This window comes from Cupressus sempervirens, chromosome 8 (assembly GCF_028749045.1).
Source record: "Cupressus sempervirens isolate cs-2001-9-10 chromosome 8, ASM2874904v1, whole genome shotgun sequence".
NCBI lineage: Eukaryota > Viridiplantae > Streptophyta > Pinopsida > Cupressales > Cupressaceae > Cupressus > Cupressus sempervirens.
Genome location: NC_143125.1, coordinates 658,887,250 through 658,959,338, shown reverse-complemented (window position 1 = coordinate 658,959,338; position 72,089 = coordinate 658,887,250). Strand labels below are relative to the sequence as shown.

General features: G+C 32.3%; 2 protein-coding genes and 1 pseudogene across 2 annotated transcripts; 1 reads left to right on the top strand and 2 right to left on the bottom strand.

Annotated features, from left to right (window-relative positions):
- Nucleotides 1-19,986: 19,986 nt before the first annotated feature.
- On the top strand, nucleotides 19,987-21,326 carry LOC149544172 (disease resistance protein RPS4-like). Its single transcript, XM_089795925.1, has 3 exons — nucleotides 19,987-20,294; nucleotides 20,505-21,089; nucleotides 21,215-21,326. The coding sequence occupies exons 1-3, from the start codon at nucleotides 19,987-19,989 to the stop codon at nucleotides 21,324-21,326; spliced, it is 1,005 nt and encodes a 334-aa protein (XP_089652051.1).
- A 5,123-nt stretch (nucleotides 21,327-26,449) lies between these two features.
- Nucleotides 26,450-27,290, bottom strand: LOC149544171 (protein PHLOEM PROTEIN 2-LIKE A6-like). Its single transcript, XM_089795924.1, has 2 exons — nucleotides 27,179-27,290; nucleotides 26,450-26,832 (listed from the first exon to the last, which is right to left on the bottom strand). The coding sequence occupies exons 1-2, from the start codon at nucleotides 27,288-27,290 to the stop codon at nucleotides 26,450-26,452; spliced, it is 495 nt and encodes a 164-aa protein (XP_089652050.1).
- A 25,332-nt stretch (nucleotides 27,291-52,622) lies between these two features.
- Nucleotides 52,623-54,258, bottom strand: LOC149544170 (pentatricopeptide repeat-containing protein At5g28460-like; annotated as a pseudogene).
- Between the last annotated feature and the right edge of the window lie 17,831 nt (nucleotides 54,259-72,089).

Below are 72,089 nucleotides of genomic sequence, written 5' to 3'. Positions count from 1 at the left end.
TTGATATCCAAATTCTTATGTTATGCATACATTTTGTGTCAATGCTACATATTTTTAGACATATAATCATTCTAGGATTCACATGCATCTCAAAGGAAAGATAGAAAAATTATAAATTTTGTATACCAATTATATTTTCAATTTATTTTTGTGTTTTTTCAAAGGAGAATCTGTTCATAAATAGATATATTGACAAATGCAATATCTACCCAAATGTCACACATATTTCATATTTAATTAACCCCAAACATTTTCATTATGCACTCATATCTCAATAGAGTAGCATTCATTATACATTTATCAAATGATTATATGCATGCATATAATTTAAATCGGTCCATTTTCGATGTTGTCATTAAGGGACTGACCTTAGATTTATAGAATTCATCCACAAATATTGAAAATTAAATGTTCAAAATAATGTCCATTCATGCCAATTGTTTTCTTTAGAGGATGACTCATATAAATACATTTAATACAATTCATTTTCTCATTTGATATCATTATGCACTAAAAAACCATCATTTACATTTAGCATTTGAATTGATATAATAGAATAAATCTAAAATTGAATAATCATTCTAGAAACATTTCCATAAGAATGAAGTTCTTGATTGTTCATCAAGAGAACATGCATTTGTATTGAGGAAAATAATAATAGGCCGCGGCTATCCTCCTTACAAACTGTATAGTTGACCAAGTTTCAAAAAATTGAAAACATCATGGATTTTCCAAAAAATTCAGCATTTGATCTTCATGATCTGCATAGTTTGTAGCCAAAAACAAAAAAAAAATAGAGAAAAAATTACTATAAATTTGTGAATCTTTAAAGGAAAAGTTTGGCTTTTTTTTTTTCTTTAATAAATTTTTTCTGGAGATCAACCTATCGCATAATAATATAATATATTGAATACAATTTAATGTACATACATTTAGAAATTGAATAATGATGAAAGCAGTTTGAAAATACAGCTCCCTTTATGCTGAGTATTCGGCAGCCTTTCATTTAGTTTTACAAATCCTGTACATACAGATGGAAGATTCTTGAGCAGCATATCCTCATCTCTCCACATATATAACAACAAAATGCGAAAAAATAAACATTAGACTTTAAGAGTTTTGATTACAGTTAATACAAAATACAAGAAAAAAATCAAACATCTAAACATTATCTTATAAGAGTTTAACTATGTTATTGATAAGAAATGAATAATTAGGGACTGATGCTCAATCCTTTCTATGAAGGATTGGACTGAGATACCATGAAGCACCAAAGAGTGTTTCCTTTGACTTCCAAAGCTTCTTTGAGGTGAATCTACCCTTCTCTTTAAGTCATTGAAAGGCATCCCCAAAAACTCCTTTTGTATATCGAAAATGTTCAGGTTGTACACCATAGAAAATGGGAATAATCTGAGCACAAGTTTTGGATTTCATAAATGCCAACTCTCGCAAGCACCACTTTGAATCTGCATAGTTCATTGAAAATATGGCTAGATGAACCTTTCCTCTTTTCATTACTGTTTCTAGTACACCGGGCACGTTATCTCCCGATATAATGTGAAACTTTGAAATGTACTTTCTTCCACTTGCGAAGCTTTTTTGAGTTGTATTTACCTTCTCTTTTGTATCGCTCAAATGCGTCAAACTAGTCTCCTTTCAAATATCGTATATCTTCAGGCTTAACTTGGTAGAAGATGAGAACGATTCTACTGATTTTCCTTCTTTTGTATATGAATGCCAGCTCTTCCAAACAGCAATTGGATTGAGCATGCTCCTTTGAAAATATGACAAAATGCAAGGAAGAACAATCGATTGTTTTTTTTACTTGTTGATCCACCAATTGATGCTCTTTTGAATTCAGAAAAACCTTCAGTTGCATGGTTGTATATTTAAGCTTTTCAGAGATCACGAGTCCAGCTAGCATATGTTTTTCATGACTAATAAATACATCGGATGGTGCAGATTCTGCAACATGCGAAAAACTGCTGCTAGTGTTGGAAGATGATGCCATGAAATTGGATTCGACAATACAAAACAACAAAAGGGAAAAAGATGTAAATCTAAAAGAATAAAGGGATTCTTGTTATTCATCAGGCGAAGAGAAATCCAAAACATACAAAAAGCTAAGAGGTGCAGGTAGCGCAACAGAGAAATGTGAAGGAAGCCAAGCAGAACTAACAGATAAGCGTGAAGGGATATGATGTAATTAAATAAGAATAATAAAAGTGGCTCATTGTAGACAATGCAGAAAGGAAGTTAGCACACAGGAACTTTCAATCAATCTTTTTGAAATTGTCTCTTTTCATATCACTTTCCGTGAAGCGAATAAATTATAGTGATCCAAGACAAAGAGTGGCTGAAACCATTCATTGCTGACCGGTCTTTGCATAAGTAACAGCGCGGAAGACCCGCAGAAGTATCATCTGGTAAGCACCTCTAAATTCATAGACTTCCAACCGATAATCTAGAATTGCTGACCATCTAGATCTCTTTATATATATAATTCATTTTTTTGAGTGGTTGTATTGTTTCATATATTCAACTGTCATATTTTGTACATGAAACTTTCAGCAATGTACCTTAGTGTGCAATGGGTACATGTGTAGATACGAGAGCTCAATTAAACAAAATTTTGACCTTAATTTTGTATATATACATGCAAGATATTTAAATTTGTACATTTTCATATTTCTTTCTCCTACATCTTCCTCTATCTCATTAACTCTCCATCACTATCCATCCTTTATCTCTTCATCTCGACCTCCTTAAATATCACTTTCTATCTTTATCTTTACATCACTCCCTATTTCAATGTGCCTTCTTTATATATTTATATCTTCCATTCCTCTTTCTCTAAATTCTCCTCCCTCTCCTATCCTCTCCATGTCCCTTTTCTTTATCTCAGCATCTCTCCTCCTCTCGATCATCATCCCTTTGGCCCCTTCGGCAATATTGTAGTTTTTGTCAACACCAACTCAAGTTTAGGAAGATGTATCATTTGATGCCATGGTCAAAGCTTAGATTCGTATAACCTTTCGGGCTAAATTTGTAGATAATAGTAATCGAATAATAAATAATAGTAAATAAATAATAAATAATCTAGGCTTAGAACTCAACAATTATTAACATGTCCAACTCAATTAAAAAATAAAATCAATCAGCAACCAAGAAAGCCAAAATATGAACAACTATTAGTAAATGAACATGCATTATCTACTCGTCATCATTTTCTTGAATTTTTAAAAATAATATTTAAAAAGTATCTATGACAAAACTAGTAGTAGGGGGTCTCCTCTCTTCTCCTAGTTAAGGTGCCCACTTCAAGGTCGCTTAGGAATTATGCGACGGTGTCGTCTACCCAGCCCCATCATTCAGGATGGGTTGGATCTGCCCCCCCCATGCCATGCCATGAAATTGCATCTGCGGGCCCCCGTTGCACTTTCTCTAAGCGAGTGGCTATTAGACAGTAAAGGCATGAAGAGATGTGTGGTATGTTTATTCAAATAAAGGTTCAAAATAGTGAATAATTTGTATATGTGCATGTGATTAGTTATAAATTTTTAATTTTTAGTTTTAATATTTATTATTTTATTATTTTATCAAACTAATAATGTTTATTATGTATATTTATTATTATTTTATATTGTTTAAGTTTAATATATATCATTAAGATATTCAATATATAAGTAGATTTATTTGTTTAATACATATTATCATTTACATAATAAAACTATATTTTAATTTTCATGTTAATTAAATTTAATTTTCATTAATGCTAGTAAATTTAAATGAATATGTATTAGTTTTATATAATTTGACATAACTATAATATACAATATTAATTAGATAATAAGTTTTCAAATTAATCTAGTTAAAAATAAAAGTTTGCACTTGGTAAAATTTGAAAAAAAATATCATAACTTAAATAAAAATATAATTAAGTGTCTATGGTGAGAAATCTAATAAAAAAAAAACTAAATGGACCTAAAATAAGTTTTTTTAGTGTTATTCATAAAATTTATCATTTATTTTCCTTTAACAAAGATTTTTTAAATGAAGTGATATAAATGAAGTAATATAATGAAGTTATAATAGAGTGATAGATGATGCCGCTCTATCCATAACCGTGGGGCTGGATAGATGACGTCACTCATCCATGGCATGGCATGGCAACTGTCAGCCCCGTCATCCAGTGCATTTGCATTGGAAGCACAAACATTTATTTATTTATTCATAGTGCTTGTTTTTATGTTTGATTCAATTTTGGTTAAGTTAAATTTATTAATAGCTAGATTTTTTTTAGTTAGAGTTATTAATATTTTAAATTAAATAGTGTTTAATAATACTATATTTAAAAGTTACATTTACATTTTAACTCTACATAAATATATTATATTTTTAGTTACTATAAATAATATTTTTTCTAGTATATTATAATAAAAATTAAGTTAGATTTATAGTTAAACTTATATAGATTTTTTTAGTGTGTATATATATATATATATATAATCTCGATTTACTAATTAATATTTTTAAAATTATTAAAATTATAAAAGATTAAAATATTAATATATAAATTAATTTAGTAAAAAATAAAATGCTTATAAAAATAAAATTTTAAAAAATATATCATAATAAAATATTTATCTAATTAGATGTATGTAGACTTTAATTTTTAACTAAACTAATTCAAAATCATATTATCTTATTGTTTTTTATATATGTATTATTATTTATAACTTAAAGTGTTGTTTCGAATTGAATGTTAAATATTAATTTTTTTCAAATGATATTTCCTTCAATTTTTATGTTAAATATTATTTTCCTTATTAAATTTGTAACAAAATAATATTTTCTTATGAAATATTAAATATTTATTTTATTTCTTTGATTTTAATAATGATTCTATTGAATTAGAATTTTAAAATTAATTAATTAATAGAGTTAATATCACTCTATAATTGTTTCATTATATTACTAACTCTATTATATTACTTCATTTAAAAAATCTTTGTTAAACGAAAATAAATGATAAATTTTATGATTAACACTAAAAAAATTTATTTTAGGTCCATTTAGTTTTTTTTTTTTAATTAGACTTTTCACCATAGACACTTAACTATATTTTTATTTAAGTTATGATAATTTAAAAAAAAATTTACTAAGTATGAACTTTTATTTTTAACCTTTATTTGAAAAAACATCCCACACGCCCACATCTCTTCATGCCTTTACCGTGTGACGACCACTCACTTGGACAAAGTGCAACTGGGGCGCACGGATGATGCAATGGCATGGCATGGAGGGGCACGCATCCTGCCCATCCCGAATGATCGGGCTGGGTAGATGATGTTGAAATTGAGTTCTTTTTTTCCCACTTCGATGAAATTTTTAATGTACCCTACGAATACGTAGTTATCTATAAAAGGTTGTGTATGAAGCAACGTATTTGCACTTGATTTCACTAAAGGTTAAAGATATTGAAATAATTATTTTCTTAAAATAAAAAAATACACAATCAGAATAATTTAGCAAACGCGTTTTCATTTAGTCACTCGGTAATTAGATGTTTTCCCTAAATTCGGTGCAACAACAGCCGAGACACCAACAACTACGAAATGGGATTCCACAGACAAAAATTCTTCTGCGCCTTTTGCTTCTATTCGGAGATGCTTGTGCGTTTCTCCTACGCGGTTTCCTTCCCAATTAAGGTTGGCAGCCGCGCAATCGACGCGTTTGACTCCACATTACAACTAGAGCACTTCTTTCGCGCATTTATTTTACCTTGACTTTTTTATTTGGTCCATCTTATCTCAACAAGAAGACGAACAACCCTTCTAGTTTTGTCCTTCAATTCTGTGTCTGTTGTCTTGTTTCATCAAATCTGATTTCATGGCATCTACTTCCAACACTAACAGTGGCCAAGAGCTCGAAGAAATTGCCCCATCTACATTTTATTCTGGTGGATCCACAATATCAAAGTTGGAAGAAGGCCAAAGGAGTATGAAAAGTCAAATAAAGCTTCAGCTATCCTCAACTAGTCACTCTAACTCTTTTAGTCAGACTCTGTCATGTTTCTTCGTTTCTTCCGCGCGGTTACCTCAGTGAGTACACACAGTCTACACATTTAGTCGCACATTTATTTCTCATTAGTTATCCCTCTCCTGCTCTTTTATGTACAGCCACTCCTTTTCTCTTTGAACGCCCCTTTCTTCAACCTTTGTCATGTTTTCTTAAATCTAATTTCATGGCATCTTCTTCTAACCAGCACAGTGGTGTTCCGTTAAATTGCCAACACGCTGAAGAATTTCCATCATCCACATCTGCTTCTTGTGCATCCACGATGCCTGTGAAAGATTTCCTGCATTATGATGTATTTATCAGTCATTTTAAACATCCTCTGGGTGTAGCAATTTATAAAGAGCCTGATGCGTTGGGACTGAAGGTTTTTCTGAATTCAGAAGAGCTCGATTTGCGGGATGAAGAAGTAGAAGCAGCTTTTAAGAGTGCCTGGCTTTACATTCCAATATTTTCAGAGGGGTATGCACAATCCGACCGGTGCTTAGAAGAGCTGTCATCCATGCACAACAGGGGTAAATTAGGCACTAAAATTTTTCCTATTTTTTGCCGTGTTAAGACTGATGATGTATACTATGTAAAAGGAGGCTACGCATTTCACCCAAACAAGCTTGAATGCGACTCTAAGAAACTGGAGGAGTGGAGGAAAGCACTTTACAACGTTTCACATTATGTAGGTCTGGTCATTGGGAGCAAGGAGTAAGTACTAAGTACCCATCTCTCCACCAGATGCACTCATCGTTTACTAATCGCTTCATTCTTTTATCTTGAGGCTCATAGACTTCAGTTATCCATAGAACTTGTGACGTTTATGCTGCTGAAGACAATTATAGAGTGGGTAGCGAAAGAGGGAAAAATGTCTCAAGAATTTGTAGGACCAGCTAAGACTAGTTCAAGCATCCAACAACAGGGAGAAGAATTTGTAGCAACTACATCTACTTCAGGTGGATCGATAATGCTTGTGAGAAAGGTTAAGTATGATGTATTTATTAACCATGGGGGTCCTGATGTCAAACGTACACTTGCCACAGCTATCTATAAAATGCTCACAGGAATGGGACTGAAGGTTTTTCTGGATTCAAAAGAGCTTAAGTGGGGAAGTCACTTTGCTAGTGTACTAGAACAAGTAATAAAGAGTACCTGGCTTAACATAGCTATATTTTCAGAGGACTATGCAACATCCAAGTGGTGTTTGCGAGAGCTTTCGTTGATTAGCGGAAGAGAAGGCAGTAAGTTTGTTTCCATTTATTACCATGTTTTTCTGTATGAATTAAGATATATTGGAAAGGGAAGCTATGCCAAGGCATTTGGGCGGCACCAAGACAAGGGTAGATATAACCCAGAGAAGCTGGAGGAGTGGAAGGAAGCACTTCGCCATGCTTCGTTTTGTGTGGGTCATATCGTCAATAGCAAAGAGTAAGTATGAGCTTGAAGCATGTTCACCTCTAAAGTGGTGAAAATACACATTCCAAAATGATAAAGAAAGAAGGTAAGAATTATTGAACGGGTGAGATGACTTCAATGGTAGTCATTACTCCTACATTATTTCCAACCATTGGATGACAATTTTAGCGCCTCACCTTTCAAATAAGGAAATGCATACGATGTTAATTATAAATATTTTGAATTATTTGATGATATATAATCTAATGAATACATTTGTGAAGTTTTAATTAAGAAATAAAAGCTCAAATTTATTTTAAATTAATTGAAAGCATGCATTGATCTTGTTATAAATGTTCAAATTTTATATTCTCATTCAATTAGTATTTGATAAATTTAATTTTTAATTTTCAAAATAGTTAATTCATGGGAGCTTAAGGCAATTCAATTTTAGGTACCAATAGTTAAATAGATATATGACTTGCTTTATTAAATTATTTTAAATAGGGAAAATTATTTTATAAATTTATTAAATTTTAAATTTCACAAGAAATATCAACTTTATTTAAATAAAAATTAATTAATAACTAAATAAATAATAGATTAATAACAATTGACAATCTAATTTGAAAATATATATTTTCAAAAAATATAATATTTTATCATTGACAAGCTCAAAGGCATGAACTCCATCTCGCCAAGAGCTCTTGTTATTGAATGATCTATACAATGTTAGTTAAATTTTATTTTCAAATAAATATAATTATGGTTAATTTCTTATCATGTTAATAGATGTGTGGGGAGAAAGAGAAGGAAGAGAGATGACTTTATATTAGTGAAAGTGCTCATATATTACCTCATTCATAATCCTTCATTATAACTATCATATTCTAGCATAAAGGATGGTGTTGATGCGGATACTACTTATTTTTATTAATTTTTAATAACCATTAGTATTGAACTTGAGTGTTGTGTACATTCTAAGTAGGCTATGTTATATACTTCAACTTGTTTGTCAAAATTTACATGCACATGTACTATAATTTTTTTAGAATAATTAAAATTTCTAGATGCTTCAACTTTTAGAAAAAATAAACCTCACAATAAAATAATTTTACTTAATTCAAATAAGTTCTTTTTAGATATTATCACTCTTTTAATTATAAGGGTCCAACACATTATGCACTCTCTTTTATGTAATTCATAACATATTAAATTAGTAAATATCAATATATTTCTAGATTCGATTGGGTGTTCTGTTAGAATCCAATAAACACATACAATTGAATCCAAAAATATATTGACATTTACTAATAACTTGTGAAAATTTGATACTATTAAGTTAAATTAGAATATCCTTATTATGATCCATGATTGTACGTTATGGTGATTGATCCATCCATTTTCTACAAATTCACTCGACCTTATGAACATTTTTTTTTTCTCAACACCCTTCATCCTCAATCATATGGAATCTACTTTTGCTTTGTTCCTATCATACAAGCTAACTTTCTCTTTGTTTTCTAAGTTCAACTTGGAGAATATGTATGACATATATGTTGCATATTTACATGATGACACATTGTAGGTTACGTTAAATTTATATGTATGCAATGATTATATCCTTTCATATCCAAATTCTTATGTTATGCATACATTTTGTGTCAATGCTACATATTTTTAGACATATAATCATTCTAGGATTCACATGCATCTCAAAGGAAAGAAAGAAAAATTATAAATTTTGTATACCAATTATATTTTCAATTTATTTTTGTGTTTGTTCTAAGGAGAATCCCTTGATAAATAGATATATTGACAAATGCAATATGTACCCAAACATTTTCTTTATGCACTCATATCTCAATAAAGTAGCATTCATTATACATTTATCAAATGATTATATGCATGCATATAATTTAAGTCGATCCATTTTCAGTGTTGCCATTAACGAACTGACCTTAGATTTATAGAATTGATCGACAAATATTGAAAATTAAATGTTCAAAATAATGTCCACTCATGCCAATTGCTTTCCTTAGAGGATGACTAATATAAATACATTTAATGCAATTCATTTTCTCATTTGATATCATTATGCACTCAAAAACCATCATTTACATTTAGCATTTGAATTGATATAATAGAATAAATCTAAAATTGAATAATCATTCTAGAAACATTTCCATAAGAATGAAGTTCTTGATTGTTCATCAAGAGAACATGCATTTGTATTGAGGAAAATAATAATAGGCCGCGGCTATCCTCCTTACAAACTATATAGTTGACCAAGTTTCAAAAAATTGAAAACATCATGGATTTTCAAAAAAATTCAGCATTTGATCTTCATGATCTGCATAGTTTGTACCCAAAAACAAAAAAAATATTGAGAAAAAATTACTATAAATTTGTGAATCTTTAAAGGAAAAGTTTGGCTTTATTTTTTCTTTAATAAATTTTCTCTGGAGATCAACCTATCGCATAATAATATAATATATTGAATACAATTTAATGACCATACATTTAAAAATTGAATAATGATGCACACAGTTTTAAAATAGAGCTCCCTTTATGCTGAGTATTCTACAGCCTTTCATTTAGTTTTAGAAATCTTGTACATACAGATGGAATATTCTTGAGCAGCATATCCTGATCTCTCCACATATATAACAACAAAATGCCAAAAAATAAACATTAGACTTTAAGAGTTTTGATTACACTTAATACGAAATACAAGAAAAAAATCAAACATCTAAACATTATCTTATAAGAGTTTAACTATGTAATTGATAAGAAATGAATAATTTGGGACTGATGCTCAATCCTTGCTATGAAGGATTGGACTAAGATTCCATGAAGCACGAAAGAGTTTTTCCTTTGACTTCCAAAGCTGCTTTGAGGTGAATCTACCCTTCTCTTTAAGTCATTGAAAGGCATCCCCAAAAACTCCTTTTGTATATCGCAAATGTTCAGGTTGTACACCATAGAAAATGGGAATAATCTGAGCGCAAGTTTTGGATTTCATAAATGCCAGCTCTCGCAAGCACCACTTTGATTCTACATAGTTCATTGAAAATATGGCTATATGAACCTTTCCTCTTTTCATTACTGTTTCTAGTACATCGGGCACATTATCTCCCGATATAATGTGAAACTTTGAAATGTACTTTCTTCCACTTGCGAATCTTTTTTGAGTTGTATTTGCCTTCTCTTTTGTATCGCTCAAATGCGTCAAAATAGTCTCCTTTCAAATATCGTACATCTTCAGGCTTAACTTGGTAGAAGATGGGAACAATTCTACTGATTTTCCTTCTTTTGTGTATAAATGCCAGCTCTTCCAAACAGCGATTGGATTGAGCATGCTCCTTTGAAAATATGACAAAATGCAAGGAAGCACAATTGATTGTTGTTTTTACCTATTGATCCACCAATTGATGCTCTTCTGAATTCAGAAAAACCTTCAGTTGCATGGCTACATATTTAAGCTTTTCAGAGATGATGAGTCCAGCTAGCATATGTTTGGCGTGACTAATAAATACATCGAATGGTGCAGATTCTGCAACATGCAAGAAAACTGTTGCTAGTGTTGGAAGATGATGCCATGAAATTGGATTCGATGGTACAAAACATCAAAAGGGAAAAAGATGTAAATCTGAAAGAATAAAGGGATTCTTGTTATTCATCAGGCGAAGAGAAATCCAAAGCATACAAAGAGCTTAGAGGTGCAGGTAGGGCAACAGAGAAATGTGAAGGAAGCCAGGCAGAACTAACAGAGAAGCGTGAAGGGATACAATGTAATTAAATAAGAATAATAAAAGTGGCTCATCGCAGACAAAGGAGAAAGGAAGTTAGCACACAAGAATTTTCAATCAATCTTTTTGAAATTGTCTCTTTTTGTATCACTTTCCGTGAAGCGAAGAAATGTGATCCAAGACAAAGAATGGCTGAAACCATTCGTTGTTGATTGGTCTTTGCATAAGTAACAGCGCGAAAGACCCGCAGAAGTATCATCTGGTAAGCACTTCTAAATTCATAGACTTCTAGTTGATAATCTAGAATTCCCAACCATCTAGAACTCTGTGCCAAATCCACTTTCTTGATATATATATTCAGACTCTTTTAATCAGACTCTTTTAGTTAGACTAGTGGTCGAGTAGATTTTGGATGCTTCTACGCTTCTTCAGACCGTGGTTTCTGACAGTTTAGTAAATTTTCAAGGCATTTCTGTGCCCAAATAAATGTAATAGCACAATAAGATTTTCAAATCCCCATTGCTAGTGAGATCCCAAATGACCCACTTAGCATAGAGGGAAATCCCCTATTTGCAAGTGGAAAGCAGTCCAAGAGCATAGGAGTCTTTGGGTAGACATAAAAGTCCTAGGTAGCTCCATGAAACTCATGATGCACAACATCAGAGGTCCAGATGAAATCCCTTAGGAGGCATTCAAGTTTGAGGTATGAAGCTCTGGAAGGAGCCAAACATGATGAATAATAGACATGTGTAGCAGCCAACACTTTAGAATAAATCTAAAATTTTCTTGCAAGAGACAGAGGTTTGGTAATCCAATAGTCCAATTTCTTCTCAATTTGTGCCAAAAAAACATTCCATAACTCCATAGGGGAAGCTTAAAAAGATAAAGGAATGCCCAAAAATTGAAAGATTTTGCCATGCTAAACTCATTTCCACCCATAACCCTACAATAATTGAGGCCTTGACAAAAAGGATTGTCTATAGCAAAGGGTCTTGTTCAATTAAATAGTAGACCTAAAGGAAAGGCAAAAAGTATTGAATTATTGTAAAGTGTTGGCAATATTATCTTCATCCTCCAGGAGGGTGAGAAAGGAGTCATCTGCAAAATGGGCATTGACAAGCTACATAGAGGAATTTGGGAGAGTTATGCCACACACAAGACCCCAAGAGATAGTGTTGGCAAGAAGATAGCCTAACCCTTCGGTCGCCAAAACCTAAATGGACCGCCCTAAAGGAAAACCTCGATGGATAGATTTGTAGATCCTGAAAGCTTCATATTGCTGGCCATTTATGGTAATACAAGTAGAGGCATCACCAAAAAGCATCTAAACTGATTACACAAAGGGCTTGAAGCATGGCCAAAATGAAGGGCCATTCAATCCAATCATAGGCTTTGGAAAAATCAATCTTAAGAAACAAGGCCTATAGTTTGGACAAATGAGCCTACTCCATACCTTCCCAAACAACAATAATATTATTTAGAATATATCATAATTTAATGGAACTTATTTATTCAAGATGAACAACCTATGGGAGCAGATGCTAGATTTAAAGGGAGAGAGCCTTGGCAATGACCTTGTTGGAGACATTAAACAAAGTGATGGGCCTACAATTGCATATGTCTTCATGATCACTAGCTTTAGATATGAATTTGATATTACCCTTATTAATAATGTTGCCTAGGGAATGAGAATTGTATGCTTCCTCATATATACCTGATGCATATTAGGAAAAATGTTATACCATAGAGCTTTGTAAAATTCACATGGGAAACCATCACATAGAGCTTTTCAAGGTTTTTTTTCCTACTATATCCTCTCACACAACTGCCTCAAGGTCTCCATCATCACTCTCCATAGACTACACATCTTACCTAGTGCGAAAATCCTAGTCATACAAATCCCTCGTCCTCAAAACCAAATTGTACAGATAGAGCTAATAGAGAAAGGTATGAGCTTGTAGCATGATCACCTATAAAGTGGTGAAAATACACATTCCAAAATGATAAAGAAAGAAGGTAAGAATTAATGAACCTTGGAGATGACTTCAATGGTAGTCATTACTCCTACATTATTTCCAACCATTGGATGACAATTTTAGCCCCTCACTCTTCAAGTAAGGAAATGCCTACGATGTTAATTATAAATATTTTGAATTATTTGATGATATATAATCTAATAAATACATTTGTGTAGTTTTAATTAAGAAATAAAAGCTCAAATTTATTTTAAATAAATTGAAAGCATGCATTGACCTTGTTATAAATGATCAAATTTTATATTCTCATTCAATTAGTATGTGATAAATTTAATTTTTAGATTTCAAAATAATAGAATTATCTGAAATATACATAAAATATAAGTAAATTCTAAGTCTTCCTTTATGAATTTTATTTTAACTATTTTGTAAATCATTTCTATTTTGTGTTTATGTTTGTTAAATGGGTGTAAATTAATATTCATTCATGGGAGCTTAAAGACAATTCAATTTTAGGGACCAATAGTTAAATAGATATATGACTTGCTTATTTAGCCATTCCAAATTCACAAGTCAAGTTTTCTCACAAGAGCACACAAATGTGAATTTTTTAGTAATATTTTTTAATCTATTATTTCATTTTAAAAAATCATTTTCTTTTTAATATTTTGTTAAAAAATTATTCTATAAATTTAGTCATGTTAGTCTTAACTACATCTTCAGGCTTAACTTGGTAGAAGATGGGAACAATTATACTGATTTTCCTTCTTCTGTGTATGAATGCCAACTCTTCAAAACGGCAGTTGGATTGAGCATGCTGGTTTGAAAATATGACAAAATGCAGGGAAGCACAATTGATTGTTGTTTTTTATTGTTGATGCACCAATTGACGCTCTTCTGAATTCAGAAAAACCTTCACGTGCATGGCTGCATATTTAAGCTTTTTAGAGATCATGAGTCCAGCCAGCAAATGTTTGGCATGACTAATAAATACATCGGATGGTGCAGATTCTGCAACATGCAGAAAACTTCTGCTAGTGTTCAAAGATGATGCCATGAAATTGGATTTGATGGTACAAAACAACAAAGGGAAAAAGATGGAAATCTAAAAGAAGAAAGGGACTCTTGTTATTCATCAGGCGAGGAGAAATCGAAAACATATAAAAAGCTTAGAGGTGTAGGTAGCGCAATAGAGAAATGTGAAGGAAGCCATGTGGAACTAACAGAGAAGCGTGAAGGGATACGATGTAATTAAATAAGAATAATAAAAGTGGCTCATCGCAGACAAAGGAGAAAGGAAGTTAGCACATAGGAACTTTCAATCAATCTTTTTGAAATTGTCTCTTTTCGTTTCACTTTTCGTGAAGCTAAGAAATGATAGTGATCCAACACAAAGAGTGGTTGAAACCATTCATTGCCAACCAGTCTTTGCATAAGTAACAACGCGAAAGACTCGCAGAAGTATCATTTGCTAAGCACTTCTAAATTCATAGACTTCCAACAGATAATCTAGAATTGCCGACCATCTAGAACTCTGCGCCAAATCCACTTTCTTCATATATATACAGATATATATATTATCGTCTGGAAAGGGCTTTTAATTCGAAGACTTCCAGCTGTAGAATTGCAGACCATCTAGAACTCTTTATATATATAATTCATTTTTTTGAATGGTTGTATTGTTTCATATATTCAACTATCATATTTTGTACATGAAACTTTCAGCAATGTACCTTAGTGTGCAATGGGTACATGTGTAGATACGAGAGCTCAATTAAACAAAATTCAGACCTTACTTTTGTATATATACATGCAATATATTTAAATTTATACATTTTCATATTTCTTTCTCCTACATCTTCCTCTATCTCATTAACTCTCCATCACTATCCATCCCTTATCTCTTCATCTCGACCTCCTTAAATATCACTTTCTATCTTTATCTTTACATCACTCCCTATCTCAATGTGCCTTCTTTATATATTTATATCTTCCATTCCTCTTTCTCTAAATTCCCCTCCCTCTCCTATCCTCTCCATGTCCCTCTTCTTTATCTTAGCATCTCTCCTCCTCTCAATCATCATCCCTTTGGCCCCTTTGACAATATTGTAGTTTTTGTCAACACCAACTCAAGTTTAGAAAGATGTATCATTTGATGCCAAGGTCAAAGCTTAGATTCGTATAACCTTTCGGGCTAACTTTGTAGATAATAATAATTGAATAATAAATAATAGTAAATAAATAATAAATAATCTAGGCTTAGAACTCAAAAATTATTGACATGTCCAACTCAATTAAAAATTAAAACAATTAGCAACCAAGAAAGCTAAAAAATGATCAACTACTAGTAAATGAACATGCATTATCTACACGTCATCATTTTCTTGAATTTTTAAAAATAATAATTAAAAAGTATCTATGACAAAACTAGTAGTAGGGGGTCTCCTCTCTTCTCCTACTTAAGGTTCCCACTTCAAGGTTGCTTAGGAATTATGCAACGGTGTCATCTATCCAGCCCCATCATTCAAGATGGGTTGGATGTGTGCCCCTCCATGCCATGCCATGCAATTGCATCTGTGGGCCGCCATTGCACTTTCTATAAGTGAGTGGCTATTAGATAGTAAAGGCATGAAGAGATGTGTGGAATGTTTTTTCAAATAAAGGTTCAAAATAGTGAATATTTTGTATATCTGCGTGTGATTAGTTATAAATTTTAAATGTTTAGTTTTAATATTTATTATTTTATTATTTTATCGAACTAATAATGTTTATTATGTATATTTATTATTATTTTATATTGTTTACGTTTAATATATATCATTAAGATATTCAATACATAAGTACATTTATTTGTTTAATACATATTATTATTTACATAATAAATCTATATTTTAATTTTCATGTTAATTAAATTTAATTTTCATTAATGCTAGTAAATTTGAATGAATACGTATTAGTTTAATATAATTTGACATAACTATAATATACAATATTAATTAGATAATAAGTTTTCAAATTAATCTAGTTAAAAATAAAAGTTCACACTTGGTAAAATTTGAAAAAAAATATCATAACTTAAATAAAAATATAGTTAAGTGTCTATGGTGAGAAATCTAATAAAAAAAAACTAAATGGACTTAAAAGAATTTTTTAGTGTTAATCATAAAATTTATCATTTATTTTCCTTTAACAAAGATTTTTTAAATGAAGTGATATAAATAAAGTAATATAATGAAGCGATAATAGAGTGATAGATGATGTCGATCTATCCATAACCATGGGGCTAGATAGATGACGTCACTCATCCATGGCATGGCATGGCAATTGTCGGCCTTGTTGTCCAAGTGAATTTGCATTGGAAGCACAAATATTTATTTATTTATTCATAGTGCTTGTTTCATATGTTTGATTCAATTTTGGTTAAGTTAAATTTATTAATAGTTCGATTTATTAATAGCTAGATTTATTTTTAGTTAGAGTTATTAATATTTTAATTTAAATAGTGTTTAATAATACTATATTTAAAAGTTACATTTAGATTTTAACTCTACATAAATATATTATATTTTTATTTACTATAAATAAGATTTTGTTTAGTATATCATAATAAAAATAGTTAGAGTTATTAATATTTTTTCTATTAGATATAAGAGTTACAAAAAGGAGGAGAACCAAAAAGGTCACCATGACAGAAAACAAGGAGGCCAAGCCTCACCACAGAGAATTACAGACTGTTGTACATCAAGTCAGAAAAACAATAGAAGAGAAGAGGAACAGTCTAGCTAAGAACATCATAGGGCGTATCCACCCACGCTGTCCAACCTAAGGGGCCCTCCATTCAAACAATTCTTTTGTGCTCTTGAATCTGCATTAGCATGAATAATTCCTCTTTTCTGCCATGCCCTTTCTCTTTGATCTCCCTGGTCACCCTATTACAAGCATGCGCAAAAAATTGCAAGTCATCCAAAGTTCTATGGCATTGGTACCCATAATGCAGGAACCTTCTCAATTTCTCCTGCTCAATCAACATGGTAGCTTGCACTTGCAAGTAGATTTTAAATTAAATAGTGTTTAATAATATTATATTTAAAAGTGACATTTACATTTTAACTCTACATAAATATATTATATTTTTAGTTACTATAAATAATATTTTGTTTAGTATATCATAATAAAAATTAAGTTAGATTTATAGTTAGACTTATATAGATTTTTTTATTATATATATATATATAAATATATATAAAATCTCGATTTACTAATTAATATTTTTAAAATTATTAAAATTATAAAAGATTAAAATATTAATATATAATTTAATTTAGTAAAAAATAAAACGCTTATATTAATAAAATTTTATAAAATATATCATAATAAAATATTTATCTAATTAGATGTATGTAGACTTTCATTTTTAACTAAATTAATTCAAAATCTTATTATCTTATTGTTTTTTATATATGTATTATTATTTATAACTTAAAGTGTTGTTTAGAATTGAATGTTAAATATTAAATTTTGTCAAATGATATTTCCTTCAATTTTTATGTTAACTATTATTTTCCTTATTAAATTTGTAACAAAATAATATTTTCTTATGAAATATTAAATATTTATTTTATTTCTTAGATTTTAATAATGACTCTATTGAATTAGAATTTTAAAATTAATTAATTAATAGAGTTAATATCACTCTATAATTGTTTCATTATATTACTAACTCTATTATATTACTTCATTTAAAAAATCTTTGTTAAAGGAAAATAAATGATAAATTTTATGATTAACACTAAAAAAATTATTTTAGGTCCATTTAGTTTTTTTTTTTTTTAAATTAGATTTTTCACCATAGGTACTTAACTATATTTTTATTTAAGTTATGATAGTTTTTTAAAAATTTTACTAAGTGTGAACTTTTAGTTTTAACTAGATTAATTCGAAAACTTATTATCTAATTAATATTGTGTATCATAGTTATGTTGAATTATACTAAACTAATACGTATTCATTTAAATTGACAAACATTAATGAAAATTAAAATATAGATTTATTATGTAAATAATATGTATTAAACAAATAAATCTACATATATATTGAATATTTTATTGATATCTATTAAAATTAAACAATACACAATAATAAAAATATATATTTAGCCACTCGGTAATTAGATGTAATTAGATGTTTTCCCTAAATTTGGTGGAACAACAAGCGAGACACCAACAACTGCGAAATGGGATTCCACAGACAAAAATTCTTCTGTGCCTTCTGCTTTTGTTCGGAGATGCTTCCGCGTTTCTCCTGCATGGTTTCCTTCCCAATTTAGGTTGGCAGCCGGGTGATCGACGCATTCGACTCCACATTACAACTAGAGCATTTCTTTTGCGCATTTATTTTACCTCAACTTTTTAATTTGGTCCATCTTATCTCAACAAGTAGACGAACAACCCTTCTAGTTTTGTCCTTCAGTTCTGTTTCAGTTGTCTTGTTTCATCAAATCTGATTTCATGGCATCTACTTCCAACACTAGTAGTGGCCAAGAGCTCGAAGAAATTGCCTCATCTACATTTAATTCTGGTGGATCCACAATATCAAAGTTGGAAGAAGGCCAAAGGAGTATGAAAAGTCAAATAAAACTTCAGCTGTCCTCAACTAGTCACTCTAAGTCTTTTAGTCAGACTCTATCATGCTTCTTCGTTTCTTTGTTTCTTCCGCGGGGTTACCTCAGCGAGTACACATAGTCTACACGTTTAGTCCCACATTTATTTCTCATTACTTATCCCTCTCCTGCTCTTTTATATGCACCCACTCCTTTTCTCTTTGAACGCCCCTTTTTTCAACCTTTGTCATGTTCACTTAAATCTAATTTCATGGCATCTTCTTCTAACCGGCACAATGCTGTTCCGTTAAATTGCCAACACGCTGAAGAATTTCCATCATCCACATCTGCTTCTTGTGCATCCACCATTCTTGTGAAAGATTTCCCACGTTATGATGTATTTATCAATCATTTTAAACATCCTCTGGGTGTAGCAATTTATAAAGAGCTTGATGCGTTGGGACTGAAGGTTTTTCTGAATTCGAAAGAGCTCGATTTGCGTGATGAAGAAGTAGAAGCAGCTTTTAAGAGTGCCTAGCTTTACATTCCAATATTTTCAGAGGGATATGCACAATCCGACCATTTCTTAGAAGAGTTGTCATCCATGCACAACAGGGGTAAATTAGGCACTAAAATTGTTCCTATTCTCTAGCGTGTTAAGACTGATGATGTATGCTATGTAAAAGGAGGCTACGCATTTGACCCAAACAAGCTTGAATGCGACTCTGAGAAACTGGAGGATTGGAGGAAAGCGCTTTACAACATTTCACATTATGGAGGTCCAGTCGTTGATAGCAAGGAGTAAGTACTAAGTACCCATCTCTCAACCAGATGCACTCAGCGTTTACTTATCGATTCATTCTTTTATCTTGAGGCTCATAGACTTTAGTTATCCATATAACTTGTGACATTTACTCTGTTTTCTTCATTGTCAAATGTGTCTAGGGATGAAGACATGCTACTAAAGACAATTACAGAGTGGGTAGCGAAAGAGAGAAAAATGTGCCAAGAATTTGTAGGACCAGCTAAGACTAGTTCAAGCATCCAACAATAGGGAGAAGAATTTGCAGCAACTACATCTACTTTAGGTGGATCGATAATACTTGTGAGAAAGGTTAAGTATGATGTATTTCTTAACCATCGGGGTCCTGATGTCAAACGTACACTCACCACAGCTATCTATAAAATGCTCACAGGAATGGGATTGAAGGTTTTTTTGGATTCAGAAGAGCTTAGGTGGGGGGGTCACTTTCCTAGTGTACTGGAACAAGCAATAAAGAGTACCTGGCTTATCACAGCTATATTTTTAGAGGACTATGCAACGTCCAAGTGGTGTTTGCGAGAGCTTTCGTTGATTAGCGGAAGAGAAGGCAATAAGTTTGTTCCCATTTATTACCATGTCTTTCCGTATGAATTAAGATATATTGGAAAGGGAAGCTATGTTAAGGGATTTGGGCGGCACCAAGACAAGGGTAGATATAACCCAGAGAAGCTAGAGGAGTGGAAGTAAGCACTTTGCCATGCTTTGTTTTGTGCGGGTCATATCATCAATGGCAAAGAGTAAGTACCGATTACTCCAATCAAGGAAGTTAACCCAAGTTCTTGTTGATACATTCTTTACATGTTTCCTTCCTCATTTTCAGGCTCACAAACTTTTTAAATCGACATCTTAAAATTTGAAGTTTATTATGTTTCCTTTGCTGTTGGATATCTCAGCGACGAGGACATGCTCCTGAAGAAGATGACGGATTTGGTAACCAAGGAAGGTAAAGATGCTCAAGAATTCAAATTAGGTAGCACTCGTCCAATCATTCACCCAAGGGGTAAATTGGCATTTCTTTGTAGTAAAATACATGCAATGCCTACGAGAGATGTCCGTTACGATGTACACATTAATCATCGCGGTCTTGATGTTAAGCGTTCATTGGCCCTAGCTATCCATAACAAGCTTAAGGAGACGGGACTGAAGGTGTTTCTAGATTCAGAAGAGGTTAGATTGGGGAATCACATCACTGGTGTAAGAGAAGAAGCAATAAGTAGTGCTAAGATTCATATTGGTATATTTTCCATGAACTATGCAGAATCCCCTTGGTGTTTGTCAGAGCTGACACTTATGCTACAGACAGGCACTAGAATTGTTCCTATTGACCTTGTGGATGTCCGATATGCTAAAGGGGTCTATGCTCATGCATTTGATAAGCATGTAGAGATGGGAAGATATGCCTCGAAAAAGATTTTGGAGTGGAAGAACGCGCGTTACAATGTGTCATTTAATGTAGGCCACATCGTTAAGAGCAAGGAGTGAGTACTAATTGCTTGACCTTTGATTTATCAATGCATCCTCTGCAATTTTCTTTTATATTTTATCAAAATAAAGTCAACTGTTACAGCCTGATTCTTATTCAATGTTGTGTTTGCATTTATAGCGATGAAAACATGGTGCTCGAGCATATCGCTCATCGTGTGGGGACAGAGGTTAGAGAGGTACCATCGGTGGTCGCAGAACGTTTGTTGAGTGACGTAGATGGAGTTGTATAGGACTCTGAACTAAGGAAAAATTTCTAAATGTAAATAATTGTACAATAACTATTCAAGTAATTGATATATTACTCACAGATATTAAACTAGTGAGTAATGTGACACGATGACTTCCGCATCACCCTGTAGATGTTCTTTCGAGAGGTGCATAAAAATTGTGGATAAGACATTGTTATTTGACTAGTGGTCCAGTAGATTCTAGATGCTTCTACGCTTCTTCACGCCACAGTTTCTGACGGTTTAGTCAATTTTTAGGGCATTTATGTGCCCAAAGAAATGTAATAGCACAATAACATTTTCAAGGCCCCATTGCTAGTGAGATCCAAAATGACCCAGTTAGCATAGAGGGAAATCCCCTATTCGCGAGTGGAAAGAAGTCCAAGAGCATAGGAGTCTTTAGGTAGACATAAAAGTCCCAGGCAGCTCCATGAAACTCATGATGCACAAAACTAGAGGTCCAAATGAAATCCCTTAGGAGGCATTCAAGTTTGAGGTATGGAGCTCTGGAAGGAGCAAAACATGATAAATAATAGACATGTGTACCAGCCAAAACTTTAGAATAAATCTGAAATTTTCTTGCAAGAGAGGGAGGTTTGGTAATCCAATAGTCCAATTTCTCCTCAATTTGTGCCAAGCAAACATTCCACAACTCCACAGGGGAAGCTTAAAAAGAGAAAGGAATGCCGAAAAATTGAAAGATTTTGCCATGCTAAACTCATTTCCACCCATAACCCTACAACTATTGAGGGCCTGACAAGAAGGATTGTCTATAGCAAAGGGTCTTGTTCAATTAAATAGTAGACCTAAAGGAAAGGCAAAAATTATTGAAGTATTGTAAAGCGTTGGTAATATTATCTTCATCCTCCAGGAGGGTGAGAAAGGAGTCATCTGCAAAATGGGCATTCACAAGCTACATAGAGGAATTTGGGAGAGTTATGCCACACACAAGACCCCGAGAGATAGTGTTGGCAAGAAGATACGCTAACCCTTCGGTCGCCAAAACATAAATAGAACGCCCTAAAGGAAAACCTCAATGGATAGATTTGTAGATCTTGAAAGCTTCATATTGCTGGCCATTTATGGTAATACAAGTAGAGGCATCACCAAAAAGCATCTAAACTGATTACAGAAAGACTGTGCCAAACCCCAAGGCTTGAAGCATGGCCAAAATGAAGGGCCATTCAATCCAATCATAGGCTTTGGAAAAATCAATCTTAAGAAACAAGGCCTATAGTTTGGACAAATGAGCCTACTCCATACCTTCCCAAACAACAATAATATTATCTAGAATTTATCATTATTTAATGGAACTAATTTGTTGAAGATGAACAATCTATGGGAGCAGATGCTAGATTTAAAGGGAGAGAGCATTGGCAATGACCTTTTTAGAGACATTCAACAAAGTGATGGGCCTACAATTGCATATGTCTTCATGATCACTAGCTTTAGATATGAATTTGATATTACCCATATTAATAATGTTGCCTAGGGAATGAGAATTGTATGCTTCTTCATATATACCTGATGCATATTAGGAAAAATGTTATCCGATAGAGCTTTGTAAAATTCACATGGGAAACCATCACATAGAGCTTTTTAGGGTTTTTTTCCTACTATATCCTCTCACACAACTGCCTCAAGGTCTCCATCATCACTCTCCATAGACTACACATCTTAACCAGAGAAAAAATCCTAGTCATACAAAGCCATCGTCCTCAAAACCAAATTGTACAGATAGAGGCAATAGAAAAAGGTATGAGCTTGAAGCATGATCACTTATAAAGTGGTGAAAATACACATTCCAAAATGATAAAGAAAGAAGGTAACATTTAATGAACGTTAATTATAAATATTTTGAATTATTTGATGATATATAATCTAATGAATACATCTGTGCAGTTTTAATTAAGAAATAAAAGCTCAAATTTATTTTAAATAAATTGAAAGCATGCATTGACCTTGTTATAAATGTTCAAATTTTATATTCTCATTCAATTAGTATGTGATAAATTTAATTTTTAATTTTCAAAATAATAGAATTATCTGAAACATACATAAAATATAAGTAAATTCTAAGTCTTCCTTTATGAATTTTATTTTAACTATTTTGTACATCATTTCTATTTTGTGTTTATGTTTGTTAAATGGGTGTAAATTATTATTCATTCATGGGAGCTTAAGAAAATTCAATTTTAGGGAGCAATAGTTGAATAGATATATGACTTGCTTATTTAGCCATTCCAAATTCACAAGTCAAATTTTCTCACAAGAGGACACAAATGGGAATTTTTTAGTAATATTTTTTAAACATCTATTATTTCATTTCAAAAAAATCATTTTCATTCTAATATTTTCTTAAAAAATTATTTTATTAATTTATTAATTTCACAAGAAATATTGACTTTATTTAAATAAAAATTAATTAATAACTAAATAAATAATAGATTAATAACAATTGACAATCTAATTAAAAAATATATATTTTAAAAAAATATAATATTTTATCATTGACAAGCTCAAAGGAACGAACTCCATCTTGCCAAGAGCTCTTCTTATTGAATGATCTAGACAATGTTAGATAAATTTTATTTTCAAATAAATATAATTATGTTTAATTTCTTATCATGTTAATAGATGTGTGGGGAGAAAGAGAAGGAAGAGAGATGACTTTATATTAGTGAAAGTGCTCATATATTACATCATTCATAATCCTTCATTATAACTATCATATTCTAGCTTAAAGGATGGTGTTGATGCGGATACTATTTATTTTTATTAATGTTTAATAACCATCAATATTGAACTTGAGTGTTGTGTACATTCTAAGTAGGTGATGTTATATACTTCAACTTGTTTGTCAAAATTTACATGCACATGTACTATAATTTTTTTAGTATAATTAAAAAATTTTGATGCTTCAACTTCTAGAAAACTTAAACCTCACAATAAAATAATTTTACTTAATTAAAAAAAGTCCGTTTTAGATATTATCAGTCTTTTAATTATAAGGGTCCAACACATTATGCACTCTCTTTTATGTAATTCATAACAGATTAAATTAGTAAATATCAATATATTTCTAGATTCGATTGGGTGTTCTGTTAGAATCCAATAAACACATACAATTGAATGGAAAAATATATTGATATTTACTAATAGCTTGTGAAAATTTGATACTATTAAGTTAAGTTAGAATATCCTTATTATGATCCATGATTGTATGTTATGGCGATTGATCCATCCATTTTCTCCAAATTCACTCGACCTTATGAACTTTTTTTTTTCTCAACACCCTCCATCCTCAATCATATGGAATCTACTTTTGCTTTGTTCCTATCATACAAGCTAACTTTCTCTTTATTTTCTAAGTTCAACATGGAGAATATGTATGACATATATGTTGTATATAAATACTAATATAAATACATTTAATGCAATTCATTTTCTCATTTGATATGATTATGCCCTCAAAAACCATCATTTACATTTAGCATTTGAATTGATATAATAGAATAAATCTAAAATTGAATAATCATCCTAGAAACATTTCCATAAGAATGAAGCTCTTGATTGTTCATCAAGAGAACATGCATTTGTATTGAGGAAAATAATAATAGGTCGTGGCTATCCTCCTTACAAACTATATATTTGACCAAGTTTCAGAAAATTGAAAACATCATGGATTTTCCAAAAAATTCAGCATTTGATCTTCTTGATCTGCATAGTTTGTAGCCAAAAAAAAAATATATATTTGAGAAAAAATTACTATAAATTTGTGAATCTTGAAAGGAAAAGTTTGGCTTCATTTTTTCTTTAATAAATTTTTTCTGGAGATCAGCCTATCGCATAATAATATAATATATTGAATACAATTTAATGTACATACATTTAAAAATTGAATAATGATGAAAGCAGTTTGAAAATAGAGCTCCCTTTATGCTACGTATTCTGTTGCCTTTCATTTAGTTTTACAAATCCTGTACATACAGATGGAATATTCTTGAGCAGCATATCCTCATCTCTCCACATATATAGCAACAAAATGAGAAAAAATAAACATTAGACTTTAAGAGTATTGATTACACTTAATACGAAATACAAGAAAAAAATCAAACATCTAAACATTATCTTATCAGAGTTTAACTATGTAATTGATAAGAAATGAATAATTAGGGATTGATGCTCAATCCTTGCTATGAAGGATTGGACTGAGATGCCATGAAGCACCAAAGAGTGTTTCCTTTGACTTTCGAAGCTGCTTTGAGGTGAATCTAATGGATTTTCCAAAAAATTCAGCATTTAATCTGCATAGTTTGTAGCCAAAAATTAAAAAAAATTGAGAACAAATTACTATAAATTTGTGAATCTTGAAAGGAAATTTTTGACTTTATTTTTTCTTTAATAAATTTTGTTTGGAGATCAACCTATCGCATAATAATATAATATATTGAATACAATTTAATGTACATACATTTAAAAATTGAATAATGATGAAAGCAGTTTTAAAATAGAGCTCCCTTTATGCTGAGTATTCTGCAGCCTTTCATTTAGTTTTACAAATCCTGTAAATACAGATGGAATCTTCTTGAGCAGCATATCCTCATCTCTCCACACATATAACAACAAAATGCGAAAAAATAAACATTAGACTTTAAGAGTTTTGATTACACTTAATACGAAATACAAGAAAAAAATCAAACATCTAAACATTATCTTATAAGAGTTTAACTATGTAATTGATAAGAAATGAATAATTAGGGACTGATGCTCAATCCTTGCTATGAAGGATTGGACTGAGATGCCATGAAGCACGAAAGAGTGTTTCCTTTGACTTCCAAAGCTGCTTTGAGGTGAATCTACCCTTCTCTTTAAGTCATTGAAAGGCATCCCCAAAAACTCCTTTTGTATATAAAAAATGTTCAGGTTGTACACCATAGAAAATGGGAATAATCTAAGCACAAGTTTTGGATTTCATAAATGCCAGCTCTCGCAAGCACCACTTTGATTCTGCATAGTTCATTGAAAATATGGTTATATGAACCTTTCCTCTTTTCATTACTGTTTCTAGTACACCGAGCACGTTATCTCCCGATATAATGTGAAACTTTGAAATGTATTTTCTTTCAATTGCGAAACTTTTTTGAGTTGTATTTGCCTTCTCTTTTGTATCGCTCAAATGCGTCAAAATAGTCTCCTTTCAAATATGGTACATCTTCAGGCTTCACTTGGTAGAAGATGGGAACAATTCTACTGATTTTCCTTCTTTTGTGTATGAATGCCAGCTCTTCCAAATAGCAGCTGGATTGAGCATGCTCTTTTGAAAATATGACGAAATGCAAGGAAGCACAATCAATTGTTGTTTTTACTTGTTGATCCTCGAATTGACGCTCTTCTGAATTCAGAAAAACCTTCAGTTTCATGGTTGCATATTTAAGCTTTTCAGAGATCATGATTCTAGCTAGCATATGTTTGGCATGACTAATAAATACATCGGATGGTGCAGATTCTGCAACAAGCGAAAAACTACTACTAGTGTTGGAAGATGATGCTATGAAATTGGATTTGACAGTACAAAACAACAAAAGGGAAAAAGATGTAAATCTAAAAGAATAAAGGGATTCTTGTTATTCATCAGGCAAAGAGAAATCCAAAACATACAAAAAGCTTAGAGGTGCAGGTAGCGCAACGGAGAAATGTGAAGGAAGCCAGGCAGAACTAACAAAGAAGCTTGAAGGGATACGATGTAATTAAATAAGAACAATAAAAGTGGCTCATTGCAGACAAAAGAGAAAGGAAGTTAGCACACAAGAACTTTCAATCAATCTTTTTGAAATTGTCTCTTTTCGGATCACTTTTCGTGAAGCGAAGAAATGATAGTGATCCAAGACAAAGAGTGGCTGAAACCATTCCTTCCTGACCGGACTTTGCATAAGTAACAGCGCGGAAGACCCGCAGAAGTATCATCCGGTAAGAACTTCTAAACACATATACTTCCAGCCGATAATCTAGAATTGCCAACCATCTAGAACTCTGTGCCAAATCCACTTTCTTCATATATATATGTATATATGTATATATATATATATATATATGTATATATATATATATATATACATATATACATATATATATATATGTATATATATATATATATGTATATATATATATATATATATATGTATATATATATGTATATATATATATATATATATATATTCATATATATATATATATATACATATATATATACATATATATATACATATATATATATATATATACATATACATATATATATATATATATACATTTATATATATATATATATATATACATATATATATATATATATACATATATATATATATATATGTATATATATATATATATATGTATATAGATATATATATTATTGTCTAGAAAGGGTTTTTAATTCGAAGGCTTCCAGCTGTAGAACTGCAGACCACCTAGAACTCTTTATATATATAGTTCATTTTTTTGAGTGGTTGTATTGTTTCATATATTCAACTGTCATATTTTGTACATGAAACTTTCAGCAATGTACCTTAGTGTGCAATGGGTACATGTGTAGATATGAGAACTCAATTAAACAAATTTTTTACCTTACTTTTGTATATATACATGCAATATATTTAAATTTGTACATTTTCATATTTCTTTCTCCTACATCTTCCTCTATCTCATTAACTCTCCATCACTATCCATCCCTTATCTCTTCATCTCGACCTCCTTAAATATCACTTTCTATCTTTATCTTTACATCACTCCCTATCTCAATGTGCCTTCTTTATATATTTATATCTTCCATTCCTCTTTCTCTAAATTCCCCTCCCTCTCCTATCCTCTCCATGTCCCTCTTCTTTATCTTAGCATCTCTCCTCCTCTCGATCATCATCCCTTTGGCCCCTTCGGCAATATTGTAGTTTTTGTCAACACGAACTCAAGTTTAGGAAGATGTATCATTTGATGCCAAGGTCAAAGCTTAGATTCGTATAACCTTTCGGGCTAACTTTGTAGATAATAGTAATTGGATAATAAATAATACTAAATAAATAATAAATAATCTAGGCTTAGAACTCAACAATTATTAACATGTCCAACTCAATTAAAAAATAAAACAATCAGCAACCAAGAAAGCTAAAAAATGATCAACTATTAGTAAATGAACATGCATTATCTACACGTCATCATTTTCTTGAATTTTTAAAAATAATAATTAAAAAGTATCTATGAAAAAACTAGTAGTAGGGGGTCTCCTCTCTTCTCCTACTTAAGGTGCCCACTTCAAGGTTGCTTAGGAATTATGCAACGATGTCGTCTACCCAGCCCCATCGTTGAGGATGGGTTGGATGTGCGCCCCTCCATACCATGCCATGCAATTGCATCTGCGGGCCCCCTGTTGCACTTTCTATAAGCAAGTGGCTATTAGACAGTAAAGGCATGAAGAGATGTGTGGGATGTTTTTTCAAATAAAGGTTCAAAATAGTGAATATTTTGTATATGTGCATGTGATTAGTTATAAATTTTAAATTTTTAGTTTTAATATTTATTATTTTATTATTTTATCGAACTAATAATGTTTATTATGTATATTTATTATTATTTTATATTGTTTAAGTTTAATATATATCATTAAGATATTCAATATATAAGTAGATTTATTTGTTTAATACATATTATCATTTACATAATAAATCTATATTTTAATTTTCATGTTAATTTAATTTAATTTTTATTAATGCTAGTAAGTTCAAATGAATACGTATTAGTTTAAAATAATTTGACATAACTATAATATACAATATTAATTAGATAATAAGTTTTCAAATTAATCTAGTTAAAAATAAAAGTTTGCACTTGGTAAAATTTGAAAAAAAATATCATAAATTAAATAAAAATATAATTAAGTGTCTATGGTGAGAAATCTAATTAAAAAAAAACTAAGTGGACCTAAAATAAATTTTTTAGTGTTAATCATAAAATTTATCATTTATTTTCCTTTAACAAAGATTTTTTAAATGAAGTGATATAAATGAAGTAATATAATGAAGTGATAATAGAGTGATAGATGATGTCGCTCTATCCATAACCGTGGGGCTGGATAGATGACATCACTCATCCATGGCATGGCATGGCAACTGTCGGCCCCATCATCCAAGTGCATTTGCATTGGAAGCACAAACATTTACTTATTTATTCATAGTGCTTGTTTTTATGTTTGATTCAATTTTGGTTAAGTTAAATTTATTATAGTTTGATTTATTAATAGCTAGATTTATTTTTAGTTAGAGTTATTAATATTTTAAATTAAATAGTGTTTAATAATACTATATTTAAAAGTTACATTTACATTTTAACTCTACATAAATAAATTATATTTTTAGTTACTATAAATATTTTTTTTTTAGTATATCATAATAAAAATTAAGTTAGATTTATAGTTAAACTTATATAGATTTTTTTAGTATATATATATATATATATATAAAATCTCGATTTACTAATTAATATTTTTAAAATTATTTAAAGTATAAAAGATTAAAATATTAATATATAAATTAATTTAGTAAAAACAAAAATGCTTATATTAATAAATTTTTTAAAAATATATCATAATAAAATATTTATCTAATTAGATGTATGTAGACTTTCATTTTATACTAAACTAATTCAAAATCTTATTATCTTATTGTTTTTTATATATGTATTATTATTTATAACTTAAAGTGTTGTTTAGAATTGAATGTTAAATATTAAATTTTGTCAAATGATATTTCCTTCAATTTTTATGTTAAATATTATTTTCCTTATTAAATTTGTAAAATTCGCACTTAGTAAAATTCGAAAAAAAATATCATAACTTAAATAAAAATATAACTAAGTGTCAATGCTGAGAAATCTAATTAAAAAAAAAACTAAATGGACCTAAAATAATTTTTCTAGTGTTAATCATAAAATTTATCATTTATTTTCCTTTAACAAAGATTTTTTAAATGAAGTGATATAAATGAAGTAATATAATGAAGCGATAATAGAGTGATAGATGATGTCGCTCTATCCATAACCGTGGGGCTGGATAGATGACGTCACTCATCCATGGCATGGCATGGCAACTGTCGGCCCCGTCGTCCAAGTGCATTTGCATTGGAAGCACAAACATTTATTTATTTATTCATAGTGCTTGTTTTTATGTTTGATTCAATTTTAGTTAAGTTAAATTTATTAATAGATCAATTTATTAATAGCTAGATTTATTTTTAGTTAGAGTTGTTAATATTTTCAATTAAATAGTGTTTAATAATACTATATTTAAAAGTTACATTTACATTTTAACTCTACATAAATATATTATATTTTTAGTTACTATAAATAAGATTTTTTTAAGTATATCATAATAAAAATAGTTAGAGTTATTAATATTTTTTCTATTAGATATAAGAGTTACAAAAAGGAGCAGAACCAAAATGGTCACCACGAGAGAAAACAAGGAGGCCAAGCCTCACCACAGAGAATCAGAGACTGCTGTACATCAAGTCAGAAAAACAAGAGAAGAGAAGAGGAATAGTCTAGCTAAGAACATCATAGGGCGTATCCACCCACGTTGTCCAACCTAAGGGGCCCTCCATTCAAACAATTCTTTTGTGCTCTTGAATTTGAATTGGCATGAATAATTCCTCTTTTTCAGCATGCCTCTTCTCTTTGATCTCCCTGGTCAGCCTATTATAATCATGCACGAAAACTTGCAAGTCATCCAAAGTTCTATGCCATTGGTACCCATCATGCAGGAACCTTCTCAATTTCTCCTGCTTAATCAAAATGGTAGCTTGCACCTGCAAGTAGATTTTAAATTAAATAGTGTTTAATAATATTATATTTAAAAGTGACATTTTTTACTAATTAATATTTTTAAAATTATTAAAAGTATAAAAGCTTAAAATATTAATATATAAATTAATTTAGTAAAAAATAAAATGCTTATATTAATAAAAATTTAAAAAATATATCATAATTAAATATTTATCTAATTAGATGTATGTAGACTTTCATTTTTAACTAAATTAATTCAAAATCTTATTATCTTATTGTTTTTTATATATGTATTATTATTTATAAATTAAAGTGTTGTTTAGAATTGAATGTTAAATATTAAATTTTGTCAAATGATATTTCCTTCAATTTTTATGTTAAATATTATTTTTCTTATTAAATTTGTAACAAAATAATATTTTCTTGTGAAATATTAAATATTTATTTTATTTTTTAGATTTTAATAATGACTCTATTGAATTAGAATTTTAAAATTAATTAAATAATATATTTAATATCACTCTATAATTGTTTCATTATATTACTAACTCTATTATATTACTTCAGTTAAAAAATCTTTGTTAAAGGAAAATAAATGATAAATTTTATGATTAACACTAAAAAAATTATTTTAGGTCCATTTAGTTTTTTTTTTTTAATTATATTTTTCATCATTGACAATTAACTATATTTTTACTTAAGTTATGATAATTTTTTAAATTTTTTACTAAGTGCGAACTTTTATTTTTAACTAGATTAATCCGAAAACTTATTATCTAATTAATATTGTGTATCATAGTTATGTTGAATTATATTAAACTAATACGTATTCATTTAAATTTACTAACATTAATGAAAATTAAATTAAATTAACATGAAAATTAAAATATAGATTTATTATGTAAATAATATGTATTAAACAAATAAATCTACATATATATTGAATATTTTAATGATATATATTAAACTTAATCAATACACAATAATAAAAATATACATAATAAACATTATCAGTTCAATATAATAATAGAATAAAAATATTAAAGGTAGACATTTAAAATTTATAACTAATCACATACATATATACAAAATATTATTCAATATTTTGAAACTAAAAAGAGAATGAAATTCTCAACCATTATTTGAAAAAACATCCCACATGCCCACATCTCTTCATGCCTTTACCGTGTGACGGCCACTCACTTGAACAAAGTGCAAGTAGGGCCTGCGGATGATGCCATGGCATGGCATGGAGGGGCGCGCATCCAGCCCATCCCGAACGATCGAGCTGGGTAGAAAATGTCGAAATTGAGTTCTTTTTTTCCCTCTTCGATGAAATTTTTGATGTACCCAACGAATATGTAGTTATCTATAAAAGGTTGTCTATGAAGCAACGTATTTGCACTTGATTTGACTAAAGCGATTTGACTAAAGTTTAAAGATATTGAAATAATTATTTTCTTAAAATAAAAAAATACACAATCAGAATAATTTAGCAAACACGTTTTCATTTAGCCACATGGTAATTAGTTGTTTTCCCTAAATTCGGTGGAACAACAGGCAAGACACCAACAACTACGAAATGGGATTCCACAGATGAAAATTCTTCTATGCCTTCTGCTTTTGTTCAGAGATGCTTTCGAGTTTCTCTCGCGCGGTTTCCTTCCCAATTAAGGTTGGCAGGTGCGCAATTGGCGCATTCGACTCCACATTAGAACTAGAGCACTTCTTTCGCACATTTATTTTACCTCAACTTTTTTATTTGGTAAATCTTATGTCAACAAGAAGATGAACAACCCTTCTAGTTTTGTCCTTTAGTTCTGTTTCTGTTGTCTTGTTTCATCAAATCTGATTTCATGGCATCTACTTCCAGCACTAGCAGTGGCCAAGAGCTCGAAGAAATTGCCCCATCTACATTTAATTCTGGTGGATCCACAATATCAAAGTTGGAAGAAGGCCAAAGGAGTACGAAAAGTCAAATAAAACTTCAGCTGTCCTCAACTAGTCACTCTAACTCTTTTAGTCAGACAATGTCATGCTTCTTCGTTTCTTCGTTTCTTCTGCGGGGTTACCTCAGCGAGTACACGCAGTCTACGCATCTAGTCCAACATTAATTTCTCATTACCTATCCCTCTCCTACTCTTTTATATGCACTGCTCCTTTTCTCTTTGAACGCCCCTTTTTTCAACCTTTGTCATGTTCGCTTAAATCTAATTTCATGGCATCTTCTACTAACCTGCACAGTGGTGTTCCGTTAAATTGCCAACACGTTGAAGAATTTCCATCATCCACATCTGCTTCTTGTGCATCCACGATGCCTGTGAAAGATTTCTCGTGTTAAGATGTATTTATCAATCATTTTAAACATCCTCTGGGCGTAGCAATTTATAAAGAGCTTGACGCGTTGGGACTGAAGGTTTTTCTGAATTCGAAAAAGCTCGATTTGGGGGATGAAGAAGTAGAAACAGCTTTTAAGAGTGCCTAGCTTTACATTCCAATATTTTTAGAGGGCTATGCACAATCCAACCGGTGCTTAGAAGAGCTATCATCCATGCACAACACTGGTAAATTAGGCACTAAAATTGTTCCTATTTTCTGTTGTGGTAAGACTGATGATGTACGCTATGTAAAAGGAGGCTACACATTTGACCCAAACAAGCTTGAACGCGACTCTGAGAAACTGGAGGAGTGGAGGAAGGCGCTTTACAGCGTTTCACATTATGTAGGTCCGGTCGTTGAGAGCAAGGAGTAAGTACTAAGTACCCATCTCTCCACCAGATGCACTCAGCATTTACTTATCCATTCATTATTTTATCTTGAGGCTCATAGACTTTAGTTATTCATATAACTTGTGACGTTTACTGTGTTTTCTTCGCTGTCGAATGTGTCCAGGGACGAAGACATGCTGCTGAAGACAATTACAAAGTGGGTAGCGAAAGAGGGAAAAATGTGTAAAGAATTTGTAGGACCAGCTAAGACTAGTTCAAGCATCCAGCAACAGGGAGAAGAATTTGCAGCAACTACATCTACTTCAGGTGGATCGATAATGCTTGTGAGAAAGGTTAAGTATGATGTATTTATTAACCATCGGGGTCCTGATGTCAAACGTACACTCGCCACAGCTATCTATAAAATGCTCACAGGAATGGGACTGAAGGTTTTTCTGGATTCAAAAGAGCTTAAGTGGGGGGGTCACTTTCCTAGTGTACTAGAACAAGTAATAAAGAGTACCTAGCTTAACGTAGCTATATTTTCTAAGGACTATCCAACGTCCAAGTGGTGTTTGCGAGAGCTTTCGTTGATTAGCGGAAGAGAAGGCAGTAAGTTTGTTCCCATTTATTACCATGTCTTTTCGTATGAATTAAGATATATTGGAAAGGGAAGCTATGGTAAGGCATTTGGGCGGCACCAAGACAAGGGTAGATATAACCTAGAGAAGCTGGAGGAGTAGAAGGAAGCACTTTGCCATGCTTCGTTTTGTGCGGGTCATATCATCAATACCAAAGAGTAAGTACCGATTACTCCAATCATGACAATTAACCCAAGTTCTTGTTGATAAATTCTTTGCATGTTTCCTTCCTCATTTTCATCCTCACGGACTTTTTAAATCGATATTTTCAAATCTGAAGTTTATTATGTTTCCTTTGCTGTTGGATATCTCAGTGACAAGGACATGCTCCTGAAGAAGATGACGGATTTGGTAACGAAGGAAGGTAAAGAGGCTCAAGAATTAAAATTAGGTAACACTCATCCAATCATTCACCGACGAGGTAAATTGGCATTTCTTTGTGGTAAAATATACGCAAGGCCTACGAGAGATGTCCATTACGACATACACATTAATCATCGCGGTCCTGATGTTAAGCGTTCATTGGCCCTAACTATCCATAACAAGCTTAAGGACATTGGACTGAAGGTGTTTCTAGATTCAGAAGAGGTTAGATTGGGGGATCACATCGCTGGTGTAATAGAAGAAGCAATAAGTAGTGCTAAGATTCATATTGCTATATTTTCCATGAACTATGCAGAATCCCCTTGGTGTTTGTCAGAGCTGACACTTATGCTACAGACAGGCACTAGAATTGTTCCTATTGACCCTGTGGATGTTCGATATGCTAAAGGGGTCTATGCTCATGCATTTGATATGCATGTAGAGATGGGAAGATATGCCTCGAAAAAGATTTTGGAGTGGAAGAAGGCGCTTTACAATGTGTCATTTAATGTAGGCCACATCGTTAAGAGCAAGGACTGAGTACTAATTGCTTGACCTTTTATTTATCAATGCATCTTCTGCAATTTTCTTTTATATTTTATCAGAATAAAGTCAACTATTACAGCCTGATTCTTATTCAATGTTGTGTTTGCATTTATATCAACGAAAACACAGTGCTCGAGCATATCGCTCATCGTGTGGGGACAGAGGTTAGAGAAGTACCACCGGTGGTCGCAGAATGTCCATTAAGCGACATAGATGGAGTTGTATAGGACTCTGAATTGAGGACAAAATTCTAAATGTAAATAATTGTACAATAACTATTCAAGTAATTGATATATTCCACACAGATATTAAAGTAGTGAGTAATGTGACACGATGACTTCCGCGTCACCCTGTAGATGTTCTTTCGAGAGGTGCATAAAAATTGTGGATAAGACATTGTTATTTGACTAGTGGTCCAGTAGATTTTGGATGCTCCTACGCTTCTTCAAGCCACGGTTTCTGACGGTTTAGTCAATTGTCAAGGCATTTTTGTGCCCAAAGAAATGTAATAGCATAATAAGATTTTCAAGGCCCCATTGCTAGTGAGATCCCAAATGACCCAGTTAGCATAGAGGGAAATCCCCTATTTGCGAGTGGAAAGCAGTCCAAGAGCATAGGAGTCTTTAGGTAGACATAAAAGTCCTAGGCAGCTCCATGAAACTCACAATGCACAACATCAGATCATGGAGGGAATACATATATACAATAGATACAATAACTATACAAAGATAATCATAAACAAGAACATTAGATTCGTTAGCTAGGGAAACCCTTGATCAGAGGGGAAGCCCTGGTGGGGATGATGCCAGCAAGATGATGTACTAATATAAAAGTTCCTTATGAAAGGATGGCCCCTATTAGGAGTCAATGGAATACAATCAATACATATGAGCCCCTGCTAGGAGATAAAATCCAAACAATAGTATCTACTTTGCAGGAACAATGTTTGAAATCTACCTTCAGCAAATGCTTCATAAATCTATCCATTCTTTATATTTCCATACATTCTCTTAATTGTAGCATCTAGAAATATTCTAGAGTATAATTCCAAGTTTTCACAAGCTGATCTTCAATCCTTGAATCGGGAAAAGCCTATCTTTGTGTTTTTTTATGTCAATCTTCATAGAATAACATGTATGTTGACATCAATGACAAACTCTATAATCAATGTAACACCCAACTATTGAATCATGTCTCCAACACTATTAGGATAATCCCCGACATGAATACGTTTAGTATTCATGCTAATGATATCCCCTTTTGGCATTGATGACAACATAGATGAAAAACATTTAAGTTCCAGGAATACTAAATATATCTTTTGTATAAGCTCCCCGATTTATGCTACACATGAATGTAACCATAAAACAACCAATATTCACAAGGAAGGTGCTAATCTCTTCCACACATCAACATAATTTAAATTCTCTTCATCCATTAAATCCTCTTCATCAAGAACATCATCTCTGCCAAACATGTATAAAGGATGTTTTTCATGTGTATATCTCTCCCATGGAAATCAAAGACAAATATATCATTATGTCAATTCTCTAAGTATGATTTATAATAAGCTCATGTGTCCAAAGACATTGTTGAATACTAGTGCCAAGAGTCTTTCATGACTCGACTCAAACACAAAAATTCCCCCATAGAGGAAGCATCAAGCATTCAGTCCAAATAAAGAAATAATATAATGCTGCCACTAGATTGATGTAATCTCTACATCATCTAGTCAAAAGTAGGAAGGGTCATGACCCCAAGAATACCTCTCAAGTACTCAAATATGTCCTTAGTCAAAGGTTTTGGAAAGATGTATGTTATTTGCTCCTTTTTGCTAGCATACTCCAATCTGATCTCTTTCCCTACAACATTTTCTTTCAAAAAATGTTAATTAATATATGCTTTGTCTTTGAATGTAAAACTAAATTCTTTGACATACTCACTATACTTGTATTATCACAATGTATAATAACAGGTTCTGTAAACTCATTCTCAATGCCTTTTAACATTTTCTTCATCCAAATAATTTCATTACAATCATCTATTGCTGCTATATACTTTGTTTCTATCATACTTTATGAAATGCATTCTTTTTTCTTAATTAGTAAAGAAACCATTCTTCTTCCCAAGAAGAGTGCTCCACCATTGGTGCCCTTTCTGACATCTAAACTTCCTTCCCAATCCATATTAGTGTATGCATATAGAGTAAAATCATTTGATCTATCATACCATAATCCATAATTAGGTGTGTCTCAAATATCTAAAAAAATTTAAAATTGGTTGCATAATGTGTCTCTTTAGGATCTTCTTGGAATCTTGCCACAATTCCAATTGCATTAATTATATCAGGTCTAGTGTGTGTCAAATATTGCAATCCACCAATCATAGATTTATACTTTTTCTATTCAAAAGTAGAGAATTTGTCTTTGCTAGACAATTTACATCCAGTTACCATAGGTGTTTCAACAAATTTCCAATCCAAACCTCTTCATTAGATCTTTAAGATACTTATCTTTTGATATGAATATACCATGTTTTTGTGTATAATCTACAATCCCAAGAAGTACTTCATCTCACCAATGATACTCATTTCAAACTCTTTCTTTGTTTATTTTGATAATACCGTATTGGCTTCATCATTACCTCCAAAAGTAATGTCATCCACTAATACTTTAAAAATTAGTAAGCCATTGTCATTCTTTCTCAAATACAAATTACTATCAACATTACCTTTCTTAAATTCTAAACTTGTCAAATATTTGTCAAATCTTGCAAACTAGGTTCTAGGTGCTTGTTTCAGTCCATATAATACCTTTCTCAATATGCAAACCATATGCTCTTTATCTTTCTAAGGAAAACCATTAGTCTTCTCAATGTATACCTTTTCTTCTATCTCACCATTTAGAAAAGCTAATTTAGCATTCATTTAGTAAACTATAAAATTCTTGTTTGTTGCATATGCCAAAATAATTCTTACTACTTCTACTCTAGCAACAGGTGCAAAATTTTTACAAAATTAATTCATTCTTGTTGTGAATAACCTTTACATACCAATCTATCTTTGTTTCTCACAATGTCTACTTCTTTACCATCTTTTGGAATTATAGTAAAACACATATGCTCACGCTTCATACTTTTGAGAAACTCATTTCCATCAACAAAACATATTTTGGTAGCACTATATACCTTTTCATCTTTCTCCTTCAATGACTTCAACTTATGTTTCACTCCATCCTTGGTTATAGTGTAGGTTTTTGCTCACCCGTTGTGTACAATATGTCTGCCAAACTACCATGAGCTACCCAACAACATATGACATATGTCCATTGGTATGATATTGTAAAGCACCTCATCCTAGTAGCTTCCAATGTTGAACTTCACTAAACATTGCTCATTGACCATGACCTTGTGGTCATCTTGTACCCAATTAATACAATATGGATATGGGTGTTTCTGCCTCTTTAGCTTCCACTTTGTGGCCATCGTTTCGAAAATTAGATTGTTAGTACTTCCACCATCAATGATCACATCACAACACTTATCTTCACATTTGTACCTAGTGCGAAACAAACTCCTCCTTTGATCAGGTTCATTCTCACGTCTTCCAGATCCTCATCCTTTGCCTCTTCCTCTCTGACATCTCTATTGTTCTAATCTTGTAAACAATTAAAAAATTTCCCCCTCTGGTTCTAACTAGTACTTCCGGCCTCATCCTTGTTCTTTCAATCATCATTTCAGCCTCCATAAGATTGTTTTCCAGATCTTCCACCATGACCTCTACCACTACTCTTGTTATCAATTTTTTTTCTTAGCTTCTCCTCAACTCTTAGGGAAAACTGGTATGCCTCCTCAATACTAGTCACTTGAACAAGACTCATCTCCTCTTGAATGCTTGGCCTTAACCCATTAAGATAACGTGCCACTTTCTCCTTATCAACTTCTACATGTCCAATTCTAATAAGAACTCGATAGAACTCTTCGGTATACTTTTGCACAAATTTTCTCTCTCGCTTCAACCCTTGCATTTTCTTCAACAGATTCCATGGGAACTAATTGTTGCTTCATTTTAGCTATCATCTAATACCATCTAGTCATTTTGTCCTTTCCTCTTTTATTTTGTTCCAATTGGATCTCTTGCCACCATATTTTTGCATGACCCTTTGGTTTGGCCTTCACAAACTTGAACCTATCTGGATCTTCAATATCTTCATATTCAAAGTACTCTTCCAATTCGTTGATCTAGTCGATCAATTCCTTTGGTTTGAGATTTCCCAAAAGTGTGGGAACATCAAACTTAGGTCTCTTTCCACTATTGGAAATGGCCTTTAAAAACTTCATCTCCTCTGGATTAAGAACTTCCTCTACTACAACTTGGTCTGCATTTACTTCTTCTCTTTCATCCTCACTTTCATCATCTCCTATGGAAAGATTCATTCATCTATGCATCTGCTCTTGTAATGCTTTCATTTTCCTCTAGAGGGTTCTAAAATCCTTAGGTGTAACCAAACCTAGAGGGTTCGTAGTGACCATACCTAGTACAAAAAGTAGTCTTGGGAATATCACTATCCACAATCCTCAACTGATGATAACCCAACTTCATATTAATCTTTGAAAATACTTGAGCACCTTGCAACTGGTCAAAGAGATCATCAATTCTAGAAAGAGGATATCGGTTCTTGATGGTCACTTTGTTCAATTTTTGATAATCAATACACAATCTAAGTGACCCGTCCTTCTTCTTGACGAAGATCACTGGGACACCCCAAGGTGACACACTAGGTTGAATATGCCCCTTCTCTAAGAGTTCCTCCAACTGAGCCTTTAGTTCATTGAGCTCATGAGTAGTCATCCTGTATGGTGATCTCGAAACTAGCACAGCTCCTGGCATAAGGTCTATATGAAAATCCATTGCTTTAGGTGGAGGCATACCAGGGAGCTCTGAAGAAAACACATCTACAAACTCTTGAAGGATTGGAAAATCATCGAGGGATGGCTCCCCCTCCGAATCTTCCTCTCTGTCACTAATGGTGATAGTGAACAACTGACAACCCTTTCGCATGCACCATCTAAGTTGCATAGCGGAAATCATATGAAGGGATACAGGTCTCTTCACTCCGAAGATCTCCCTAGAGATACCATCATCATCTACACATTCCACCCTCTTCTATTGACAATCCATCTTGGCACTGTGGGCGTAAAGCCAATCCATGCCAAGAACAACATCGTAAGAATCTAGAGGGGTAATGCATAGATCAGACATCATGGACATGTCTCCAATCTGCATCTGACAATTCTGCACCATGGAACTAATTGACACTCTAGCTTCTAAGGCTAACTCTACTTCCCAACTGACATCCTGTCTAACTGCCACTAGCCCACAACACTCCACTACATATGGAGATATAAAAGAGTCAGTAGCTCCAGAATCAAATAAAACTGCAACTATACGGCCCTGTATAATACCTGTAGCCTTGGTAAGTGTGGCCTGATGCTCTACCTCGCAGTTGTCAACTGCTACAAAGACTCTGTGGGATCTGCCCATGTCACCAACTGTTGGCTCTGAAAAGGCCCCTCTTTGTCCACCAGATGCCTGTCCCTATGGAAAATCTCTAGCAATATGACCCATGCCACCACAAGTGTAGCATGGTCCTCACGTATAAGATCGTGCACCCTATGATCCAGACTATTGTGGGCCTCCTGACCTACTAGATCCACTGTATCCACCCCTAGAAGACTATTGAGTCTTCACTGACTGTGACTGTGGGACCTATAATTTTTTATCCTATTTGGGACTCTGAAACTAACACTGCTTGGGCTTGGAGCCCTGATAAACCTAAGAAGGTTTGTGTTGTTGCTGCTACTGTGGTTTCTACTACTAAGTCTTTTGGCCCTTAGAGGACCCTTCTATATAGTTCTGATTCCCTTTCCAAGGGGGTTTCTGCTAGGTAGAGTTTTGGTTCTTAGATCGATCCTGTGACTCCTTCTTACCTCAAGTATCCTTAGCAACTAGTGCTATCTCCACTACCTATTTAAAGGTGGTAGGGAAGGCCATACGAACTGGACCCTGAAGTGAGAAATTTAGACCCATGATAAAGCGATGCACTCGTAGTTTCTTGTCCTTCATGTTTTCCACATAAGGAAGGAGCTTGAGAAACCTACTCTCGTACTGAGCTATTGTAAGACCCCTCTGATATAGAGAATGAAACTCCTCTATTTGCTTCTATCTGAAATGCTTTGATAAGTACCTCTCTCGAAATCTCTCTAAGAATGACTCCCATGTGAGGGTATCCATCTTCACTCCTCCTATAGTCTCCTCTTGATGCCACCAATTGGAGGCATCTCCTCTTAGCTAAAGGACTGCTAGACGTGCCTTTAGATTACTCCCATAAGGACATAATCCAAAGCACCGCTGTAGGCTTTGTAACTATGCCTCTGCTACTGTCCCCTCAATGGAACCGGTAAATAATGGTGTCCTGAGTCAAATTAATTCTCTGATATCATCTCCTATATGCCTAGGAGCTTTGTCAAGTGGGGGTCCTCTCTGGTGTATTGACTCACCCTCGTGCTCACCGTGTCCCTCTAACTACCTCGTTGGGGGACTCCTAGTCCTCTCTCTGACTCCGAGTCTGTCTCCTTCGGGTCCCTCTGCTTCCACTACGAGAATCTATTGACCTGGCTGAACTACAGGTACTACCCTTTGCTAAACTACACTGATCAAAGTCTGAAGTGCATCTATAATGTCTTGGTTCAGGTTCGGTGGTGGTGGAGATGGTGGTGGTCCATCCTCCTGTCCCACTCTACCACCCCTTGCCCTATGACCTCTACCTCGCCGGTTGCTTCGAGTAATAGGAGGCATCTACACAATTAAATGTTTGAGTTATATTTTAGAAGCACAATGGTTTAAGGTTCCTAGTGTTGAAACATAGGCTTTGATACCAAAATGTCATGCCCAAAATATGAGGGCAAAAACACAATTTTTTTTTTAAAGATAAAAATAACTAGGTTCACTAGGGTTTAAGAGTTTATTCAAAAAATTAGATTTACTAGTTCATCTTAAGTTTATAATCATGAGAAGAAATAAAACAATAAATTTATACTCTCATTATAAAATCGATGTTGACATTTGTTTCGTCACTACATAATTTTTACAATATAAATATTTAAAATTATTGGATGACAATTTTAATAAGCATAGGTCTAATTAAATGGAAATCTCTTAATCAAGAACCAACTTTAAGAAATATCACATCTAGACATATACCTAATTATACTTTATTTAACTTGATTTAATTAAATCTAAATTTAACAATTAATAACTTCTCTATTAATGCTAACTAAAAAAAAACAAGGTCATAGCTAACACTAAGCACACTAAAACTTTTAAACATATTAATTAAATTTACTATTTAATTTAAAACTAATTTCCAAATTAATTTACAATCTAAACACTTATAATGAATACTATTTTATAATTCAACTATCTTAAATTAGATATAAACTAACTAAATTTAATACAAACTAACTAAATCTAATAAAAAACTAACTACCCACCCCATAACTCTAACACCCTACACCCTACACCCACGTCACATCTCCCTCCAACCCCCCATGCACAATTCCCTAAGACTGGATTCTTTCCAAGCACTTACCAAGGAGGTGTGGCACTCTGCCCAAACCCACCAAGCGCTAACCACCCTCAAGTGTGATGTGGCGACCAAGATTAATATGGGTGGGAGAAAGCTTTAATCAAAAGAACCTCCTTTCACACTTTCCTTCCCAATGTATGTCAAATCCTAGAATTGTGAAAACCTATGGAGTACCAGGGTGATGTCACCCTAAGTATGATTATATTGACTTTGGTTTTAAACTCTCTCAAGCCCATACCAAGAGCTGGCGCCAAGGTAAGGAGGAGTAGTTAATGGAAAAAGTAAAGTTGGTAGGAAAAAGATATTAGTTAGTTTAATATATTAATTATTTTTTTTTGATTGAATATATTTATTTTATATGTATTTATCCATTTGATAATTTATTTATATTATTCAACAAGAATATAAAGGGGAATCTTTAAAGATTCTCTGTTACTAAAGGGGGAATTAATTTGTTTCCCATACAAAAACCAGAGAGTATTTTACTCTAAGAATTTTTTTTTCAAGTCCTTATTTTCTTAAGTATAGATTTTCAAAATGACTAAATTTCCAAGGGGATTATGATTTTTTTTTTTTTAAAGTTAGATTAATCAAAGAGTGTAATGGTTTGCCATCAAAATAAAGCAAGAGAAAAATTTTCTCCTAATAAGCACGGAACCAAATCAAGTTCCCAACATAAATTTTTTTTTATCTTAACATTTTTGAAAAGTGAATTTTTTTTGCAAAATTGAACATCATCATTTATCCCATTTTGATATTCATTCTATATCTAAAAACAAAATTACGAAGCTCTCAAGAGAAGCAATGTTATTGAATCACTATTTTATTGACAACCTGATTCAAAGGCTCCGTCGGGAAAGAACCAGGAAGAAAACTCGACGTCATTTCCATTACAACAAAGTTTTTAAAAACAATTTACATAGGATTCCAATCTCAAAATTTCAACAATCCAATTAAATTTCCTTCATGTCCTTTATCAAGGGATCGATATCATTTTTTGCAATACATTTCTAAGATCATGGAGGGAATGAAATATGACTAGGTGACAAACAAACATAACAAGGAGACAAAATCAAACATTCATATCCATACTAGGTTTTCACAACAGGGTTCAACATTGAATCAAAACTAGGGAAAGGTGGATTTTTCCAATAGGAAATGTCAGACAGAACACCAAAATAGGTGCCCAATTGGGGCTATAACTCAAGAACTTTCGTTCTTCCATTTTTTCATGCCAAAATTCATATGTGGTTTGTGCTGACAGGTAGGGGCCCATAACACCCTACCCTCTCACCCTCTTCTCGTTTTGAGAAGAGACTCTACACTGTTGGAGTCCAACTCAATACCTTTTCCGGAATTGGCCACTTCTACCCTATCCAAGGGTGAGTAATGCCAAAACACCCATACAAGAAAAATTTTAAATTCAAACAAAAACATGAAAGAAAAGAATTCAAGAAAAACATGGTTTCAATCCTTCCCAAGCATACCCAACACACATACAAGCATACCATTAAACAACACAATAGCATAAGCATGAACCAAGCATGAAACATCATGAGAAACATGTAAAACATGAACAAGAAGATGAAGAACTCCTACCTTCACAAAGAGGTTATGATAAAATGAACAATTTTGAGAAGAGCTTTTCCTTCCTTGCTTTCAATCTTCCAAGATTTCTCTCTAAAAGTAGAGATTGGGTATCAACCAAAACTACTCCAAAAAGGGCCTCTAAATAAGATCCAAACTCAACCACCAAAAAGGGCAATAACTTCCCCCACTAGCCTAAAATCTAAAAGTTTCTAACTCGACCAAACCTAAGGTTAACCTCTAAGTGGAGTTGAGGTTATTCAACTCATGGAAACAACTTTCAATTTTCGCACTAAGGCAAAAATAGACTTTTTGAGTGACCTCAAAAGTCAACAAAGGGAGCTAAGGGGGTGGAAAATGCCCCCAACCCATACCCATACCCCTTGGATATAAATATTTCATGTTTTAAGGCCTTAGGAATTGATTTGGGACCCCACAAATGCTAAAAAAATTTAGGACTATCTAACAACTCTAAAATGCAGATTAAGCACTAAACTAGATTAGGGGTAACTAAACTCGATTAAGAAAAAAATTAGTGAAAAGGTCACTAACTTAGTCCGAATTAGGTCCAAAGGTTACATAGTTAACCCTAACTAGCATGCTGGAATGCATATGCATATTCACGAGTGTCAAGTGACACTATAAGAACATAGTTACGAAACATTAACATTTACTGATCATGAAAAGATACATTTATACATATCACAATACAATTAAGTTACGAACAACAAGGTTTCCATGGATCAATTCCGTTCCTCCGTCGAGTTTCTCAGCTAAAATATCTTGCACACTCATTGTACACATCAGTAGTCCCATAAAATCACATGCACATATGTATATACGTATCAGGAAATCACATAAATTAAAACATACATCTTTCAAATCAATCAGGATTTCTTTTGTCCTACTCATATTCTTAATCATTAAAATCTCTCAATCAAAGTCTTAATCTTGCATTTTATACTTACTTGACCAACATACATGTTCATAAAGCATTAAATGATGAACTCAAATATCTGAAAGTAAACATCACACAACATGAAATAGTATAATATGTTCGAAGCATCAGGTAGTGTCTCAACATCTCGAGTTGTCAGTATCAAAATAATAATGTATCACTATGCTACGATAGGTTGGGGCGAGGCCTCACAGTTGTCTAGCTCAAATGCAGTCAATCTTCCAACTATGGCCTCTAAATTTATTTTATGATTTGCCTCACATCTCCTTTCTTGAATTGCAGAGACTCTAATTGCACAAATGGAAAGTAGAGTTCTAAGAACTTTACTTATAACTATCTCCTCACTGATATCTCCTCTAGATGCTTTGATTGCACTAACACATGCTTTAACTCTTTCAACATACTTTGCAATGTTTTCATCCTCTCTCATCATCATTTGATCAAATTTTCCTCTCAAACTTTTTGCTTTGGCTCTTCTCACATTATCATCTCCTCCATAGATTTCTTTCAGCTTGTTCCACATTTCAAAGGCAGTTTTGCAATCCTTGATGTCATCAAACTCTTCATAACTCAGAGCAAATGCTATATTGTGAGTCTTCTTTTTAGCAATATCATTGACAGATAATGTGCCAGAAGGTTCTTCATATTTTTCATCAAGGTACTTCAGCCCTATATCACCAATAGAAGCTAGATGAAGCCTCATCAATCCTTGCCATGCTAAGAAGTTGTCCCTGTTAAGTCTTGGAATTTCCCTTTTGTAAGAAATCTTGATCTTTAGCTTAGATCCTTGAAATCTTTTCCTGTAAGCACCAATGACTCTCATACCAATTGTTGGGATTAAGATAGGGTAACTGAGAAAGGGGCGGAGCGGGGGGGGGAATCAGTTACTTATAAAAATTAATCCACAGATCCCTTAGATGTCTTAAAGATCTAGTTACTGTTGATACTCAGTAAACAAATATTGTAACTCGGTAAATTAAACTATTACTTATCTTTCAGGCATTCATGCATGTAACTAAAAACAAAATGAACACAAGAGACACCAGATTTAATGTGGAAACCCAGTATGGGAAAAACCACCAAGTAACTAGTCACCAATTTTTCACTCTTCTAAAGTGTGCCCTGTTAGGAGCCAACCCTGTTAAAGGTTACAATACACACTGTTAGGTGTGACCCTGTTAGAGGATTTAACCACCATGTTAGGAGTGGCCTTGCTAGAGGTCTTTAGAACAATTCAACTGAACTATCACCTTGTTAGAGGATCTACAAAATGGTTGTTAAACCAACTCTGTTAAGAGATTTGAAATTACTACTACAATGGTTAGAAAGAAACAATGAATTAACCTGAACAAGATGCAACTAAATTTTCTGGTTACAGGTCTCTATTCGGCATCATTAGATCCTTCTTGATCAAATATGGCTCTGCTGCTCCTCGATCATCTTTGATCATCCTTCAAATTAACTTGCACAATAATCAATCTTCATATTACATTAATTCAATTTCCCACACTCTTAGAATTTATGACTTGACCTCTTACTTATACCATTCTGATTTTGAAGTCAACCCATTTACATGTTATATTTACCAATAAACCATACATCAGTCGGCTATAGATATTACTCTGAACAAATAAACGTTATTTCATAAAATAGTGAAATCCTTTACTGGCCGACCGTGCTTGGTAAATACTGCTTCTAGAAATTTCCTGAGTTAACCTTCTTGACTCGGTTAACATTGCAATTTATCTATAAAATCCTTTGGCTGCTAAGTTTACTCGATAAGAATTGAATTCCTTCATGAGAGCTTGATAAGAACTGCTTCTGCCACATTTATTTTGATGATTGAGTGAGCTCGATAAGAACTGCTTCAGTCACATCTCCTTTGATGATCGAGTGAGCTCGGTAAGAACTGCTTCAGTCACATTTCCTTTGATGATTGAGTGAGCTTGGTAAACACTATCTTTTTCCTTGTTGACCTTCTCAGCTCGGTAGATACTGTCCTTTGCCTTGCTCACCTTCTGAGCTCAGTAGACACTGTCCTTTGCCTTGCTGACCTTCTGAGCTCGGTAGACTCTATCTGATGACTGATATGACATTTGTGTGACATCAAAGACAACACACAATTTGAAAAATTGTATCCAACATGGGGGCCTATGGAATTTTCAGCCCTATAGTCAGAACTTGTGTATCACATATTGCCATAAAGACACACTCGGGTCTTGGGCTCATCTCCGTGTGGTATGGGATAAATAACATGTTGAACTAGAGAAGGTTGTGAAGAACAACCTACCATTTGTCACCTATCAAAATATGCATCGGTTTCCAAACACATATTTGAAACATGAGGAGATGAAATATTAACTTATTTTGCAGACATGAAAAGAGGGTCAATGTCATGTATATCTAGGCTAGGTAAAAAATGTCCTGGTTTGGTTATCTCCACAATACATTGGACATTCATATGCAATAGAGATGGTATCTAAATATTATACATTGTCTTTTCCATCCAAGTGGGACCCATACTCTAAAATCAGGTTGCCATGTCTAGTGGATCAAGGTCAAACTTTTGTGTTAGAACTCCAAACTTGGATCTCAAAACATGAAGGCCAAGACTTTCCAAGATCTTTTAAAATACATATCCTAGCCAGAATATTGATGTCACGATTTGCCCTTGGATAGACCTATTTTCTAGCATATTTCTATGAATTTATGACTATTTGATTAGGTTGTTACACTTTCACCTTAATAGATTTTATTTTGGATGATTATATGACATTAGTTACCTAAATTGTGATATGTTTTAATGTATCTCTATGGGTAACTAGATGCAATATGATATAGAGATTGTGATTCAGATATCTATATTACTTATGATGATGTTAATTTTTTAAAATTATTTATTTAATATATGAAATTAAATTGAATTATGAGTTATGAGTTAATGTTTGATTATGACTTATTAGACCCTAGGTGTGGACCATTTGGTAGGAGCTCACACCAATAGTGTTATTCAATATTAGATTATTATTTATATTTCTACCCTTAGCTCATGTTTTATTTCTACTTTACCAAATAGGTTAAATTTAAATAAAAGTTGATTATGCTCTTAAGTACGTGGAAGTTAGAAAATTAAATAAATAAGGTTTAAGATGTTATTTAAATTTTATGATAAGAAAATCAATTTTTAAATAAAATAAATAAAATATTATAATCATAAATTAGAATTTTTAATATTATAAATGAATTAAAATAGATATTCAATTACTCTTTTCTAATTGATAAATCTAAATTAGCTAAATTTGAAGTAATTAAACTAAATATATAATTTTAGTCATATAATTTTCTTTGTTTTATAAATATATTGAAAATAGAAAGTATTGAATCAAATTTATTAAATTAAAATTGTTAAGTTATGAATTAGAGTGGAAAATGTATGAAAATATGAATTTGATTATGAAAATATGAATTAAATATCAAAGAAGTGAAAATGGTCCATCAAAGATTAACACCTACATAAATATTTATCAAAAATATAGACAACCATTTCCTTTATTTATTAAAAAATATGGACAACCATTTCCTTCACCTACCCAAGCAACCTATCTCAACGATTTTCTTAAATTTTACATCTAATTTCTTCTAATAGCACGGATGCATTTATTTCAAGTTGGGAAATATAATGTATTCGTGAGGTGAAATATGGGGGAGAGGCCGAAGAAATTTTGGAAAAAATAGAGTGCACACACAAAAATTGGAGCAACGGGAAGTCAAAGAATTGGGAACAACAATTCAGAAATTGCGTTATCCAATTTTTAGTCCCTGAACTAATGTTCTTGGTAGATTCAAAACAATTAATTTTGATAATAAAAACTAGTACAATTCTAAAGTTTAAATATGATTTTATTTTTTAATTAATTTTCAATCACAAATTCGGCTAATAGTAATTTTACTGGGGGATAAATTTATTTTTTTAACACAAAAATCAGGAAAATGACTTTCTGGAATGTTCTTAGTTCTATATTTCTCCACGCATGTGTTCAATCAATGATGCAAGACAAATCTTGCTGATAAGATTAACATTGTACAGTGATGGAATGACAACCATCATTTCAGATTCCAATTTTCAGAAAATTTGGCAAATCAATCCATTAACAAGGTAAAGTACTTTGAAAAGCTTTTTCTCATAGTTGTCATTCTCTAATGTGTCCGTGTGAGAGAAGAGAAAAGTAGTGGGGATCATTGGCTTTGAGGAATGAACTCTTCAGAGCCATCTCTAGCTCTAGTTTCTTCATAGAGAAAGTTAGGATATGAATTTTCTGGTTGGGCTGTATAGTGCCTTCCTCTCTTCCACTAGGGAATCTATAAAGTCCTAGACAACAATCTCGTGGCCATTGTTTTGGTCAATAAAAGAAATTAATAGCTAGGTAATTCATGATGGGTGTAGAGGAAATTGTTCCTATGAGCGCCTATAGAAGTGGGAAAACCCTAATGAAACATAGAAGAAATTCAACACATCTTGACAAAATTGAGTACTGCTAGTGAAGAGCACTATTGTCAAGATGCCTTCACTTTTCACTCCCACTACTAGTCTGCTCCCTATGTTAATGAGTAGGCAACTATAGTATTCAATAAAGAATAGGTAAAGTAATATTGTTGGAAGAAATGAATATTATGCATTTAAAAGAAATTCAAATTTAATGTTAGAGTGGATAACTATCATCTGTAAACTAGGCAAAGGGCCACTACATTGAGTGCACTGAACTCATTAATGTTCTTTTATATGTAGTAAACTAGCAATTGCACCTTTGAAGGGTGCAAGGGTTATGCCGATAGTGTTATATATATGAAATGATTTCACTATATTGATGGTGTAGAAGGATTTCTCATAATAAAATATTTGATGGGATAATTTCATCTTTTTTATCTATACATTCAAGATAATTACATTTTATTTCATTTCTCATTTGATTTTGTTAGTTTCTATATAATTGTATATGGATTAGTTTTTAGTTTAGAGTACTTGTGAAGAATATAAGTAGTTTGAATATAGAGACCATCTAGAGATTTTATTCTAGACACAATTTAGATGTTAGTCCATATATAATTTCTTACTCACACATACACACTTCTTCTGTCTCCCTACCTACCTTTCTCTTATATTACCCCTCTCTCTCTACATCTCTGGATTTCTCCTCACTCCTATTTCTATTTCTTTTCCCCTACTTCTTCCTCTTTATCTATCCCTTCACAACTATCCCCCACTTTGATATTTGATTTTGATCCATATATCACCAATCTTTTCCTATTTTTCCCTCATTTCTTCTTCCATATATCCCTTTTATATCCATCTCATTATTCTTGTCTCACTCCACTCTTATATAATTTTTGTTGTCTACCCATCACTATAGTTATATTGTATTTTTTTTTTGTTTAAACAACAATAAGTATTAATCCATGAACTCCTAATAAAATTCTTACTTACATTGCTAGACTATAAGAATTGAAGATGTTTAAAAACCTTACATAAAATTTAGAAACAACAATTGTTAGAATGTTTTTATTATGTAAAATAATTTTTTTTTTTGAATATTTAATATGTCTCATTTTATTTTTCTAAATTACTATATAAATATTATATTTAAACATAGATTAATATTTAATATTTTCTAATATTTTGAGAACATAATAATATTTCATCTTTTATTTTTACCCAAACCTTATTCCTCAATCTAATTTTAATTCAAATTATAGTTCTAATCCTAATCCCTATGTATTTATATGTGAAATAAAATATGGAAATTGTAGTTGCTAAAACACAAAAATGAATAAGAAAACAACATAAAATTGCAAGAATAGTAGAGGTATTGTGTTTGAAACCACTCTATTGTTAAATAATTTTATGGAAAAAAGAAACTTTATTTGGGGCTTTCTCTTTTATTGATAAATACATTTGCTAATAGTTCTTAATGCATAAGAAAAAAACTGATTAATTTCAAATAATATATCATACCAACGAGATAATCAATAATTTTACAATATATTTATTATGAAATGTATTAATCAAATTATTAAGTTTTTCATAGGTTTAAAAATATGTACTGCATGGAGAGAGCAAGAGATGAGATGACGATCTTTCAAGTAAAGTGCATTAATATTGTCATCTAATGATGATCAAAATAAATACCCAATTTCTTAATTTTAATCTTAAAATTATTTTTTAACTCCAATTATTATTAAACCCTAACCCTAATTCTATAATCAATTCAACTCTACTTGAACTCTACCCTAAGTTTAACCATGACTCAAATTATGAAATTTTTTTGATCTAGATGAAAAATATATTAATATATATTATAAAATTTCATTTTATATCTTTCAGTTTATCCACAAGATAAATAAATTTCATTATCCTAGTAATATATATCGCTACCTTCCTTCAACATACTTATCAATATGTATCTCTTCAGTTATACTTGAAAACTTTGTTTTTTCTTGAATATATGGTACAGATCACCATCCATATTTTATATTAAATAATCGTTTCCATGCAAAACCCAACCTTCTATAATTCCCTTTGATTATAAAATAAATCTTTATACAAGCAATCTTCTTATTTTAGATACACAGTCTTTGCAATTTTCTTACCTTAGCTATCACAACACACACTCAAATAGTGAGAATTCCAACCTTTTAACTCTTTATCTAATATTTATATAAGTTTATCTAACCACTATTGATTCTAACAATTTAAATTATCACATTCTATTGATATAATAAATCCTAACACCCACTTCCAAAACTTAAGAAAGCAAAATATAGTAGAAAACATTTGCAGACAAATTTACAATACATACATAATGTTTGTGTTCATCAACCTATCAAGACTATAAGAAAATTCCTTACAAAGATATGGAACAAAGAAATAACACATTTAGCAAACATGTGGATCCACCAAAACAAAAATATGTTATTATTCTTACTATTTTTTTTAATATGATTTTTTTAAGAAAAATGATTAACTAAACTATTGATTTTAAGAAAAATATAGCTTCATCTACCCTCTCCACTTTGTAAAATCCATTAATTAGGGTAGTGAATCTAATTATATTAGGAGAACAATGAGCGTACAATATTTTAGCAACTAATCAAAGAGCCTCATCTACTCGGTTAACCTTACAAAGACTAGCAATTAGAGTAGTAAATGTAAGTTCATCTGGGGTACAATTAGCATCACCCATCTTAGCCACCAATCTAAGAGCTTCATTTACTTTGCTTACTCTATAGAGGCCACCAATCAAGATAGTAAATTTAATTTTGTCTGGACAACAATGACCATGCCTCATTCTATTTAACAATTCCAATGCTTCATCAATATAACCCCACTCACAATATGCTCCTAATATAGTATTACAAGTTACAATATTTGATTTGATTCCCATCTCTTCTATCTCAAAGAAAAGAAAATCAATTCTAGAGAAATTGCCACAATGGCCAAGGCTATACAATATCACATTGAAGGGTACTACACTCAGGGACATCCCCTAAGTTTTTGCTAAATGGACAATCTCCCAGGCCTTGTCTTCCTTCCCAACTTTACACATTGCATTAGTGAACTAAGTAAATTTAAGGGTATTTGGGAAAGACTTGCAACATTTCTCACTGATGTGAACTATAGTCATCTCTACCTCTTGTAATTTGTTTTCCTTTAACAATGTCAAAAATGCTTCTCTCAAAATGATCTTATTTGACACATAGTTGTCCCTTAACATTGCATGCAATAGAGTGAGAGCCTCATTTATCTTTCCTGATTTTACAAAAACATCAAAAAGATGATTGTAAAGAAGATTATTCAACTTTGGATATGTTGTTCTTACCTCAATGAAGACATGTAAAGATTTGTGCAGCATCTTAGCCCTTTCAAAGTGGTAAATGAGGCAAGAAAAAATTAATTGAAGGCCCCAATTTTTTAATCTGATTCAGTAGATCTTTAATTTGATGAATGTAAAAATTTTCTAGTCCTACTATTAATCTTTCCCATGCCACCTTTACTTGGACAAAAATCCATTTTACCTGATCTTGTTTGTTTATATTTCACATGCTTGCCTTTGGTGATTCTGATCTTCCATCAAGCTCACTGGCTATTAAGAGAATGCTCAATCAAAATGGGGGAGCTAGTGGTGGTTTTCATCACAATATGATGTCTACAGTAAATGTGATCTCAAAAAAACCCCAAATGTGTCATGCCCATTTTTTTCCACCAAAAACTTATTTAAATTCATCAAATAACTATCAAGATTTAGAGTCAATATTTAAATCCACAATAGATATTTTCATAAAATGATCTTGAGCATTAGCCACTTTTTTTCTAATGAAATAACTCACAAATTTAACATCCAAAATAATTTCTCTTAACTAACAATACCATAAATAACAATAACTTTTAGAACAGATTTACAATATCTCAAATAACAATAGCATCACTTCTATAATCTTTATCACAACTTCTTCTCTCATACACAAGTTTAAATATATTATCAAAAACTTAAGATCTAAAATGTCATTCATATTCATTTGCAAGATTACAACAATAATTATCAAAACCATTCACACAAGTGCCCTTTTCCATCCTACCATAATGGCATCATGAGGCCGCATGTGACCTAGCCATACCCCCAGGCAAGAGAACTCATTTCAACCAAGAGATCATGGATGCAATCCTAAGAGTTCTCTCTAAAACATTATGGAATAATTTTTCTAACAATATTTCATCTCAATAAGTAAGAACTACTCTAAATGCATATAAGTTACTTATCTTTTCAAGAGCTCTCCCTTTAGATAGATCTTCATCTTCAACCCAAAATCCTTCCTCCTCTTCCTACATCTCCTCCTCACTCCATCAAGCAAATTTTTTCTTCAAAATGTAGAGTGGTTCCATCCCCTTAATGTTTTTCCCCCTACTCTTCTTAAAACCCTCTCATTCTTCTACATCTCCCAAGCCTTCTTGGGAAGGGTGTGGGTGACATTGGTTCTCCTCCTTACCTATCTTATTCACATTAATTGTCCTTGGTTGGTGTTCCTCCATTTACAATCTTCAAGAGTAGCTTTTGTCCTTCCAAGTCTTCACATTCTTCAAGAGTTGTCCTTCATTTTCGGCCACCTTGGTAAAAGCAACTTCTGGGTGGTCCCCCAAGTCCATAATAAGAGTATAAATGAGTAAAAATTCCCAAAACCCCTAGGTCTACCATGTGGGCATTCAAAACAAGTACTAAACTGACACTAGGAGTCATCCTAACCCTTTGAAAGCTCACTTAAAGTTTGCATACGAATTTTACTTATGTTTGACCCTATTCAAAGCTACATAACCAAGGTTTCACATAAGGACCTACATGACCCAACCTAAAACATAGTTTCCAACCTATACATCTTCCATAGGACTTCTCACTCAAATGTCACATCTCCTAAAAAGGGGAGAAGGCATGGAGTGTCTCCTACTTTATGATTTTCGTCACTCTTGGGAAGTGGTACCTTTGAGGTGTCATAATGAAAGCTTTAACCATGATTTGACCTAAAACTAGCCCCCAACCCTAGGTAGTATAAGTGGGTTAGATTATTTTAACCCAAAATGTAATTTAGGGTCCATTTTAACCCCTCTAAAGTCCAACTTTAGTTTACATCCGATTTTACAACAATTTGCATTGTGGCAACTTTGACTATTATAAAGAGTTGGCATAGATTCCTCGAAGATCTTTATAATCATCCTCTGCACAATTCAATTTAAACATCAGTGAACCAAAACATATATATATATATATATATATAAATATATGACTATAAACATAATTACATATCCTAATCAACCATAGATGAACACATTAGATCGATATCATATTCCAACATCATTTTCCTATGAATCATTTGTGTATGAAAATCATTTACAAATATTTATCATTCATTTTATTATAACCACTTCTCTAAGTACAATATTTTCAAGAATAGTATCCATATTAGTAATTCAAAACGTATGTATCATAACACCTTATATCTTACATGTACATTAATCAAATTCTTACAATTGAGTCTAAGTCTATAATGAGATGGGGTATTACATTACTTGCTCTCACTAATTATAGGATTCAATTCATAACATCCCTTAAAATAACATAACGAGTACCACTAGTATTCATTGTGTTATCTATATTCTATTCATTTCCATACTTCTTTATTTAGAATTAAATGATACATAATTTACTTCAAAACAATAATCACATAACCCAAACTTGATTTCCATTTTCACATTCACCTTATGTGGAATGTATTCACCAGAACGCAATATCTATTCAATTCAATTGGCCATAATTTTAATTACTAAAACTATCTAATTATCATGACGAGATAAGATGAACAATATAAGGTATTTATCCATAAGGTAACTCGCATTAGCTAATCAAGTTGTTAACTTATATTAGACAATCCATCCTAGTGTGAATTAGGTCTAATGCTACTAGTCTCATAACTATCTAAACTATCATGTCATATGTAACGAGGTCCAACCATTTCTATTTGTAATCATTGTCAAGTGTATGAACAAAATACATAGTTGATCATAAGTTGAGTCTAACTTGCACATTAATTAAATAAGCATAATTCTACTATATGAAGGATCACATACACATTTGCACCTAATACTCGAATGGTTACAATTGATAAGTCAATCTTATTTAAACAATACTAATCATTTCAAGTCACATAAGGATTTTCCCTAATCATGTTATTGAATAAGTCATATAATGTTCTTCTAATGAAAAATTTAATATTTACTACTAATCAAATTATATTGTAAACAAATTAACAATTGATCTAGTCCTTACTTGGACAGGACCTTACAAAATGTTTGAGGCTACTGTAATTGATAATGCAGATCTGTCAGTGTTGGTTAGCTGAAGATGAGAGTTTATCTTGCAAATGGATTTTTTCACATGCTTAAGTTGGTGATTGGTTGGTTTCCTCCATCCATTTAGACGTGGTCTCATGCTAACACTTAATGATGGAAATTTTTCTCGAATGTTTTAGCATAAGACCGTTGAAAAATCCGAACAAACCGGTCATTATTTTCCAAGGGGTGAAGCCTATCGACTTAACAAGGAGGCTAAGAATTGTTAATTTTTGTAGGTAATCTTTAAGCCCATTAATCCTTTTTTTAATATAGATTTTTTTGAAACCCTCATAACCCTAGATCTATAGCAGGAGTTCGATCAGCTTTAACATATTTTCAAAAAGCACTCTGCGCACACATACTTTGCTTAGAATAGGAGAAAGAATTGACCACTAATAGATTAAATTCCTCTACACATTGAAAATCCTTTGAGAAATTTGGATGGTGCATGGAACTATTAGTAGAAACACAAGGGGGTTCCTTGAATGAGAGCTTAAAACTCCCCCAACCCTCTCCTTCATCTTCCTACATGTTAAGGACCACTTTGGTAATCACACGAATGGCATAAACATGCATTAATTTTCTAGACAACATGACCATAACTAATAGGAGGAGAATCCCTATGGATAACATGAACCTAGGGTCCACCTCTCTTTTGACACTAGAATCGTTAGCATTTTGCAATGAACAAATCTTTTTGGCAATGTAAAATGACACAGTTACAAGCAAGAGAACTATATTTCTCCATCTCCCTTAGGTGCCCACAAAAATCACCTTGCTATCTGAAAATAGATGTGGTCAAGCGGTGGGTGTGGAGCCTTCCTTGCCTCAGTCCTTGGCCTGGCCTTCTACTCACACCTATCTCCAAAGTCCCCACTGACTGTGCACTGTACGATTAGATAGACATCACTGATGATTTCCCACTTGTGAGGGGATTGGAAGTATCTATTACTCTCTAGTATCTTCCCCTTTGAAAAATTTAATAAAGAAAACTTTATGTTTGGTTTCTTATCACTTTTTTTTTAATTCAAATATTTTTGCACACATTACAAGAAGCCGTCATTCATCTTTATGTGATATTCAACACTATCATTCATCTTTTGGGGAGTATGCCTTATTCATTTTCAAAATTAATTGTATTTTATGGACTACTGATTAGCACTTCCACCAATAGAAAGTGCAAGGGATGTGGTCATATGTATTTAGTTGAAATTTTAAACAGACAAAGGTAGGGTAAGAAACATAGTTAGGAACATAAAGTATCAAATGTAGTTAGGAACACAAAGTAATGAAAGAAACTTTTTTTTTACAAGTCAAAATAGTAGATGATAAATAGTTTTTTTAATTCTTATTTTCAAAACATGTATAATGCTTGAAAGAGCATTCTATGCAATAAAAGTAAGTTTGAAATTTGATTGTACAATATTGTATGATATAACTTGTTGATTTCTCCAACAAATTTTAGCAATACAATTCTGTGGAGTTCTTAAGTAAATGTTGTATATGTGGGAATCAAAATGACTTCCCAATGAGCCTCAAAGCAAAAGATTGGATTCTATGACTACTAGTGAATTACCAATACACCCCCACCTGACAAATTAATTTTACAAACTTTTTGAGCTGATAAATGAGAAACCAAAAAAATCATTCTTTCAAAAAAAAATTAATTTTAAAAAATTAATTGATTTATTATTTTTCTCTATACTTCATTTCCTCCTTATTTCTAGGGTTTCAAGTGTCATTCTTGAATACCACTCTGTTGGTGCATTAAGAGTAGATGATAGGTGACTTTTCTCATAAACATTAAATCAGTTTTAGGAAAAAAAAACTATTTGAATATATAATTTACTTTTCCAAAAAATCTATTTGAATTTATAATTATCTTTTCCAATTCCGATCAGAGAATTAAAAGAAACACCCAATTTGAAGGCATCGCAAAATAAATCAATGAAGAATGTACACCTTATCATGGGTATCCTACATTAGTTTTTTTATTAAAAAAATAAATTAATTAAAAGCTTAAAAATTAATTAGAAAAAAATATTTTTAATTTGTTCAAAAAATAAAAGTAAATGTGATATTCATTGCTAGTTCTTTGATTATAAATCAAGACATTACTAAAAATCTAAATAATTTTTCTTGTAATAATAACTTTCTTTTTACCTATTCTCATTTAAATGTTAATTTGGATGACTAACATTTAATATATCAATCAATAATTATCCTTTCAGTAGAAAAACCTAAATTTGAATCATTTTAATTGATTCAAAGTTGTAGGTTATTTTTACTCAATCTCCTATTCTTCTTATCATAGTAGGTAGGGACTCTTGCTCCCACACTTGTTTTGGTCTTGATTTAATACTTTGATGAAATGTTAAGTTGCATGGAGAAATTGTGAAATAGGGTTTCCATTCAATCTTTGATAGTGCTCTCAGAGATTCACTCATTCTATGAAAACTATTTCCATGTTTTCAATTTTCTTAATGTGTTAGCTGCCTAACCAATCCCCGAGCCTTGACGTATGAGGTCTACATTTAGTTTACTTTTATTTATATGTTTTTTCTAACTTTGCTTTGTGGCTGCTAAACTGCCCTTCTTCCATCTTGGCAGCAATCACTATAGCCATGTCCCATTCTTTTATATTTTCTTATCCCAATTTTCTAAGTTTGTATGGTGCCTATCACTGAGCTAAATCTGAACTTGCAGATTTTTATTTTATTTTTCCAACTTTAAAATCTTTCTTCTGCTACTCATGGATACTAAGGAAGTGTCTGTGTTAACTAATTTTAACTCCAATTTCACTATTGTTTTTATGCAATAATTCCACTTAAATAGTGGATGTTCATGCATACATAATTCATGTTGTTATTTCACAGTTCTTCACTGTGATTTCTTAATTGGTACGGTGGTGTAATTGTATAAATCATGCATATGAATGTAGATTATAAAAAATCAATGAGAAATAGATTTCTTTTTCATTTTTAGTAGCTTTGTTTTCTTTGCTTTCTTATCTAAAATTTGTGCCTCTTTCTTTCAGCAACATTTTAATAAATTTCACATATTATTTGTGAAACTCTACATGGTATCAGAACATAGGGAGCTATGAGAAGAAGTACTATTTTTGTTGCAGGTATTGCAGATTAGAGCTTATTTAGAATGAAAAAATTTCATTAGATTGGGGGTTGTTAATATTTTTCTTTTTGTAATCACCAACTAACATAAAGTCCCATGTTTGGGGGAGATCAATGATGCCTAGTATTTATTTTCATCCTTATGTTGTCAATCTAACCTTGGAGAATTATCTGTCTTGGAAAAAGGGGATAGAAAATCACTATCTTAAGCGAGACAGATAATTCTCCAAGGTTAGCTTGACAACATAAGGATGAAAATAAATACTAGGCGTCATTGATCTCCTCCAAAAATGGAACTTCATCTATTTCTTTTTGTAATCACAAATTGAGATAAAGTTCTATTTTTGGGGGATATCAATGACGCCTAATATTTATTTTCATCCTTTCGTTCTCAAGCTAACCTCAAAGAATTATTTGTCTTGCTCAAGGTAGTGATTCTCTATCCCCTTTTTCCAAGATAGATAATTCTAATTCTTAGAGGTTAGCTTGACAGCAGAAGGATGAAAATTAATATTAAGTATCATTGATCTCCCCCAAAAATGGAACTTTATCTCAATTCATTTACAAAAAGAAAAACATTAACAACCCCTAATCTAATGAAAAAATTCCATTCTAAACAAGCTTTGGTTTGAAATACCTACAAATAACATTGGTACTTCTTCTTCTAGCTCCCTATGCTCTGATACCATGTAAGATTTTGCAACCTAAAGCTGCAAAATAAATTAGGAATTTTCTTATTTTAATTTGCAATTTGGCTTCATTCTTTTAGAAAATTCTTAATTTATTTTACAACTTTAGGTTGCAAAATCTTACATGAAGGAGCATATTTAAAAAAAAAAAAAAAAAGACAGGCTGAAGTGATAGTCATTTCCTGCATCTTGGTAATCATGTAGTTGAATTAGGAATCCATTCCACTAAATGAAGCAATAGGGTTTCCTACTAGAGGCGCCACCAGTTGCTCTTTTTCCCTCCTATATATCCTCATTTTTCTTTTCTTCATCAAATTGCACAAGCTGGATTGGCTTGCTTTTTTCTACCCATGAAATTGAGACTATTTTTCCATATGAGCTGATTTCTTTCATCTATTGTTGCTGGTAAGCAGGCAGTTGTTTGAATGCCCAAATTCAATTCTATTTTCTCCCTCTGATCCACATTTTGGGAGTTGTTATTAGCCTATTGGTAAGACATGTATTTTCTTTCTAAATTGTCTTCTTATCTTGTTATTTTTCTTTTTCTTCATAATATATGTATATCTATTACATACTCTTATATCAAAAGCTTTTTTCATTAATAAAAAACAAAGCAAAACTTGAAATGCATATCTTGATGTACACTAAATCCTTAGTGGATGCCATTTATTAAATCTAGTACTATGAATAGGGAAATTGGTAAGGAAAGATTATTTAAAGATCTCTATGGGAGCCTAGCCTAAGAGAATTGAAATATATCTTCTCAATGTTAACTATCTTTTTATTAGAGCAATAAAAAATATTCTAGAAAAAAGTTTATTTTATAGCTCGAGTACCCCAAATGATATGTTTATTTTTTCAAAAATAATAGGACCACTTAGTGTGCTCCTTTGTGAGACCCTTAATCTCAACATGTTTTTTTTCTCAATAGTTGTTAAACTACATTTGGAGCACTAAACTTTGTTTTTTTCACATCTTCAAATTTTGAAGGTTTATCTTCAATTTCTTGTAAGGCTCATTAAACCAACATTTTGGTTCCCCATCTTTTTGTACTCGCCCCTTTTTTTTCTATCTCTCCATCTCCTCCTCTCTCATTATCTTTCTTATTCTACCTTCATGTATCTGTAGGGCCCATTTGCCGTTGCACAAAAAGCCATGACTATTAGTGAACATGGAACACCACATAATTAACCACCTGTGGGCAGGGGAGCGTGTCGCATCACCCAACAATCTCCCCCTCGACGCGCATACCAGGTGCTTACACAGGTCGGGAAGGCACCAGGGAGATTTGAACCCATGACTAGGCCAAAACCAGGCTCTGATACCAATTGTTGGGCCCACTTGTCATTGCACCAAAAGCCATGACTATTAGTGAACATGGAACACCACATAATTAACCACCTGTGGGCAGGGGAGCGTGTCGCATCACCCAACAGTATCCACATCTCTCTTTCTCTCTCATCCATCTCTCCCTCTCAATATACTTATTTTATAAAAATCCCCTCTATCTTCCTCAAGTTATATCTTTATCTCAATCTCTCCTTTCTACCCCTATCTCTCACACCCCTTCCCTCCGTCCCTCCATCCCTCCATCCCTCCTCTATGTGTGTCTGTGTGTATGTCTATATATATCTCTATATTTCTCTTCTCATATATCTATATTTATCTCCCCCTCTTTATCTCTTCCTCTCTCTGTTTATATTTTTTTATGTCTTCCCTTCTCCATCTTCCTATATCCTATATTCTCTCTATCTCTCTCTCTCTCTCACACACACACACACACACACACACACACACACACACACACACACAAACTTTACATCTTGTTGCTCGGTTATAAAATTCTTTCAATTTTATAAGCCTTGGTTAATTTTTGAAAATTGCCCAATTTTAAGCTTTCAATTGGCCATTTTATCTCTGAATCTTTGTGAATTTCTAAATCTTCATGTCTCTGGCTTGTTACCAACTCCGTACAGCACTTGAAATTTTTGAAAACTAACTTCTAAGTCTCAGGTTATTGCAAGTTAATGGAGAGACCCAAAATATGCATTTTCAAGTTTATCATTAACCATTAACCTCTCAAAAAGGTTAATGATAACTTTTCAATCACGCATTTTGGAGTAGGCTAATTAACCTCTCCAAAAATGCGTATTTCTTAACCTCTCAAATAGGTTAATGTTAATTTCCAAAATGTGCATTTTGGAGTAGGTTAATTAACCTCTCCAAAAGCATGCATTTTTTAACCTCTTTGAGACGATTATTAACTTGTTTGAAAATTTCCAAATTGTATAAACCATGTGTAAATTCCTTCGGCTTGAATATAGTGGGATAATGTTATTGAAGCACTTATTAAAGTTGATATTTTATGTTTGTTGGAGTTTCGACCTATGGTTGTATGCATCCACAAAACTTGGTTTTTCAGAATATTGCTACATATACAAATCAATGCATATTATTGTCCACGTGAGAAAGGGAAAGTCTTGTGGTTCATTTAACATATACATCACCTTGCTCACCTTATTTCCAACTCAAACACATGGTCTTCCTAGGTGAATAGTGGGTGTGATACTGAGGTTTGAATACCTGCCGTCAGTTATGGGAGTCCGAATTTATGAAGGAATTAAATTGGAACATAAAAGAATCTGATCGTGTGTAGACCACCCTCTTCACCAAGTGCAGGATAAGGACGTTTTTAAAGAAGTAATTAAAGCATGCCATCTAATACCATACTTTCCAACTAATTGATCCTCAACCTATGGCTTTCCTTCACAATGGAAAACATTTGAAATTTCAAGAGCTGGTAGACATAAAGCCGCCAACATTTGTTGTGGGTAAAATGCGATATATTTATATCAACTTGCTAACATTAAAATAAATATTGCCATATTCATGAGCAGAGCAGTGTCATTCCTATCCATGCAAGCAAATGAAGGATTCTTTAAAGAAGAAATTGCACTCGTAGTTCATTCAATAGGCACGCCACCTTGAACACCTCATTGCCAACCCTGATATCACCCTAGTCTTTAAACACTTTCTTGCAACCCGCAGTTTTCCTGTTATCTTCAGGGCATGCTCAAAGGAATATTGATGATGGCATAAAAATCTTCACTTAAATATTTGATCTTCAGGTTATGGTGTTGCACTATGGTTGGATGACACCACTACAATAATGAGAGAGAAGATTACAGATTTCCATAACAAAACTGTGCAGAGATTTTTAAATCGATATATCAACTTTGGAATCTATCACCATCCATATCTTAATGACAAATATTTTACTCAGAACTTGAGCATCTAAATTATACTAGCAAATGAAGGAATGTTAATTACATGGAGACGCTTGATATGCAAAGGATTAATGCCAAAGAACATCTGCCAAACAATTTCTTCATCTTTTCTCCATGCGAATTCATTAGATGTATCAAACAAATTTAGCTCCTGACTTGTTTGACATAATGCCAAAATAAAAAAAAGGGTAGTGAGCATGAACATAACATATAGAATGCTAGGAAAGTGTTCGACAAAATGAAATATTCATTCCTAACCTGTAGCTCTGAAAACCTCAGATCAGCATCCTTGCTTTCTTAGGCAATCGATACTCTGCAGATAAGTTGGAGCATCATTAATATCATGCAGATTTATGAGTGAATTATAAGTCTGGGCAAGATCCAATTCTTATGAATGTTTGTTAGAAGACATGGCAATTCTTAGTCCGATGTATTGCTGATAGATCTTTTTGGTTGGGTGGTTGATTTGTTACTTTGAAGTTAGAAGTAAAGAGTGCAGCACAAGGTTGAAGGCATCTAACAAATTTGATAAAGAAAGATTGATAATCTATCATGAAGAACAAGTATCAAAGGATGGATTATGCTCCTGTTTTAAGAAGTATGCTTCCAGATATCGGCGATACCATTTTAGGAAGTGTCTGCCTTCAAGACTTCTAGTCATCTCTTGTGAATGAAGAAAAGACTCCATTAGCTAGAAAGATATTAGAAAGTGGCTTGGCTCAAGCAAGAGGACACCCCATTTTAGCACAATGCCCAGACTTGGTATTGGAGTGCATGAAAGCTTACCATCTGAATACTAGAAAAGTTATTTCATCGAAAAATAAAGTAATTATCTGTCTAGATCCTGCCTCTATTGCTAGTGTTTTTCGATTGCCTACCTGGATGTAATATGCTAACATCAATCTGAGAACTGCCAAAGAGTATTTTACTGCAAATCAGACTCAATGTCTAAACACCATTTCCAAGTCATGGTTCTTGCAACCAAGAAAAGGGAAATCTTAATTAAGAAAATCCATTCACAGGTCATTGTTAAAAGAAGATGTGGAAAACATGGTGACCCTACTAAGAAGGATCGTTGGTCTTCGGGACTCACACGAGTTTGCAGGTTGGATGTTCCTATTTATCAACATGATCTGTGAAGGAAAACAACATATTGATTGGGCTGAAATTATTAGTGATTCACTACATAGACAGCTCATGGGACTTCAAGAAAATGACTACTTTTATATGACTTCATATCTTTTCTATGTTATCGCAAGCACCAAGAGTTGGTTAGGACTTAACCGGCAGGGGGTTTATGATGACACCTCCATCATTTATAATCATCTTCCTCAAATTCAGTATAATAATAGCCTACACTAGTTTAGAAGAGTGAATGACGCATTCACCATGCTAACGGTAAGGGAAATTCAAGGAAACATTGGACTCAGAATTTCACTAGAAGTAGCGATGAAAGTACAAAAATATGGAAGCGTTTTCATACAATTCTCGAAGTTTACTTATATCAGGTTAGCTACCTATGATAGGTGTCCATTGACGCTACCTAGATTTGTTGATGATAAACTAGTCTTAATTGAAATGTGCAGGGAAATTAGTCAAATCAATAAACTTTGCAAGAACAGGAGGATAGATGAAATAGCTTTTCCTATTGCCATCAGATATTATAGTTGTGATACTACATCAGATGCCAGGAACATTGAAAGATCTATTGCCACAATAAATTTGCATCCTTACATGATGCATTTCCCTTATGACAGTAAGGGCTATGCAGTGAATGGATTAAAGTTAAATCCTAGTCTTGGTCACTTCCCAACTCTAGGAGAATTTTGGGAGGATTGTGAAAATAACTTCGAAGTCAGGAAGAGAGATTGGATGCGGCTTACAGTACGACAAGTGATAGACTTCAAGTTGGACATTGATGTGACAGGTGTAGATGACGATGAGGTTTCTTTGGTTGATCCTTACTATTATGAGAAAATTGAATTGCTAGATCTCCCTCCTATTGATTGGTCAATTCCAGAGTTAAAAAGCTTGAAGGAAAGGACTGCCTTTGTTCTTAAAAGGACAAGAGACTGGATCAGTAAAGTCAGAGCTGAAAAAGCAACTGGTGAATTTCAAGGTAAAGAGAGGAGAAATAATAAAGGAGAATCATTTCAGATGGCGATAGAGGAAACTTCTACTGAGAAGATGCAATAATTGGATACAGGTGCTCAAGATTGGGATGAAGATCTGAATCAGCCAGATAAGTTTACAGTCAAAAGAAAAAGGACAAGAATGAAAGGTAAAATGAATCAGGAAGGGAATGAATCCAGTGAAAAAGATCAAAGAACTCCTCAAATTTCTGAATCACATGTCCCTGTTACATCCCCTCATGATGCAGTGATTCCTCATTTGAGTCTCTCTCCTCCTAATATGCCATTAATAGACATCACACAATTAGATAACCCATTATCTAATTCAGAAGACTTAATGATGATTGATGAAAATGTGACAAGTGATGTACAATCTTCAAAAATTACACATTCATGGTTCTAGAAATGTCTTTAGAAGAGGAAAAAAGTTGTTCAAATGATCCCACCTCTGTTTGATGTGATCTCTAGTATTCTTCAGAAGTCTTCTAAGGTGAAAAAGACCAAGGTGATGTCCAGGTTAGCTATTGATGAAACTTCAGGAAACTTGTGTGTGGAATTGGCCAAACCTATAATTGAAAAGAATGTTGATGAAGCATCTGAGTCAGATCTCATTCTAGAAAAGGTTGAACTTGGTCCTTCTAATGCAGAAAGAGAGTTTCAAAATTTTGAAGTGATTGCTGCTCAAATGTTGCAAAGGGTGAAGGAAGAGAAAAGAGCCAAGGAGCAACTCAAGGAAGAAGTTTAGATGATGGTAGCTTATATTAATTCCATCAGCAATCCTTCTAATGCCCAAGCCATGATCACTCCGTCGCAGGTCCTGATGGTATTTTGGATCATAATCTTGTTGAAAGAATCAACAAACACAAGTCACATAGTATGATGATCGAAGCTTGGATAAACAAGATGATAGAGGATGCTTCAAAACTTATAAATGGGGTAAAAGAGATATATGGGAAAGCCATAGCATAGATACAAGAAATTTCTAAGGAGTTGGAAAGTAGCAAGGAACATAAATCCAACTAGCAAAAAGTAGCTGAAAAATTAAAAGAAATGGCCAAGTTAGATACGGGCACCCTACTCTTTGAGAAAATTATTGATGATCCAAGTGACAACCAAACACGTATCTGGAGTAAAAGTGTTGGTTGGAAGGTGATAAACATCAGCAAAGGGATCACTAAGTTCAAAAAGCTAATAGCCTCTTTGGAGCAACTGAAAACAAAAAGTACAGATGAATTAATCTCTACTATCACAAGTGGGGTGCCAGTAAATGATCTTCAACATGTTGATTGTCAGTTTCTCCTTGATTCCTTCAGTGTTCAGATTCATTCAGAAATAGAGAACCGTGTATCGAATGCTAAAACTATGATGAAGCTTAGCCTGGATGAAATCATGCTAGGAGATTGTAACATTTTAGCCTATCGACAAGAGTCAGAAGAAATTCAAGATACATACTTCGCAGCCAAACTCGGGATGGAAAATGTGTTCATTCCGAACTATGAATCAATGATGATTATCCTAGATTCTTACAGGGCTTTTCGGGATAGATTAATTGTGTTCGGGTAGATAGAGTTAGTAGCTAGGAGAATCCGTGATTGTATATGTAAATATCTTTAGGAACTCTAGCTAAAGTTTTTTTTTTGCAAGTTTCCTTGTATAGGTTAATTTTCTTGAGGTTAATTAACCTTCCAAAATTATGTATTTTGGAGGTGCTTATTAACCACGAAGAGGTAGTTATTAACCTCTATGTCTATATAAGGATGCATTTTGGCTTTGTAAAAGGGACTTTTTGGTTGGAAAAATAAGGGAACACTATGCTGAAATTTTGATCTAGGGATAAATTCTGGAAAGTATGTACACTTTTTATCTCTAAATTGAAAAATCTCTATTGCTTTCTTGGTGCAAGGGAATGAAATGAGAAATGCTTTGGGTTTCTTATTTTAAAATCCAAATTGTTATACGCTATAGTAGACATTCTCATGGTGCTATGCGAGTGTTTACGAATGATAATGAATGTGCTTAATAATACTGGTTGCTTTCAAGCGTAGCTCTTGAGCACCTCTATTATTGAATTTGTTTATCAAAGAAGGTTGTGAGGGCATGTGGTGCATTCGTCCTGAATGACTTTCTCCTGAACTTTGAAGTTTTAGATTCTTTAATTGAAAAACCCTTTAAAAAAATTATATCATACGAGGGAGCTGCCCCTCAAAATGCAGAGGAAGGCCACATACTAAGGGCCTATCCAACTGTTGTGAACGGTTTTCCACACACTTCATTGGGCAATTCTACTATGAAATTTTTTTTTACCAACACATCTCCATCTACAATCCTTTTTCTATTTTCTTTACTCCTCTCTCCCTCCTGAAATCTCTCTCTCCTCCCTCCGTATTGAAAACACAACATGGACATATTGGTAATTGAGCATGATTACCTTCATATTTCTAAAGTTTTTTTTGAGCAATGCTTAGAACCCAAGAAGTTAATTTGAAGCTACCTCATGTCCAATATGAGATTTTTTGTTAAAATAAATATCATTTGCTAAATGACCTATCAATTCAATTAATGTATTACACAAATGTATAAAACGATACACAAATTTAGTTTGGTCAATTTTTCACAACACTTCACCATACCTATTACATACCAATGTACACTTGGTAGTAAAAAAATAAGAAACAATTTTTTAAAAAAATTAATTAATTAATTATCACTATATAATCATATTAAGAGAACGTAAATACATTGGCCCATATGCAACTTTCACTATGACATCTTGTAAATGAGTTGGAAGGCAATAAGAAGGGAAAAAAGCAACAAATTTGTGAATTATTGTCTTTATTTGATTAGACTAGACTAAGAATTATCTATAATATCAAGTTTTACGGTATTCCTTGCTTGTAGCGCATGCTTTACCTTTTTTAAATGGAAGTGTACTCTTTTTTATCAAACTATGGACATTGGGATCCCCTTAAAAATGTATACGACAAATCTAAGTTCAGCACACTATAATTTTCAATCTTCTATTCTCATACTTTTTGGTCTTTTGCTTCTTATTCCACAAAATTTTGTTGTAGTAAAAGTTGGCATGCGTGTTGTGCTAATCAAGTTAAAGTATATTGTTGTCTCTCCAACCAACTATGAAATTGATTATATGAATAGGAATATATTAGTTACAATTTTCTTGAGATTCCTTTTCTATGTCAGTTGAAAAGCTAGCACACCTGTCATGCTAGTTCAGTTATAATGGTATGTTTGAAACTAGAAATTGACTATAATTGTTTGAGAATTGTATGATAGTTATAAATATTTTCTCACGGTGCATGTTTTACCCTAATTTTCCTTAAATACTCTAAAAACAATTTGTATGCCTCTACTCTTTGGATAATCAAATTTATAAATGGTTGTTTTATTAGGAAGATTGGTGATGAAATAGATCATTAGGGTCACATCTTGTAGATTTACGACCAATGCTACTATTGCAATGAAAATCAAATATACGTTTCAAGTGAATGAATGAATTTAATAACATTTTTGAGGTCAAAGAAGTCTATGGTACCCATTAGACAAAAGACAAGAATCCCTTTAAGATAAAGCATGCAAGAATATTAGGTCTTTCGAAGTTGCTTCTTTAAGACCGGCCTTTGATAATGAATGTTGACCACTAACTTTGTTGTCATGTCCAACTCTGTTTCCTCAAAAAGAGTACCTAAATTGCCAATTTCTAGCATATCCTAATAGTTGAAGTAAATGGTGTTGTATGATGGGCATTCCATGATAAAGTGTTGCTTGGTTTCGACCACTCCTATATTGCAAAAAATACATACTCTCTCTTTACATTCTTCCTTGGGTATCCTCCATCTACCTGTTCCACATCTCAAATGATGAGAGCTTGTCCTAAGCTACGCTATGAGAATTTTAGCTCTACATTTGATATTTTCTCTTATATATGCTTTCTCCTCATGGGCTCACATTGGGTTAAATTCTTTATATAGTAGTCTCTTTTCCAAAAATTTTGTTGTGATTAGATGACACCTATATTTTTCCTTCATGAATTTTTAATTCCAACATTGTTATTTTGGGTATTCATGCATACTAAGATTCCATTTTTATGTCCATTTAACTTTTTTCTTCATCCACGTGTTATTTCTTCTATCCAACCTTTCTTTTGTGATGAACTTAGCCCAACAACTATTGAAGATTAAGAATTTTTGAATTCTTTTTGCTTGTCTCCATTTTTTATTAGACATGTTGCTACCCCAAATCTCACAACCATAAAGGCTTACCCGGGTAACTAACAAACCAAAGAACACCTTTTTAATTTTCAAATCACATAATTTCACATTGTTGTACATTTATTTTGTAAAGTACAATACTTTCAATCCTCCTTGAATTCTTTTTGCAAGCTACATGTTTCCCAACTTATTTTGTTGTTGAAGTCAATTCCAAGGTACTTGTACTCATCCACAATCTCTAATGGGTTGCCATTGAAAATGAAAGCATTTTCCCTGCCTCTTGTTTCTTTTCAAAGAGAAAATCATCGCCTTGGTTTTGCTATTGTTCACTTGCATCTTGACCACTTGATAGAAGGCCTCAAGTGCCTTCAAGTGTTTTCTTAGACCATCTATTGTTTTAGCAATTAAAATGAGGTCATCCACATATAAAAACAATTTATTCACATAATTAGCTAGTTGAACCCCATCACCATTGTCCTTATCTAAACATTGTTCTAATTTATCAATATATAACAAAAACAAGGTTGGTAAAAGGGGGCACCCCTATTTGACCCCTACATCACTACCAAGGCTCTCTAACATTCCTATCATAACTCTGATTTTAGCAATGACCTAGTCATATAGTTTATGTGTCACAATTCTAAGCTTGGTAGGAATTTTCAACTCTTCCATTGTAAGCCAAGTTTATGCTATAGGAATTCTCAATATAAAAATAGAGCACATGGGCTCATTAAAAAAACACACCAAACATGACTTGAGGCCAAATTAAAGGAAGTGACGAAACACATAAAGCTACCTTTAGAGAGTTGAAAAAGTTAATATGGTCCCTTTTATTGCCCACTGACATTTAATTCATACCATTTCTTTTTATATCCAATTAAAAAGAGAAGAAAAAAATTGATTATTTTGCCATATGGCCACCTCCTAAGTGCTGTCATCACCGACATCTGTAATTACCCAATCCACCACTAAGTTTTATAAAATTCACTCATAAAATTATATTTCTCACTGACCATTCATCACATGCATGATTTCTACACCATCAAATTTTTGCATTAATTATATCATTCCATAACTTTATGTTAGCCGTTGCCTTGGAATGCAAGCCATGCTTGCTTCAAACAAAACAAAAAAAATAAAAATAAAGAAGGGACTTTTGAAATGTCTATTATGCTCCAAAGTTGTGTTTGTACATGCCTCCCAATAATAACTCACGCAGAGCCAAAGGAAAACCACAACAACATGCTATTCATTAATATGTGCTAATTAGTTTTAGTTTACATATGGTGTTTAAAAGTCAATGAGTTCTAGGCAAAGCTGAGTTCACAGCAAAAGCTACATCGTATAACATGTTGTATCCACTAATTTGCTATTTGATATAGTTTTAGCTAATATGATTGAATACAAAAAAAGGCTACAAAAGAGGTGAAGTGGAGCTAGTCATATAGTTTGTGTCGTCTTTTAACTATTAGTAAATGTGCATTCATTATTAGTTCCTACCACGGCAGGAATACTTATGCATTCATATCATGTTAATATCATATTAACACTGACCAATCAAATCAAAGAATTTAAAAGATTATATGAAACTTTAAATGTTTATATCTTTTTTTAATTTTTCATTATTTGATAAATCACATTTTTCATTCATTCTATTGGTTCATACTATTTTTGGTGGGGGAGAAAATTAATTTTCTTGAACAAAAATACAAATATTTTCTAACAGCTTCATCTTGCATTAATGCATGCATTAATTACAACTCTATCTTTGTGACAAGTACTTTTTTTTTTCAATCATTTTATCTTCCACCTCACACAACATGTCTAATCAATATTAATTCTTTTTAATATGTTATATCTTTGTATTTGAATTTCTAATTTTTTTAATAAAAATAGTTAAATTATACTATTATTTTACTTTTGTAAAAATAAATTAAATAATATTATTTTTTAATTATATTTTACAATAGTGTTTGTAATATGTATAATTGATAAGTGTTACAATTTGTAAATTATATCATTTATTATTATTAATATTTTATATTTAAACAAATTATCATTTAGTTTAAATATATATTTTAATAT

What these genes read in the sequence shown, in the direction of transcription:
- LOC149544172 (XM_089795925.1), top strand. Translation starts at nt 19,987, where the DNA reads ATGGGATTGAAGGTTTTTTTGGATTCAGAAGAGCTTAGGTGGGGGGGT. An exon ending in GAGAAGCTAGAGGAGTGGAA is followed by an intron (nt 20,295 to 20,504) that starts GTAAGCACTTTG and finishes TGGATATCTCAG; the next exon opens with CGACGAGGACATGCTCCTGA. An exon ending in CACATCGTTAAGAGCAAGGA is followed by an intron (nt 21,090 to 21,214) that starts GTGAGTACTAAT and finishes TTGCATTTATAG; the next exon opens with CGATGAAAACATGGTGCTCG.
- LOC149544171 (XM_089795924.1), bottom strand. Translation starts at nt 27,290, where the DNA reads ATGATACTTCTGCGGGTCTTCCGCGCTGTTACTTATGCAAAGTCCGGT. An exon ending in ATTTCTTCGCTTCACGAAAA is followed by an intron (nt 26,833 to 27,178) that starts GTGATCCGAAAA and finishes CGCTTGTTGCAG; the next exon opens with AATCTGCACCATCCGATGTA.